At 45.7% G+C, this 71042-nt stretch overlaps 2 protein-coding genes across 3 annotated transcripts in view; both read left to right on the top strand.

Moving 5' to 3' along the window:
• Positions 1-10627: 10627 nt before the first annotated feature.
• On the top strand, positions 10628-37615 carry ZFX (zinc finger protein X-linked). 2 transcript variants are annotated; one of them, XM_064151990.1, is made up of 8 exons: positions 10628-10731; positions 16843-16931; positions 17390-17956; positions 27390-27539; positions 27739-27882; positions 27995-28129; positions 30563-30703; positions 33530-37615. In XM_064151990.1, the coding sequence occupies exons 2-8, from the start codon at positions 16871-16873 to the stop codon at positions 34714-34716; spliced, it is 2385 nt and encodes a 794-aa protein (XP_064008060.1). In that variant the 5' UTR covers positions 10628-10731; positions 16843-16870; the 3' UTR covers positions 34717-37615. The 2 variants fall into 2 exon arrangements, with proteins under 2 accessions (XP_064008060.1, XP_064008061.1); XM_064151991.1 differs by lacking the exon at positions 27390-27539.
• A 26813-nt stretch (positions 37616-64428) lies between these two features.
• LOC135179895 (organic solute transporter subunit alpha-like) overlaps positions 64429-71042 on the top strand; it is a 12763-nt gene continuing 6149 nt past the window's right edge. The window contains exons 1-4 of the mRNA XM_064151989.1: positions 64429-64874; positions 66912-67063; positions 67847-67920; positions 69432-69590. Coding sequence (XP_064008059.1) covers positions 64796-64874; positions 66912-67063; positions 67847-67920; positions 69432-69590 — 464 coding nt within the window. The 5' untranslated portion in view covers positions 64429-64795. The remainder of the gene's footprint in view (positions 64875-66911; positions 67064-67846; positions 67921-69431; positions 69591-71042) is intronic.

Here is a 71042-nt window from a genome sequence, read left to right as displayed (position 1 = left end):
CTCAGTTTTCAGCGTTACACAGGACCTTTTGCCTGAGGAAGCTGTTCAGCATGAGAGTGGTGAGAGCCTGGAATGGGTTGCCCAGAGAGGTGGTTAAAGCCAGGCTGGATGAGGCTGTAGGCAGCCTGCTCTAGGGTAGGGTGTCCCTGCCCATGGCAGGGGGGTTGGAACTAAATGATCCTTGTAGTCCCTTCCAACCCTGACTGATTCTATGACTCTAGTATTTCAAAGTATCAGCACAGCTGAAATAGCTATGGCAGAGTTTTGCTAGAAAGAGAGCAAAGAACAGAGTTTTGAACTGAAAACTCTCTACTTTTAGCAACTTAAATGTAATTATACTTTGCTCCTACTTTTACCCCATTCTTAGCTTGACCCTCATTGGTCCATTTCTATTTGACATTTATGTATTTTTACCTGAAGATCAAGAGAGATTGCTCCTATCTTTGTTGGAGGAACTCAGTTTTCAGTGCTACAGAGAGTTTTGCTAGAGAGCAAAGAACAGAGTTTTGAACTGAAAACTCTTTACTTTTAGCAGCTTAAATGTAATTACACTTTGCTCCTACTTTTACCCCATTCTTAGCTTGAGCCTCATCGGTCTGTTTCTATTTGACATTTATGTATTTTTACCTGAAGATCAAGAGAGATTGCTCCTATCTTTGTTGGAGGAACTCGGTTTTCAGTGCTACACAGGGTCTTTCACCTGAGGATTTAAACCTATCAGCACAGCTAAAGTAGCTATGGCAGAGTTTTGCTGGAAAGAGAGCAAACCACACAGCTTTGAACCGACAAACACAACCCTAAAAATCAGTGTTGTCTTTACTGCTACTCTAGCAGCAGATTTTTCTTCCTATGAAAGCCTCACTGAAAAGAGGGTTTGTCCCTCACTGTAATGGTTTGTTTTGCAATGCCCCACTGTCTCCTTAAACTATTTATTAGAGAAACAGGGAGGGGCTGGGACAGTCCTATTTCAAAACAGAGCTTACGTAGTCACTGAAGCAGACAGCCCTCAGGGCCACCTACAACTTTATTAGCCAAGAAGAGAAAAATAGAAGTACCTTTTAACTTTTGGAATCTTCTCTAGCCTTTCTTTTTCAAGATCTGACCTCCAGCAGTGCATTGGGTTAAATATTTACTAATCCTTTTGCATTTATTACATGTACCCACCAACAGCTCTGGAGGTGGTTATCTTTGCTTCATGCATAAATAAGGCAAATTAAATGTGAATTTAATAGAGTTACAGGGTAAATATTGGGGTTTTTTTTAAACCTCTCCCCTCCCCAAGAAACAAGGAGACAGATTCAGAGAGTTGGGGTCATTCAGTCTGGAGAAGGATCTGAGGAGACCTTATTGTGGCCTTCCAGTATCTGAAGGGGGCTACAAGAAAGCTGGAGAGGGACTTTTTAGGGTGTCATGTAGTGATAGGACTGGAGGGAATGGATCTAAGCCAGAGGAGGGAAAAGTTAGATTAGACATTAGGAAGAAGTTCTTCACCATGCTGGTGGTGAAACATTGGAGTGGGTTGCCCAGGGCAGTGGTGGAAACCCCTTCCCTGGAGGTTTTTAAGGCCAGGCTGGATGTGGCATTGAGCAACCTGATCCAGTGTGAGGCGTCCCTGCCCATGGCAGGGAGGTTGGAACTGGATGATCTTTGAGATCCCTTCCAACCCTGACAATTCTATGATTCTGTAATCTAAGAGGAAGTTACCTGAAACTGTAGAACAAATAATTAACTTCTCTACCCAATTTAAAATTCCTTTAAGCTTGCACAGCACTTAAGGACCTTCTAGAAGTAAAACAGTCTGCAAACCCCTACCTTTAACAACTAAATATTAAGACTACCATTTGTGAAGCAAGACACTTCCAAGGTTTTAATGCAGTCAAATAACTTGCCAGTCCCTAGAGGATGCTAGGGGCTCCTGTTCAATACAAGGACAACTCTGCTGTTTAAGTAGAAAGTATTTTTTCAACCTTGTTTCTTTCTTTAACTCTTAATTATTTGTTTGGTTTGGCTTGTTTTGTTGTTTGGGGTATTTTTTTTGGGGGGGGGGGAAGTGTTTTGCTTTTGTTTGTTGTTTTGTTTTGTTTTGTTGGGGTTTTTCCCCCTAACAAATGCATTTTGCATTTTTAACAACTGCATTTTTTTTATCTCAGGCAGCTAAAAAAGGAAAAAAAAGTGTCTGGAATCTTCTCCTCTCAAAAAAAAAAAAAAGAAAGAAATCAGTTTGAGGCCAACACCCCTTATGGAAAATTTCAGAGTTGTGAAAGCTGGCAAAGTTTTACGAGCAACTACAAGCCTGTATAATGTCAGGCAGCTTCAAAATAAGTGACACTGCACTGCAAATCGCAGAGTGGGGGAAAATGGTCTTTGCTCAGGGGCTTTGCCTGTCAGCCTCATTGACAGAGATTTAAAAGCAGATGTGAAGTGGGAGGGAGATATTATCAGGCTTGCTGGTGACAAGCTTCGGCATGACACACCATGGCTAGAGGGTTGGTGTGTTAATGGGGGCCCTTCGCCTTTTGCTCTGAGGTGTGCTGAGGACAATGCAGCACACCAGAAGTCTTACTGAGAATAGTCAGGGGCTCTGGAGGGAACAGCAGCCAGCAGTGAAACACCAGTGAAATACCGCACAGGAACCAAGGCAAGCTCCTCTAAGGTGTGGCAAACAACTCAGGTGAAGTGCCTCAACACCAGCATACACACAGCTGGCAACAAACATCAGGAGCTGGTAGCCCCTGTGCTGCTGAATAGAATCACAGAACCATAGAATCAACCAGGTTGGAAGAGACTTCCAAGATCATCCAGGCCAACCTAGCACCCAGCCCTGTCCAATCAACCAGACCATGGCACTAAGTGCCTCATCCAGGCTTTTCTTGAAGACCTCCAGGGACGGTGCCTCCACCACCTCCCTGGGCAGCCTGTTCCAAAAGCTACAGCCTGGCTGCTGTTACTGACACTTGGTCTGATCTAGTGGAGGATATCCCTGCTTACTGCAGAGAGGGTTGTTCTAGATGACTTCTGGAGGTCCCTTCCAACCCAGACCATTCTATCATTCTGTCACTTGTCACCAATGAGAAGAGGCTGCCCCCTGCTCGCTCCAACCTCCCTTCGGGTAGTCATAGACAGCAACGAGGCCTCTCCTACCCTCCTCTTCTCCAGACTTCCATCCCTGAGTTCCTTGGCTTGAAGTGAGCTGCACTTTAGTATGGGCTGTAATGTGTCTTGTCTCAGTGGCCTAGTCATTAGTTCTGATAAACATTGGGCCAGACACTATCTGAAACCCAGACACTATGGCAGCATGGGCACTTTTCAAGCCCAGGTTGTGTCTTCTAAGCCTTGTTTCCCAGAATCTGTGTCAAACTTCCTGTCAACACTGAGCCAGTTCTCTCTTCAGGTCTCCCAGGAAGCATTCAGTAGACTAGCAGTGACTGGAAAGTGCAGATGGATAGGTTAATGCCCTGCCACAGCCTCTCAGGGGAGGGTGATGGGCAGCACTTAGCTAGGGCTTGAGCTCCATGGTAAGGAGACTGTCTGGTGGGAGCAGGTCATGTGGCAAACACAGGCCTGCTAGTTGCTGAATCTAGGGGACATGGCAGGTGACTGTCCTGGATTTCTGTGCTGATTTTATCCTGTCTTTAATAAAGCATGGAACTAATAGAGCCACTTGGAGAACAGACAAACCTCTGCTTGTGCACAGCCTCTGATCAATTTAGCACCAAATTCAAACTGTTTGAACCATGCCTTGGGATGTTACAAACCACTTGCCCTTTAGTGTCCATGAAGCACACATGCATAGTGAGACCTGAGGAGTTTTACAGGCTTGTAATCTATCTGCAAGAAAGATTTATCTTGTACACTTCTCTTACCCTTGTACAGCAGGAACGTCAAGCCCTCACTCCTCGCAACAACACTCTACACCTTGCAGCTCTGTGTCCTTTTTGTCTGCATCTGTCCTCTGCTGAAATTTTGTTGGATGTGATGATGTTGGTTCATTGGCCCTAACATGATTCAATGCTTCACAGTGTGGATAAAACAGCCTGTCAGTTCCAGGAGACTTGAGCTTTCTTCACTTTTCTGCAGGCACTTTCAAAGGACTTTGTTTCATCCACTGAGATTTTGTGCATGGCCACATGCCTGTGTCACAGCAAACAGCAATAATCATCACTGCTTTGGGACTTTCCAGCAACTGCTTCCTTGCCAGGATTTGTTCCCCAAGCAGGAGTTTTAAAACCTCCTCTTTAGACCCATTTTTGGGCATGCTGGTTGGCATCAAATAAGCTCTGGTGCATTTCCTTCTGCAGGGTACAGCCTATTCTTCACTGGATGTTCGCAGGTCCTGCATGGAAACCCTTGAGACTGTCTAACATGGGTCAATTTTGGTGAAGGAAGAAGTGGTTGCCAGCAGGTAATGAGGAGCTGGTGAGAGCAATGTGGTGGCAATATTCTCTTGTGGTGGCCACAGAAAGACCCATTACCTAAAACAGTCAGCAAAGACCATCAGGTCCATGTTCTTCCTGTGTTGGGGGCTCCAAAGCTGGGTGCAGTACTGTAAGTGAGGTCTATCCAGAGCAAAGTGGCTGAATCTTGATCTGCTGCTTTTGATGCAGCCCAGCCCTGAGCTGCAAGCTCACATTGGCTGCTCATGTCCAGCTTCTCATCCACCAGCACCTCCAAGTCCTTTTCCATAGGTCATCTCAGCCACCAACCTGTACTGATGAGCATTGTTTCAACCCAGGTCCTGCATACTGCACTTGGTCTTGTTGAACCTCGTGAGGTTCACCTGGTCCCACCTCTCCACCTTGTCCAAGTCCTTCCACAGGACATCCCACCCCTCTGGCATATCAACAGCACCACTCAGCCTGGCCTCATGTGCAAACTTGTTGTCCTTTAACTCTTCATCAAAGATATCTTGTGTTTTCTTTCCTTTCCTTTGCTAAGGACTGACTTGGAGATGCTGGGCTGGTTTATTAATACCTGACTCATCCTAAGACAGATGGGAACTGGCCCTGATCTCACTCTTTCTGAAATGGCTCAAGCCCTTTGAGACTTGCACTTATCACTGTAAATGGACCAGCGACCTCCTCTGCTGACACAGGAGTGTATTCTGAGGCATGCACCACTCCACGTTTTCCCTCTGAGTGTGCAGTCATTTTCTACTGGTTACTGTCCAGAAACAGTTTTGTGAGATCTAACAGACCTGTGGGCTGACATTTTCTTTTGTTACATTTGCTTTTAAGACTTCAGGGTTATCTGGACCAGCAGATTAAACTGCATCAATAGAATGACTGCTTATCCCTCATGCTTCCTTCACTTGGGGCCATACTTTTATAAGGCCTCATTTTCAGTGTAACTACTCCAAATACACAGCCCATGAAAAACTCTCCTAGTACGTGGGCAGCTTGTATCATAAAGCACTTTGGTTGACATGCTTTATGCCACCCTCCTTTCTTCCTGAGTAAATCAACTCTAACAAAGGACCTGACCTTGCTGCAAACCTGCCCCAGCACAAGTTCACAACTTAAACCTTGCAGAGCTGCTTGTACACCGAAAACTCCTTTACTTAATCTTTATGAACCACACATTTTGGTTTTAGCACACAGAAACCAGAAACATTTACTCCACCACCTCTTTCTCATCTGCTGATGGAAACAGACATTTCACAGATTCATAGAATGGTTTAGGTTGGAAGGCACCTTAAAGATTATCTGCTTCTAACCCATCTGCCATGGACAGGGACACCTCCCACTATACCAGGTCATTCAAGGTCTTATCCAACCTGACCCTGAACACCTGCCATCTAGGAAGGGGCCATCCACAACCTCCCTCAGCATCCTGTTGCAGTGTCTCACCACCCTCCCTGCAAAGAATTTCTTCCTAATATCCTGTCTAAATCTGCTCTCCTGAAGATTCAGTCCATTCCCTCTCATCCTATCACTACAAGCCCTTGGAAGAAATCCCTTCCCAGCTTTCTTGTAGACTCCCTTCAGGTACTGGAAGGCTGCTCTAAAGTCTCTCTGGAGCCTTCTCTTTTCCAGGCTGAGTAACCCCAGCTCCCTTAGCTTGTCCAGCCCTCTGATCATCTTTGTGACCATCCTCTGGACCCACTCCAGCAGTTCCATGCTGGAGGCACCAGAACTGAACGCAGCACTCCAGGTGGGGTCTGTTGTTGCTAGTCTACTACAAAGCCCTTTGTCCTCTATGGCCCTTGCCAAGGGCAGTTTTAGTGGTGATTCAAGCAGCATGAAACCAAGAATACTAAACACTCAAGTGTTTGGGTTCTTTTGAAATCCATTATTTTGTAAAATAATGCATGTGGTCTTTGATATGTATCATGGACTGCTTGAATGAATAGCTGAGATATTATCAGTAAAGCTAACTCCTGCTATTAGTAAAGGTAACAAATGGTTTAGTGGCTAACAATACCAAGAGCACCAACTCAGTCATATGTGTAATTTTTGTGTAGTTAGTTTCAAAGGTGGACCACAGCCAGCTCAAAAATAAGCTGCTTTCCCCAGCTCTTCCTTAGAAACAGTCAGCAGCTACTACAGTTATGAAGTTAACCTTTTTACCACCATTACAAACCATCTTGTTAATCTTTCTTAGTAATCCCTTTTTATTCAGATAATTGCAGGTAAATATTGGTGCACAAACAAGGTTATTAGCAACTAAAACAGAGAAAGAAATGGAAGATTTTAGACCCTTGGACAAGACAAGAGTATCTTCTTTCTTTATAGGCAAGTTTTAAATAGAACCTAAAAGTTACTTGTAGAATCTCCATGAAAATAAATTAACAGAAGACTATTTCTGGGAGAAATTAAAACAACACACACACTTTCTTTCCTAACCAACCTCTAATTTCCCTCTATCACTGTGGCTGCAAAGTATGAATAGATCATTTCAGCAGGCTCAGTATGTTTACAGTACAGTGAAGGCAACCTTGATTCAACTCAAAATGACCAATCATCCCCTGCTGATGGGTTTGTCAAGGTTGAAAAATTGCTGCTGTGGAAGGAAAGATGGTAATGGAACTGGGTGATAACTCAGTTTCACTGTAAATTAAGAAGCAAAACCGTTTACCTAAAGGCCTTCAACCCCAAAGCTGACAACTCTCAACTTAGCATCTTGTAACCTAGGGCTGCTAGCAACAGAGAACAGAGTCAGGCTCTGCTCAGTGATGTCCAATGACAGGGCAAGGGGCAATGGGTGGAAGCTGGAGCACAGAACATAAGCAAACTTTTTCACTGTAAGGGTGACAGAGCCCTGGTACAGACTGCCCAGCGAGCTTGTGGAGTCTCCTATGGGGATATTAAAAACCTGCCTGGATGTGTTCCTTTGTGACCTGCCCTACGTGCTCCTGCTCTGGCAGGGGGGTTGGACTGGATGAGCTTTTGAGGTCCCTTCCAACCCCTAACACTCTGATTCTGTGGCATCTGGCAGTGTGACTCAGCACACTGTGTTTGCTAAGCACAATGCCAGTACCTGGAAAGGGAGATGAATAAGTCACAAGATAAACAGGAATTGTGACTGAAAATGGCTTTTTACAACATATTCACATGTACATTTATCAGTAAGATAGATGCAAACTTTATCAGCCATACCAATTTTGGTTGACTTAAAGGGCACAAGAGGTATCTAAGACTACCTAAATGGAACCTCATTGTAACATCATAATTAGCCAACGTGATAACTAAGTGTCCAAATTACCAGCAGTCATAGAACCATAGAATGGTTTGGGTTGAAGAGACCACCCAAGGCCATCAAGTCCAACCACCCTGCAGTCAGCCTTGTTGAGCCTGACCTTGAAGACATTCAGGGATGTGGCCTTAACTACCTCTGAACAACCTGTTCCAGCATTCCACCACCCTCATGGTAAAGAACTTGTTCTTAACATCCAAACTAAATCTCTTCTTTAATTTCAAACCACTGCTCCATGTCCTATCACTGCAGGCCTCTGTAAACAGTACCTCTCCAAAACTTACTCTTCTAAAGTAACTCAGTAACTGTCAAGCCCAAGTATAATTTTAAGAGGGCATTCAGCCTCCAGTTTCATTGGCCTTTGTGAGGACTAAGTGAGATACAGCATGATACCTACTGCTAAATCAACCTGTAGGGAAAAGTACAGAGAAACACTGGATCACAGGTAAAGCTGAAAGGTAAAGGCTCTGTTCACAGGACTCTGAACAACTCAGCTTTTAAATACAAGCTCTATTTTGTCTCTGGTGCATCAAAGAGGACTGAGTCTAAGGTCAGAAATCCTATTGCTTATAATGTACTTTTACCACTTGCCTACTGCACTCCAGAAAGTCACAAAAACATCTTTGCAAATTACTTCATCTATGTCATTACAAAATGGTGCAAACACACACACTGTACCTGCAGTTTTCAAGTGCATTCTGCCCTTGGACTCCTCCATTAGCTGTGAGAGTAGAAATGGCTGTGGTGGGTGCAAACATGTCTTCCTTTCTTGCAGCTCCATTGATGGCAGCTACTCTGCTCCTGATAATTCCACAGTAGCCTGCTGGAAACCGTTATGGCTGTGGACAACATTTAGGTGATAGCTGCATCAGAAGAAAATGTCTCTCTAATGACTCAAAGGCTGCTGGTATCTGGCTCCTGAGTAGTAAATACAAGGGGATCAAAAGCGGTGTGGCCAGCAGATGGAGAAATGTGATTCTGCCACTTTGTTCTGCCCCGGTAAGACCTCACCTAGAGTACTGCATCCAACTCTAGAGGTCTCAACATGGAAAAGACATGGACTTTCAGGGCAACAAAGCTGGTGAAAGGCCTGGAACACAAGCCCTATGAGGAGGGGCTGAGGGAGCTGGGGGTGTGCAGCCTGCAGAAGAGGAGGCTCAGGGCAGACCTCATTGCTGTCTACAACTACCTGAAGGGAGGCTGTAGCCAGGTGGGGGTCAGTCTCTTCTCCTAAGCAACCAGCAACAGAACAAAGGGACACAGTCTCAAGTTGTGCCAGGGGAGATCTAGGCTGGATGCTAGGAAGAAGTTCTTAGCAGAGTGATTGGCATTGGAATGGGCTGCCCAGGGAGGTGGTGGAGTCCCCATCCCTGGAGGTGTTCAAGAAAAGCCTGGCTGGGGCACTTAGTGCCATGGTCTGGTTGACTGGCTAGGGCTGGGTGCTAGGTTGGCCTGGATGATCTTGGAGGTCTCTTCCAACCTGGTTGATTCTATGTTTAAAATTTGCACAGTGCAGGCTACATGTTTACCTTATACTGAAGTAAACCATCAGGGTAGCCAGAATGACTTTCTAAGCCTGCATGTTAAGACAGAAAAGACTACTGCACATAAATTAAAGCTGAGTCAAAGCTCTACCCAAGGGTTCGTTCACAACAAACACTGCACACACGCTGTTCTTGGCCAGATAAGTCACATTTGCATCCTTTGATAAGTGTGACAGCCAATTCCCTCACAGTTTACTTAACTGGTAAGAACAACACATGAAGCAGCCTCCTCAAGCCCTGATCCCGCAATTATGCAAGAATTCCAAGCAAACTGGGTGTACTTTATCCCCACGAGGTTACTCCTGGTATGTCATTCCTGATGCCTTCAAAACTTTAGGATGTGCCTTTCATGGATCAACAGCAATTTTTTCCTCAAAAACAACCAACCAAAGAACAACAAACCAAGGTTAGATTGTGAGAAACTTCCACATCACGGGTCAGAAGCCACTGCCAGCCAGGGCTTTAGCTTCAGTGCCACATCATTTCCAATTTTCTAACCGACTCCCCCCTGCTCTGCTATTGCCGTTCTCGGGTGGCGCAGCGGGGACCAGGGACGGCGGATGTCGCTTACATAAGGACGGGCAGCCGCAGGGAGCGGCGTCCCGTCACGCGTGGAGAAGCCGTCTTCGGTGTGGAACCCGGGGCTCGGGCCGCGCCCGCCGTTGTACCGTCCCCGGTATTCGCAGTAATTCCCACCGGTGGCGGTGGCCGCGCCCCGCGCCGGGGTGACTCGAGGCCATGGAAGCCCCGGCCCAAGGCCCGCGTTCGCCCCAGCGCCGAGTTTCCCAACTCTAACAATCCGCACCTGCCCCCGCCCCTGGCGCACAGAACCGAGTACAACATGCCGCCAGGGCCGGGCAGTCCGCCGGCCCGCACCTGCCCGCCAGTACCGGGCCGGGCCGCAGGCCTGGCGGCCGACATCGCGGGATGGCGGCCGCGGGAGGCGGAGGGAGGGGGGAGGCTCGCCCGGGCGGCGCCAGCATGGAGGGGTCGGGAGGGGAGGGGGTCCCCGGGGCAGCCGATCCGCTTCGAGAGCGCACGCCGAGCCCCGAGCGGCGCTTCGCGGCCGAGCTGCGGCGGAGGCGGCGGCAGGAGGAGCTGCAGGGAGCCGGGCGCCGCCGCGCCTCGCGGCCCCCCCCCCCCCGCTCCCTTGCCGCCACCACCCCTACCCGCCCGGCTCGCCTCGCCCGGCAGCGGCCTCGACCCGCCCGGCCGCCCCGGCCCCGGCGCACGGCTGGCCCGAAGCAGCGGGCGGCGGCGGCGGCGGCACGCTGCCTTCCGCCCTTTCCTGGGTCTCTCTCGGGCAGTGACGTGACGTGCTGACGGCGGGCCCGGCCCGGGGAGCTTGGCCGCTTCCACTCAGCTCCGAGCTCGGCCCCTCCCTCCCCTCCCGCCCGCCCGCCCCGCCGCAGCCGCCGCCGCCGCCGCCGCGCTCGGCCCAGTCGCGCTGAGAGAGGCCGCGCCGAGGCGAGCACCGCCGCCTGCCACCCGCACGGTAAGCAGACCCGGGGCTGGGCCCCGCCGCCTGGCCGGGCCCGGGCCTTCCCCTGCCCGCACCAGGCCGCAGCACAGGCCCCGAGGAGGCCGCAGCTAGGCCGCGCCAGGGCTCAGGCGAAAGAGCGGGCCGCAGGGCCCGGGCCGGCGGATTCCGCGTGCCCGACGCGGCCCCGGGCAGCGGGGGCGGCCGTGCGAGGGCAGCGGAAGCAGGGAGGGGTGGCTCCGGGCCCGAGGGCAGGCGAACGAGGTGGGTGCCAGGCCCCGGGCCCGGCCGGGGGGGGCTCGGAGAGTGTCTGGAGGAGGAGACAAAATGGCGGCGCGGGCGGGGGGGGGAGCGGCGGGCGCCGGCCGCCATCTTGAATTAATCGCTCGCCATTGCCCGTGCTCCGCGCAGGCCGGGCCGGGCCGGAGGGGGGAGCCCCTGGCCCCGCGCAGCGCGGCGCCGGGCCGCAGGCTCCGAGAGGGAGAGCCCGTAGCATCCCCGCCTCTCCCTCTTCCCCGCCTCGGCGCCTGCGAGCCAGCGAGTCGCAGGGGACCTCGGCGTTTTCCGGCCGGTGGCGGCTTCCTGTGCGGCCGCGGCAGAGCTGCCAGCCGCGCTCCCTCCTGCCGCGGCGCTCGGCGCCAGCCCCGCCATCTCCTCGGCGCCCGGCCGGCAGCAAATGTGGGCAGCCCTGGGAGGCTCGCCCTTAGCCTCGTCGGCATTTCTGCAATGAACCGGGTGCGGAGGCGCGGAGCCCCCCTAACTCCCTTGGGGTCCTCCGCCTTGGTGTTGGCTTTTCCTCCCCCCTGGCTATGCTGTCTCCTGCTGAGTGGAAAGTAGTTTCAAAGGGGCGCTAGGGACTGGCTATTTCCCTCATTTAGGTTTTGTGAAGAATTAGCTTAGGTCTTCTCTGACGTGCAGCATTGTTATGAAATCCGGAGAAAAGCCATTTATTTAACCGGTGCCTGCAGATACCCACCCCGCCGAACTACAGCGAAGAGGAAAAGACTTGAGATTTTTTTACGAAATCGCTATGAAAAAAAAAGGCATTTCCCTGCCAAAACTGAGGGAGAGATGCATCACGAAATAAACAGCTGAATGATTAACGCTGTCACATTTGTAACATCGCTTTTATCCTTCCATTTATTCACCTGGTAACGATGGAGGTTGTTTCCAAGACGGGAACTAGATACTCTAGGAGTATAATTTCTTTTTTTGCCTTTCACGTGTGTGTGATTGAGAGTGTGTGTGTGTGGACATCACATTCTCCTTAAGTGGGTCACATAGGGAGAGTTATGACACTGCAGCAATCGTGTAGACTGAACCCGTAGTCCTCATAACCACAACGAAACCTGGGGTAGCTCGGGGCTCTAATCCGATTGGGACATGCAAGGCATGCTGCAATTGTTAATGTGATGTAGCAAGGCGTGATGGCAACTTGGTTATGGTAGTACAGTAAGTGTAGGTTGGGGCTCGGACATGGAGTTTTGGCTGTTTATGCTTTGTTTCTTTCTGGGAAGCATCCGAGTTGCTGCTTCATGAGTATTTTGGTTTATGGGTCTTGCTGCAGATAAACAGATACACTGTTCTTTCTTTAGGACTAGGCAGAGGATTGCCTTTTGTATTTCTTTTTCATGAGGATGACTTTTCTGGAGTTTCCTTTTTCATTGTTTTGGGTTCTTTTCCCCCTGTTTTCTTTTTTGGTGAGACTAGAGAAATGGACTGTGGCATAATAAAGCTTTTTTAAGGACCTCTCTTGCTCTCTCTTTAAAATGTGGTGGCTTATCTGTTTTTCAATTATTTCATCTTGATTACCTGGCTAGGCCTATTGAGTCAAGGATTTGTAATGTGGCAGGACTAGTGCACTGTCTGTGTTGCTTTGCCTAACTGATTGTACTCAAGATCAGACTTACAGGAAAAATATTTTGGAAAGCTACTTTATTGCTAATAGCTTATTTTTTTCCCATTAATACATAATTTGTCTATTCTTCCACTGAAAATACTGACTTGCTATTTGTAAAACCAAAACAAAGCAGATAAAAATCAGTCTACAAGAACTAACTTTACAAACAGAATTGGGTGTATTTCAGAGTCTAATTAATTCTAGAGCCATCTGAGGTTGGCACAAGCTCAAACCAAGGTCATGTAGGTATTCAGTTCTTTTCTGAGGTATAAAATCTAGGTTTAGGTGCCTAGGTTTCTTTCTGTCATAGTGGTACAAGTTCCCAGTATACTGAGATTTGAACAGAGATTTCAGTCAACACCATGTAGATTTGGGCATTGAGAAGGACTAAGGGTAGAGGCTTGGATGGACACTTGGCCTCTCTGAGAGTTGAGATTCCCAAATCAAAACTGAAAATGGATTCTGTCTTCAGTGCCAGAACCTGCTCCCAAGGTAAGTGTCAGCAGGACTATTTTTGGAAGAACTGAGAGAAGTTTCTGCCCATCTTAAAATCTTGCTGGAAAAGAAGCTGCTGGAATTGGATCTTGGCCTTATGGTGCCACAGAGCTTAGGGTGCTTGCCAAGGAATAGGAAGGTGTTCAGTGTGATGCTTGCAAGAAGAAGCTGTGGTATGTTGCAGAACGGTGCCTTCATCACAAAGCTGCCAGTTCATACAGAACCATGTGGCGTACCTTCCTTTGTGTGCCTGAATCTTGGGCTCCTGTGCTGTCATGCTGCTCAGAAGAAGAGCAAGCAGGAGGAAACACAGTGTTTTCTCATCTACTGGTTAGAATACTCCAACCCTGAGAAGATTTCAGAAGGATTTCCCCCACTGTATGCATGGACCACATGCTTTGATGCCTTTTTGGACTGCAGATTTTGATATTGACACCTTGACAATTTAGACAGTTGAGTTAAATCCTGTTTTAAATGCCTGCATCTTGTTCTGGTCCTCTTTCCACAGCAAATTTCTGTGAAGGTGGGGTCTGTGCCCCAGTGGAGCACTTTTCAAGGCTTTAGGGTCTTGTGCAAGAATAAGCATTCGTGTACATGAGTTTGTTGGCTGAATGTGGATGCAAAAGCATGTTGTGAGAAACCTTATTTAGGAAGAAACTCGTTCAGTGAGAGGTTTGGTGTTTTTTTCTTCTTTGGAACAGTTAACAAAACATAAATCTGTGGTCATTTAAAAACTCTGTCTTGAAGAGTCATGTGCCCAGAAAGCTTCTTCAGTGCAGAACTTGAGCTTTCATTTTGCAGCATATTATGCCCCTGGAGGTGAAAAGCCTTTGCCAACATAGAAGAGGCCACATGGAGAATGGAGGCTCAGTCCACTGGACTGTCAGTACTGGTGACATTGTCTTTATGAAACTGCATTCTCAGGAACACCACAGAGACTCTCTGGTTTTACATCTGTCGCCTGGAATCCAGGCAGCAGCGAGAGCAACAGTGAAGTGATGGTGTCAGCAGGCGTATTCAGAAAGCGGGGAAGTACTGGTGGCAGCCACTGAGTGTCGTGGGTGAAGAGGACAGACAAAAGGACGGTGGGAAGCCTTACTCATAGAGACAGGAATTTGAGGATGGTGTAGGAAAGGATAGGGTAGAGAAAGTATAGGCATGAATCATTAGAAGTAGGAATTTGTGGTGGAGTGCCGGTCAGGTGGATGATGAAAGCAGGAAGTGGAGAAAACGAATGCCAGTTCTTCCAGTAGCTAGTGGTGAACTGACACTTCAAGCTGGTCGAGTCCTGCTATCTATGATAATACAGCTGTTTTTTTTGGGAGTGATGGGAGTGTGCTGTGGGTACAGCTGGAGAGACAAAGTGAGCAGGTAATGAGCATAGCATAGGTACAGACAAACTAGAGAAGAAGCAACAGAAAGGAAGAAACTAAACACTGAAGCCAACACAGAAAAGATGTTATGATGAATAGGAAAGACATTTGTGATAGAGTGGCTAGGTGTACTACTGATGGAGGTAAACGAGTCTGAGTAGGAATTACTCCTGTTAAATGACTGCATGAAACCTGGTTATTCAGTTCTTTTTTTCTGTGGCATGGCTAGGTTGGTTGTCTTCACTCAAGCTGTGTATTGTACCTGAGGCTGTTTTCTGCCCTTGACTCTGAAAAAGGCACTTGTGAAGAGCAGTTGCTGTTAATAGTGGATGCTTCTGACAGAAACGTTTGACAGTCAGAATATTTGTGAGGTGGTTTATGCCCAGCTGGACACCACAATTATTTGTTAGTGGAGCTGTCTTGTAAGTATAGGAGCCTTCCAGCTGAGCATCACACAAGTATGTGACCCCTTGGAAAATCATTGGACTGCTGCTGCTTTTCCTCTAGTTCAATTTCTGGCTATATTTCTCCATCAACTGCCCTATGGAGAGTGACTGAGAGCCTTGGGGCTGTTTAGTCTGGAGAAGAGAAGACTGAGGAGATCTCATCTATGTGTATAAATGTCTGAGGAGTGGGTGTCAAGTGAATGTAGCAAATCTCTGTTTTGGTGATGTGCAGTAGTAAGACAAAGAACAACAGATGCAAACTTGAACATAGAAGGTTTCACCTCAACATGAGGAGAAATTTCTTTACAGTGAAGGTGACAGAGCACTGGAGCAGGCTGCCCAGGGGAGTTGTGAAGTCTCCTCTGAAGACTTTTCCAACCCCACCTGGATGCATTCCTGTGCAAACTACCCTAGGTCATCCTGCCTTGGCAGGAGTGTTGCACTGGATGATCTCTGCAGGTCACTTCCAACTTGTAATGTTCTGTGATTCTGTGAAAACTACTTTAATATATAAATTAGGTGGTTGTCTATGAAGTATTGAGAAAACTTGAGCTAGAAAAATCCTGAAATCTGGGCTACAGGTTGTGGTTGTAGGTTTGTGTTTCAGAGTAATTGCTGTTTTTTTCCCTCATGCAGAAGTTTCTTCCATGAAGACTTAATTGGCATAATTTGTAAGGGTTGTGATTCTTATGGAAACTTTGGGAAGAATCTTTGTATTTTCTCTAGTCCTTTGTGAAAGTACCACAGGAATTGGGAGACTTTTGCTTGTCAATGTGAAAAATATTTGGAGGAAGGAGAATGGCATCTTTCACTCCTCCAGAAGCATGAGCAGGAACATGTAGCAACATTCTGTTGCATCTTGCTGGTTCTGCTTAGGAAACTGGTTGGACTAAGTGCAAGGGAGTTGTGCAGGTCTTTGTTAGATCATGGTTTGCACAACAAGGATTGCTTGATCCTAATTGGAATGCATATTTTCATAGGCAAGCAGCAAAAATTCAGATTTTAGTAAGTATTTTAACTTCCTGGTCTCGTTTGGTTCTTTGGTTAAGAAGATGTTGGCATCCTGTTTGAAGGAATTGGGTAGAACATGACAGTTGGTAATTTTGGAGAGCTTTTAATACAAAAGCAAGTATGCTCTTTGTCTTCAGACAGGAGTTTTAAAACTGTTTACACATCTGGGGGGTGAAAACCTATGAAAGTTGGGTTTTGAAAGCAGTTTACATTGATGATTACCATTCCTGAAGTGACATAAGAGTAAGTTCCTTCTGACTGGCCTAGTATGAAAACTCTACATTTCAGATTATTATCTGTCTACCTTCAACTTACTTTATTGAGCTTCATTGACATCCTTAGCTGGCATCACTGCATTTCTTAATTTATCATCCCTTGTGCAGCCCTATTTTGAGGTTATGTGAGGTACAGTTAGTTATGGTCTGGGAAAGCAATGGAATGGGATAATGACAAAATATGTATAACACAAAATACTGTAAAATGAAGCTGTGAGATCACGCTGAGGTGAAATAGGTGACCTGTATTTCCCACTAGCCAAAAAAGACTTGAGTCTGAATGTGCCTAGGCTTTGCCTTATTTTTCTTCACTTTGTAGGATTATGAGGAACTCATATTTTCATATCCCTTTACCAGCTGCTTCTGTATTTGTGGAGCTGTGAGCTTTTAAGAAGTGGACATGGAGCGCTGGAGCTCACCCTCCTCATATTCAGATCCCCTGGGTGTTTTGTGTTCTAGAGTAGTATTTATGGAATTCCAAAGAGAGGTACCCTAAGTGAACTCTGGGCAGTCTAAAAGTGGAAGTGTTAGCTGTTAACTTCCTACAAGTTCTGCTTTTCAGTGCACGGGCAGAGGCCACTTTCATAGCACAATGCAAGTTAACCTTTTTTCTTTACCTTCTACAGACACTGCGACTGATGAGAGTTAAAGGCCATGGATGAAGATGGGCTTGAATTGCAGCCACATGAGCCAAATGCATTTTTTGATCCAACAGGTCTGTCAGGAGATAATCTGTAGATGGAAGTATTGACATTAGATGCAATTCACTGTTGTTAATTTTATCTTTTCATAAAAGCGCTGTACTGCATCATTGTTTTTGTACAGAGTAGCTGCTTTTGAGTTTTGGTTGGTTTTGTTCCTCAGAGCAATGTGAATGAGCTACTGTTCTGTCAAGTAATAGTTGCTTGGGGATTGGGGGAGAGTCTAAAAATTCATGAGCTTTTCCAGGGGAGAAAATGTTGTTTGTGTTAGCTCCTTTATCCTCTGCAGAGGACTGGCTTTATCAGCTCCCCATATATATGCCTATCTTAATTGCTCATAGGCTATCATGCATCTCTTACTGAATTGCAGCATAGTGTGAAAGTTGAAATAAAATAGAAGTAATTTCAATTATTAACCATCTAACCTGAGGTAGTTTTACAATTCAACTGCTGTTATAATTATGTTTTTCAGGAGCGGATGCCGCACATATGGATGGAGATCAGATTGTTGTGGAAGTACAGGAAACAGTATTTGTTTCAGATGTAGTCGACTCAGATATAACTGTGCATAATTTTGTTCCTGATGATCCAGATTCTGTAGTAATCCAAGATGTCATTGAGGATGTTGTTATCGAGGATGTTCAGTGCCCAGATATCATGGAGGAGCCAGACGTATCTGAAACTGTCATTATTCCTGAACAAGTGCTGGACACAGACGTAGCTGAAGAGGTTTCTTTGGCTCATTGCACTGTCCCAGATGATGTTTTAGCTTCTGACATAACAGCAGAAGCAATGTCTATACCAGAACATGTGCTGACGAGCGAGTCAATGCATGTGCCTGAAGTTGGACATGTAGAACATGTAGTTCATGATAATGTTGAAGAAGCAGATATTGTCACTGATACTCTGGGAACAGATGTTGTTTCTGAAGAAGTCTTGGTGGCAGACTGCGCATCAGAAGCAGTGATCGATGCCAATGGAATCCCTGTGGAACATCAAGATGAGAAGGGCAACTGTGAAGACTACCTTATGATTTCCCGTAAGTGTCTGGGTAAAGCCATCAAAACTCTTAATGGTATGGGCCTGGGTGGTGCTTGAAATGTGAGGGAGGGCTTACAACAGTACCAAACCTGGATTTTTCTGATTTTTTTTTAATGAAATGCAGATCTCACAAATGTGCTCAGATGTGGGAGTGTTTTTAGGAACGTGTACCAGCTAAAAACTCCTGCGAAGCTAGTGGAGATAAATACTGGCAAATGCCAGTGGTTAGAAATGATCCCTGTAGCATTTTACAGCACATGAACAAACCAGGAAGAATTCCAGTAAGCCAAATGCCAAATGTTTAGTCAAAATGGAAAGAAAGGAAATGGGACATAGTTTGAAAACACATTATGTGTGCAGGTTACTGAGATTACTGCCAAGACGTTAAGAAAACAAACAAAAGTATTGAATTGAAAAGCGAAAGTAAAAAACCCTATTCTCTTGCAAGTCCAAATGACAATTTGTTATCCTTGTCTTGTTTTTTTGCTAAGCCCCCACCCCTTTTATCCTATTTGCAGTTAGATACAGGCAAAAATATGGTTTTCTTTGCTGTTGGGATGTGTTTTCCTCTCTTGATTAAGCAAAGTATGGAGGTGTGCTGCTAATAAAAAGAGTAGCTATTGTTGGTTGTAGCCGAGAAGCAACCATGAATATCTTAATCTTCCTTAGGAACAATGGCACAATCCATTTGAATCGCATTTCAAAAGACTTAAAGTAGAGGGTGGAGGAAAAAAGGATCGTATCATAACCCTTTTTGTGCTCAGGATAGCCATTTGTGTGAGCTAGAGCTTACTCTCAAGTATGTTATTTACAATGATCACTCAGTGCAGCACCTAGGAAGATCAGAATGTCACAGCTGAACGGAGTGTCACACATAGGAGAAAGGTTTGTTAGGCTGCAGTGTTTAATTGCCATTTAAGGCCCTGCACTTCACAGTTTTGCTTAGCATTAAATGACTCAATTGATGAGGCATTCTTCATGCTCTGCTGTAGTTAACTTTTTTACTTTTCTTATTTTTCATTTCTTTGGGCGCCCTTTTTTTTTTGAATATGTAATAATGTGGCTTGATTTTTTTAATATCCTGTACTTATGGATTTTAATGTTGCTTCTCCTTACCTAGGATCACTGCATTTCTTAATTTATCACCACTTGAGTTCCTTGAGTAACCTTGTGCAGCCATGTTTTGAGTTTATATGAGGTACAGTTAATTCTCTATTATCTGGGAAAGCAATGAAATGGGATAATGGCAAAGTGTGGATAAGACAAAGTACTGTAAAATTGAGATACAAGATAACACTGAGGTGAAATAGGTCAGGAATGCTGCTCTGTGAAGTAGTATTCACCTGAACAAGGAATTGCACTCTTTGCAATACACTGCAGATAAAACTTCCTGATTCTGGACCCAGGTAGATCAGATGAAAGCAGTTCAAATGTTTCGCTGCCTGCAACATAGGGAACCAAGTGGATAACCCATCCACAGTCAATTGTGACCTACTCTGGGTGCTCCTGCTCTGGCAGAGGGAGTTGGGCTAGATGCTTTTTGTGAGATCCCTTCCAGCCCCTAACATTCTGTGATTCTATGAGGCATGACTGTGTAAAGACTCCAGTAGTGATCCCTCTCTGTTTCTTATCCCTGACTTGTCACTTTAAGATGCTGTTGCTCCTGTTTCTCTGTTCACTGTTCCTATGCAGGTTGCCATTCTGCAGCATGAGCAGCAGAGTAAAGTCTCTGGGGCTGCTGCCATAGGAACACTTTGCAAACTATGTCTGTAGTTGATGGTTGAACTCAGTGATCTTAAGGGTCTTTTCCAACCAAAGCAATACTGTGGCTATAAATTCAAGTAATGCATGTCCAATTCAACCATTACCAGTGGCTGAATGAGGACAGAATGTCTTGATAGATGCCATATTGCATGATCCCCAATATAATCACCCAGCTAGGAAGCCTCCTTACATCTACCAGTCATCTCCAGATGGTGACTGGAAGAAAACACAGGAATTTAATTGTTCAGATGTGCTGGGATGTTCTTAATTTTCAGCCATATATTTCTGCAGTTTCATGCTTTAATATTAAACACCTCTTGATAGTCTGGCAATCTACTTTAGATTCAAAACCTGAGATAAGGCAGCATTTGAAACAGTCATGCTACAAAACATGCATCCTTCTGCTTGTATTTAAAATGTTAAGTATGTTCTCCAGTTCATTTTAAAGGGAAGTTCCCTGTTACCACCTACTGCGTCTGAAGCCTGCACAACAAGTTCTTCTGGTTGTGAAGGCAGAGTCTAGTGCTTTTCCATCAAGAAAAAACTTAACTTGCCAAGTAATCTTTTTGTTGTATGGAAAACATTATTTGAATTAGTTTCCCCCTGTTTTTTTTTCCCTTGTGTTTCATGAGCAGTATGTAAGTTGTTTGGGCTGTTGACTGTCTCAGTTCTTCAGCTGAATTTAGTAGCTTGTAAAAGATAATGATATCAGCCTAGTTTGGGGGTTTGGGTTGTTTTTTTTTTTCATCCTACTTTGTGAATTCATGATTTTGGCAACTTTATTTGAATGCTAGGGCAGATGCATAGATTTATAGAATGGTTGGGTTGAGAGGGACCTTAAAGATAGTCTAGTTCCAACCCCCATGCCACGGGCAGGGACACTTTCCACTAGACCAGGTTGCACAAGAGCTTATCCAACCTGTCCTTGAACACCTCCAGGGGAGCCAGCGTTCATGACCATTTCAAACAGTACAGTCCCTGTGAATTTCATTCTGTGACTATTCCAGTAAACTCAGTATTTTAATACTTTCCCCATTTAGATTTAATTTAGCTTCTCCAGTGATATGCCTTTGCTTTTTAAATTTCCAAGATAATGTTTCTTGGCACAGCTTCTATTATTACTTAGGTTTTGATGTACTCACTTTTTTTCTTGGATACTTTGCCCTCAAGCTTATTTTTGGTGCATAGTAGGTTTGGGATACTCATGGCAGGGCAGATTCAGCTATTTATACAACAAAGAATGCAAACTGCTTCTAGTTAGTAGCTTGAAAATGATTCAAGGTGGTTTGATAAATCAATTTTTCCTTCACATGTGCTGTAACAAGACAGTTGAGGAGTCTAATCAGAAAAGAATTATTTGTGTAGTGGCTCACACTGGTACTGGTTATTTGATAGTGGATTTAAAGGCCTGGAAAACTTCTCTGTAAGTGAAACAGTACTGGTGAGATGAGCAAGTGTTTGTTAAAACAATAATAGAAACTCCTTGCATTTATTAACCAAGGAATGCAGTGCCTTGCACCTGGTCATAAGACGGAGATTAGGATTATTACTTGTCTCATTTTACTCAGTTTGGCAAGGTAGGACACATTCTCTAGCATGAACTCATTCCATAAGACAAAAAGGTGTCCTCTGATGTATTTAACTGCAGTAAAAGTTGTAAGGCACAAAGGTGGTTTGACAAAGGGAATCTGGAGAGAGGAAGGAGTAGCCTCACAAAGTTTAAGCTGCAGTTTTAGGAAGTGATGTGATGTTTACAAATCCAGAGACTAACTTAAGTCCATCCACATCCTTACTTTAAGTTAGATGTGTCTTTTGTTTACTGCATTTAAATGAACACTTTTCGTTAGAGGAGTCAGAACCCAGGGTACTGAGAGGAAGAGAGTATAATGATTGCATCTCTTCACAGGTCTAGGTGAAACTCATCCTTTGTGGATGTTGAAGTTGGCAACAATGGATCTGATCAACAAAGTCATAAAGTTCATGCCGTCATTAAGGCCATACAGTAAACTTCTAGTCAAGAAAACCAAATGCTTCCTATTTACTTTTTTAGCATAAATAAGTACCTCCCTCTTTTCTCCCTAGATGTTCTTAAAAGTGTTAGAAATAATGTTTTGCTTTCTCTGAGGTAGAAATTGCTGCCATGCTTCTCTCCAGCCACTGGAATGGGACCAAGAGTTGCAGCCAAGGCTGCTCAGGAGGTCACTGTGAGAGATGACAGAGCTGAGAGTTCTCTTGGGCTGAGTGATGCCTCTGCCTCAGAACTTAGCCCTGATTTATGTGCTGGGATGAGTAAGACAAGAAGAACAAGTGATAGATAAAATGTTTGGAGCTTGGGAGGTTCTTCTCTGCTAGATTGCTGCCCTGAGGCGAGTTTCAGACTCATACTGTTGCTCATGTGTAATGGCAATGGCATTAAAATAAAAATAGAATAGATTTCTATTTTCTCACAAGTTAGGAAACTTGCTGTGCCATTTAAGAAATAAGTGGATGTAAAAATAACTTCTTCAGTGGACTACAAATTTTCTGCTCTCACATAGGAGGAAAATGTTTCTATCACAAGATGACTGAACAAAGTCTATCTGGGGAATAGAGCAGGCTTTTAATCCATTTCAGAGAAAACAGAGCAGTTAGCAGTGGCCTTTTTCATCACAAATGGTTCAGTAGGGTTGTTTATTTTGTAATCAGGCAATTATCCCCTGATATGCATTTTTATTTTTGGAAGGAGGAGAAATCATTTGGGAACATAAAAGCTGACAAAGTAGATGAGATGATTCTCTTCTAATTGCTCCATAGGCAGATTTTACGATGTGCTAAACTGGTATAGAGACAGACCTGTTAGAATGTCTGTGAGGATAGTTTTGGTGCATTACTTCATATCTTCATAGAATGGTTTAGGTTGGAAGGGACCTCAGAGGTCATCTAGCTTCAAACCCCCTGACATGGGGGGTTTATTGCACCTCGCACTAGCCCAAGTTGCTCAAGGCCTTATTCAACCTGGCCTAGAACACCTCCAGGCAGGGGACATTCATGACCTCCCTGGGCAGCCTCACTGCAAAGAATTTCTTCCTAATCTCCAGTCTAAATCTGCCCTCCTCAAGCTTCAATCCACTGCCCCTCATCCTATCACTACAAACCTAAAAGTACAAATTCACTTCCTGGCTTTCTTGTAGGCCCCTTCAGGTACTGGAAGGCTGCTCTAAGCCTTCTTTTCTCCAGGCTGAACAGCCCAAACTCTCTCAGCCTGTGCCCACAGGGGAGGTTCTCCTGCACTTTGGTCATCTTTGTGGCCCTACTCTGGCCCTGCTCCAGTAGCTTTATGTCCCTCTTAAGCTAGGGGCACCAGAAGTGAAAACAGTCTCAGAAGAGCAGAGAAGAGGGGCAGAATTTAGCAGTGAAAGATTTGTTAGTGCTTTACAGTCTTTTTATTTCCCTCATTAATCTTATATAAAGGAGAAATTGTAGGAAAGAACAAACACAAAAGCTTATAGAAACTTAAAAAAGTTACAAGTATTTGTGTTTTTCAAATAGTAAAAGACTGCAAGGCTACAAAGTCTGTCTGAGGATCCATTAAATAGTGAATATAAACATCTAAACCCCAGCTTCCTGGGGAAAGTGTATGTGTCAGAATTGAACTAAAGCTGTGCCTTTCAAGCAAACACAGTATATACAGGATCCAGGGCTAGCATTTATGCTCCTGTATGGGGAAACTGGCCCCAGATGGGTTTTAAATACTGGTTTTAGTATCAGTGCATGGAAGCTTGTTTATGCTCCCCAAATGCCAATGGTCATTTTAATGGCAGAGTAAAGATATAGGAGATAATTATTTGTTGGATGTTATAGTTTGTTGTGTTTGGGGTGTTTTTTATTAGATGTAATCTTTTCTAGGAGACAAATCCTGTTCTCATGATAGGACACAGTCTGCTGTTAGTGTTGCCTGCAGCTTTTATTTCTTTGCTTTACTCTTTATTTCTTTCATCTGTTGGTCTGGTTTCTTATTGTTTCCTTGTAATGTAAATGATTACTAGCCAGGATTTAAATATACCACATTTTCCATGTTGTGTGACACCTTTCTCATCTGCTTGTGCTCTTAATAAAAATTCAAGCATTATTTTTACATGAAAGCTATTCTGTGATTCTGTAACTGAATGAATAATGACTGGACTTTTATCTAGCATGTGACTTGTGATTAGTTTAGTAGAATCATAGAATGGTCTGAGTTGGAAGGGACCTCCAAACATCATCTAGTCCAACCCCTTCTGCAGTAAGCAGGGGCATCCTCCACTAGATCAGGTTGCTCACACCTCTGTCAAGTCTCACATTGCCACCTCTCCAGGCAACCTGTTCCAGTATTCATGGTGCAGAACTTATTCCTAACATCCAATCTAAATCCACTCTTTTCTCTTGAATCTATTGCCCCTCCTTCTATCACTGCAGGCCTTCATAAACAGTCTCTCCCCATCCTTCTTTCAGGCCCATTCCAGGTACTGGAAGGTTGTTACTGGGTCTCCCTGGAGCCTTCTCTTCTCCAGGCTGAACAACCCCAGCTCCCTCAGCCTGTCCTCATAGCAGAAGTGTTCCAATCCTCTGATCATTTTCGTGCCCCAGCATTTGTACTTGAAAGGAAGTGGTCTCTAACAAGCTTAACTAATTATTTTAAGTACTTTTGGAGGTATGGTTTGGGGGGAGAGAGGTGGTGGTTGTAATTTCCAAGAGGAACAATGTAGGAGAAAAGTCACAGATAGTATTTGTGGGATCCCTTGATGGGCTGTGAATTCAAATGAAAAATTCAAACATCATCAGAGTTCCAGCTTGAAACATTGATCAGCCAAGTATTTATGAATATCATTTTCTCTCATTGTGAGACTGAAATATGTGGAGAATGCAGAAACATAGGGAAAGTGTTAAATAGAAATCACATTTCTTTAATGCAGCCAGACCAGGAATCAGTAGAGATAAATGCTTATGTACCATAGGACGAACTACCATGGAAATAGTACTTTGTGTGATAGAGAACTGTTTTCTTTCACCTTGTTTGTCTCTTCTGACTTTTATCTTGGTCTCTCCCTTTTTCTTTCCATCCTACCACTCTTCTGTTTCCTACTGTTCTGCAAATGCTATTACTTTTTTAGCCCTTCAGGGACTTGAGATTTTCAAGTATTATCACCTGTCAAGAGTGATTTCCTTGGTTTTTTTTATCTTGGATGTGAAAACTCGGCCTAGTACTCCTACACATCAATTTCTTTGTAGTTTAATTGTGCTGTTAATAAACATCTAAAGCAGTTGTGACATTTTAAAAACACTACTATTGAATATAGAGGCAAATCAGGGCTAAACAAACACTAACTTGTGTAATGATTTACTTTTTTTTTAAATCATACTGTTTAAAAGATGACTTTGAACCCTGGATAATTTATTTCAAAGAGTAACTGGAGCCTGTTTTTAAGAGCTCTAATTCTTCTGTTGTGAATGTTATCAATGGATTTTTAAGATCTCTAATTCTTCTGTTGTGAATGTTATCAATGCATACTTCCATACATGCATGGAAGTAAAAAACTCAGATTTGGTTAAAAGAAACCAGCCTGTTTCACCTGGTGCTTGTAGGTTTGTTCTCTCTGATTAATTCAGTCATGCTTCTCTTTCCTCGACTACATTCCAGCATCAGTGAGCTTGGTAGCAGACTTCCCTTTTGGCTTCAATGGTGTAAAATCAGTCTAGGCTCATTTGAAAGCTTTCCAAGTGCATGTGTGTGACATTGGAAAGTGTCAACTTAAAGGAGAATGACTACATAGATCTGGTGTAGGACATTAGTTCCAGTGACTTGTGGTGTTTCATGCACATACCAAAGAATTCATGAAAGTCTCCTCAGTAACTGAAGATCCTTACTGTGAAGCTATGTTGTTAACATGATTCACAACAACATCTCCAAGTTTTTCACTTTGGAGTTTCAGCTACAAGATGTTGGCCTGTGATTTTTATTTTCTTTAATCATCTTACCTTGTTTATGGTGGCCATTGACTATTTAATGTTGGCTTTTTTTTCTGCTGCTCTTTTGGTGAGCAGATAGCCTAATTGATTTTAGTGCTTTGTAATTTAATGTTGTTCATTACATTTTTATGATTAATGATTCCTGATTGAGAAACTGCACTTAAATACAGTTGTGTTTGATACATGAGACAGAACACTTTCTGGTTTATCTAATTTAAAAGCTAATTTATTGGCTTCTTGGCAGGAAAATAATAGTAATAACATTTTGAGCTTTTGGGAGAAAAAATTAAGACCTTAAATTAAATGGAAGAGTTGCAGTTACTGAGTGGTAAACCTATGATTTAGTTATGAGGGCAGTTTAATGGATGCCATTAAAATAAGCCTACTTTATTATTTTGGATGTGCTAGGCAGGGTGGTTAAAAATTCTACAGCGTTTATGAGACGGTTCTTACATTTCCTTTAAGTATAATTTTCATGTCTTCTTGTCATGAACTGAAGTTATGCATGGCCTCTGAGGGAGCTGTGTCAGCCTCCAAAAGTGATTTTTGTGAAAAAGAAAGCCACAATTACTAAGGCATGCTGTCATTTTAAGATTTTCTTTTAAGTGATCTCAGTGTTTGAGAAGCTTCCTGGGGCTTCCAAAATTAGGATGCTCACTGACGGTCTTGAGATGCTGGGTTTGATTTTATTTGTGACTGCATATTTAGGTGTTTGTATTTTTTCTGGCAACCTCATGCTTGGTAAGGTAAGATGTGGGGTAGTGTGCAGTGCTTGTGTAGAGCACATCTGGACTGGATGATCTTGGAGGTCTCTTCCAACCTGGTTGATTCTATGATTGTATCTTAAAAACCAGAAGTGTGTTCTTCATAAAGCTGGATGTTAGCCATGTTTCTGTGGGAGGCCTGGGCAAGTTATGGTAATTCAAACTGAAGTGTGGTGTTGGTGAGAACAAGATCGGAGCTGAAAGAAGACTCTGTAGGGCTACAGGCTTAAAATCCAGTGCAAATCCCCTTCAGTAAGGGGCACCACGATCAATTGAATGGATTCACCAGTGCTGGAGCATCAGGGCAGCTCTTGGACACTGGACTTGAACCCTCAGGTGTTGAGTGGATGAGGAGAGCAGAAGGATTTCTTCCCATAGTTCGCATTTAGGTTTCTTCTCTAGTCTGCTGAAGAAGCATCATTAACACCACTTTGCAAGGAACCAGGTCTGACTGGCAGCAGCAGTACTGCTTGCATTTGAGACAGAATTGAGCAACAGATAATGCTGCTTAAAAAAAAACAAACCCATTATTAGCTTATTAATTGCAAAGGAGAAAGCAGTTAAAACTGAGAGTAAGTGGAACTATGCCACAGAGTAAGTACCAACGTGCAGTCTCCTCCTACCATCATCTTGCTGCTGCTGACTGTTTCCCAATTAGCATGGCCTGGTGTGGTGCTCATGCTTCTAGTCACAGCACTGCAGCACTTCCCACTCCAGCAGAAGACAAGACTTGCATTTACTTTTTCTGGTTTATTGTCGTTGTTTGCAAGGATATGAAAAAAAAATATTTCTGAGTAGGTTCTTAATCATAGCTTTTTAACTTTAAACTGCTTCCAAATTTGAGTAATAAACTAATGCAGTCTTTCATATATGTCTGTCTGTATATGACTGGATAATTGTAATAACTTGTTTTTGTAGTGGATGATGCTGGTAAGATAGAACATGAAGGTTCTGCTGAAATGACCATGGAAGCAGAGTCAGAAAGTGGCTCTTGTAAAGTGGATGGCATTTGTCCAGAAGTCATCAAGGTCTATATATTCAAAGCAGATCCTGGAGAAGATGATTTAGGTAAAATACGCTCATTTTAGAATACTCCAACCCGACATTTGAAACTTTGCATAATTAGAGGCTGTAGCTTCTCTCAAAGTCATCTGTAAAGAGCTGTAGGTCTAATGTTAACGAGTGACAAACTTTCAGTTTTCTGCGGTTTAGCACAGGAGTTGAAGCAAATGTGTTGAAAATCCTTTGCTCTGTTCTTCCCAATTAGGGGGCACAGTAGACATTGTGGAGAGCGAGCCAGAGAATGACCACACCGTTGGATTGCTCGATCAAAACAGCAGTATTCGGATTCCAAGGGAGAAAATGGTTTACATGACTGTAAATGATTCTCAGCACGAAGATGAAGACTTAAGTAAGTAGGTGGCTTTCGTTTGGGAGCAGGGATTTCACTTTCAGTAGTGCAACGTTTCTATTAATCTTTTTTTCCTTGATTTTTTTGTTGTTGTTGTTTGTTTTCCTCTTAGATGTTGCAGAAATAGCTGATGAGGTTTATATGGAAGTGATTGTAGGAGAGGAGGATGCAGCAGTAGCCCATGAACAGCAAATTGACGACAATGAAATCAAAACTTTCATGCCTATAGCTTGGGCAGCAGCTTATGGTAGGTAATACTCAAAAGAATTGACTCATGACATTGCCAGTAGCAAAATGTTGGGGACTGTGTTTTGCAGGTTGTGCTTTTCTGTTTGTTTTTAAAGTTTTTAATTGATGAATTGTTTCTTGCTATCCTCTGCCTTAAAAAGAGAAGAAGAGAGAAACTGTAAAGCAAGCTTCTTCTTCCTCCTGATTTAGTAGACATTTTCCTGCATATTTTCCTGATGTAGAAGGGGAAGCACAGGAGCTTTCAGCTGAAAAATTGCATCTCAAGTACATCTGTCCTTCACAGTTTCAGGACACAGTAAGAGCTGGCTTGGGAATAGAATTGAATATTTTTATTTGCGAGGAGGGGGAAGGGAAGCAGATGGGAACATACAAGATTCAGTTAACAGCAAAAAGCAGCAGTAACCTCTAGCATGATTTAAGTGCTTTCTGGAAGGGGTGTATGATTATGTGATTTCACTAACAGCAGTAATCAATTGATTAACAAAAAAGAAGCCAGATGGAGACATCTTAAGATTACAGCAGAACCTTGAGAATATTTCCAGAATGCAGAACCATTCCTCATGGTATCTGAGCACCAACTGGTACACAAAGTGATTTCCAAAACCTACAGAAGCTGGTAGATAAAATCTCATCTCAGAATTGGTTCCATAGTGCCCTTTCTCATTCTGAGTGAAGCTGAAGAATTAGTGGAGGACAAAACCTAGGCTATATGTCTGTATGATGGGAATTGTGGTGATGGTGCCAGAAGATAAATGGCAGGGAAGTGCTGAGAGTGCGATGGAGGCTGGAATCAATAGCTGTAAGTCAAGGGAGAGCAAGATCTTGCAGAGTGGTGTGTGTATGTGTGTTGTTTAGGAGATGGACAGCAGTGCACCCAGGCCTTATACTGGTGAGCAGAGTTTTGGTGGAGAGGAAAGGACAGAAGCAGGTTGGGTGGGAATTAAAAATGAAACAAAGTGAACTTGACTCAACAGATGTAGGGCAGATACTCGGTGATTTTGGAGAAGGGGGAGAAAGTTGAACAGAATGTTTTAGAAACAGAGAGATGGAATTGAAAAGAGAATTGTAGAATGTGGGAAACAGTGGAGTGAATCCACTGTCAGTAAACAACCTCTGCATGTAATGTGAGAAGCAATCAGGTAGGGATGAAATAACGAAGCAAGAAGGCACAAAAATGGCAGATGTTTGTCATCCACACTTCTCGGAAGTCTTCCCCACTTGAGGAATGATTAAGAACTGGTAACAGTGTCTTGGAATGTTTAACTTGTTTAGTTGCTGGATTGTAGCAAAGCCCAGTCCCACTGTGCTTTATATTCCAGAAAGTTTCCACAATTTTACTCTTGTATTTAGAGACTGTTTGGAGCCTGTTTTTTGTTGTGTGCCAGAAAGGACTCTTCATGCAAACTGCGCTTTCTACGTGTAAGATGTCAGCTGGCTTTTAACTTTCAGTGTTTGTCACTTGCCACTTTTACTGTGCAGCACTTGAGCAGGTGTACAGATCAGAGTCTTCAGGCTGAGTCTTCAGGATCTGTATACGCCTGCTCCTGGCTCTGAATTCTCAGCATTCCACAAAGGGATCAGTTACTGAATGTCTTTCACTTTCTTCCACTTCTTACTTGTCTGCTTTACTTCTACTAGGAACTGTTACTTTGAAATACTTAATTGCAAAATCTGTCATCAAAATTTACTTATGCCCTTGATTTAACAGTGTTAAAAACTGGTTGGAAATCAATACTTTTCCAAATATATAGATTTATTTATTCGTGTCTTTCATCTTTGTTTTACATTCAGTGATGGCTTTTGTGTATTAAACTCAATGCCTTGTGAGGCAAAAATTGTTTCCTTCTTTCTATTATGCAAGACTGAGCATGGTCCTTGTTCCCAGTAGGAAGAATTTGTAGGTGTCAAAGCATCATTTGTGCAAATAGAGAGTAGTGTACTTTGTGTTCAAGTTCTGGGCTGTTCAGGACAATTCTATCATCACAGTTCCAGTTCTGAAACTTGGTGTGTGAGAAACTTCAGTCAGGTGAATTCAAATGTCCAGAGTGAATGGGAGCTCACACATGAATGTATTTCAGGACATGCTGTTGTTTACTGGTATTAAAACATTTTGAGCATAGCTTAGCAATTGGGAAAATACAAAGCCCCATTTAAAAGGAGAAGTCTTAGTGAAATGGAAATTAATGAATTCCTGTGAATTGTGTACTCCTGTAAAATGAGGTTAACAAAGCCAGTAGCTTCCAGGTTCATTACACCAAACATAATCCCTGAGTTACGTACAGAGAAGTTTTCCAGCTCACCCTGTACATTATTATGGTTTGATTAATTGTGCAGATACTAGTTTATAAGTTCTTTAATTGTCACAGTAGAGGTTGTTGCTGAAATAATCTGTAGAGTGATGGCAATAAGTAATTTCTTGCCATCTTTTTAGGTAATAATAACGATGGCATAGAGAGTCGGAATGGCACTGCAAGTGCTCTTTTGCACATAGATGAGTCAGCTGGACTTGGGAGACTGGCTAAGCAAAAACCAAAGAAGAAGAGGAGACCTGAGTCTAGGCAGTATCAAACAGGTGAGTATCTGGTGTCTGTCTGTGCTCATTCCTCCAGTTGTTCACCCAGAAACAGATGTGCTTTGCTTGATAGCATGTGCAGTGTCTTGTAAAAAGGAGTGATTATTTAGGGAATGATTTTGGTGGCAATACATCTACATCATAAATGATGGTCTGGACCCCTCAATGTAGGAAGCATATGGACCTGATGGAGTGGGTCCAGAGGAGGGCTGCGGAAATGATCAGCAGGTTGTAGCCAGGTGGCAGTTGGTCTCTTCTCTCAGACAACCAGCAACAGAACAAGGGGACACAGTCTCAAGTTGTGCTGGGGGAGGTCTAGACTGGGTGTTAGGAGGAAGTTGTTGCCAGAGAAAGTGTTTGGCATTGGAATGGGCTGCCCAGGGAGGTGGTGGAGTCACTGTCCCTCGAGGTCTTCAAGAAAAGCCTGGATGAGGCACTTAGTGCCATGGTCTGGATGACTGGACAGGGCTGGGTGCTAGGTTGGCCTGGATGATCTTGGAGGTCTCTTCCAACCTGGCTGATTCTATAATTCTATGATTCTAACACCTCTGCTATGAGGACAAGCTGAGAGAGCTAGGCTTGTTCAGCCTGGAGAAGAGAAGGTTCTGGGGAGACCTTTGAGTAGCTGAAGGGGGCTACAAGAAGAATGGAGAGAGACTGTTTACAAATGCTTGCAGTGACAGGACAACGGCTTCAAACTAGAGAAGAAAAGATTTAGATCGGATGTAGGGAACAAGTTATTTACCATGAGGGTGGTGGAGCACTGGAACAGGTAGCCCAGGGAGGTGGTTGGGGCCCTATCACTGGTGATATTTAAGGTGAGGCTTGATAGGGCTCTGGACAGCCTGATACAGTGGAGGATGTCCCTGCTGACTACAGGGGGGATTGAACTAGATGACCTTTGTGGGTCCTTTCCAGCCTGGACCATTCTATGAATCATAAACACATATTTTATATTAATAAATAACAATAAATATAAATGTTATTAAATATATATTTTTAATGCCTGTTTTATTTTAAAGTTTGGGCTGAGGGCAGGAGGGATGTTTTATGGAGACTGTCTCTGGCATAGGAAACAATCAGTATCATAGCAAAAAGTTAGATACTTAACTTGCCACAGCAATTTTAATGTTGAGTGTAACTTTTTAGAAGGTGATTTTAGAGAAACAGTGTTCTGTAATAGTGCCTTTAAAAAGCCCTTTTTTGTCTTTATTATAAATATATGTAATTATATTAGCAGAAGTAAGTGGAAAACGTGGATATCACATGTATTACATTTGGTAGTGTAGGTGCTATCCCCTTTTCTGTTTCAGTTGTGAAATAAATTGACTTAATATTCAGGCCAACGTTCTTACTTGCATCTGTAAGAAGGGATGAGCTGTTCTGGCATTATTTTTGTTTCTGCTGTTACTCTGTTATATTCCGAAAGGTTTAGTTGGGCTGATAAAGTTGAAGAAGCTCACAGCTGATTTTCTTTATTCTTTCTTTAAATGACAGTAAAAGTTTCTCTCCAAGTTGGGACTTAAGTGTAGGAGGTCTGTTTTGTCTAGCACTGAATCAGTAAACTAGGCAAATCTTAATCTGGAAAAGTTTACTTCTGTTTCCAGCTGCCTAGTCCGTTCTTTTGCTAAAACAGTGTTGGAAAAACAGATTCTTAGCATGCCAAGACAAAGTCAGGGTAAACAAATCAGGTTGCCGGAGGAGTGCAAATAAGTTCCAGAATCTTAAGGTGTGAGATGAGTTCTCATTGATTCTTGCTGGGTACCTCTTCAGATAGTGACTGTGACAGATGGCAGAAGAAGGAGGTGTTAGCTATGGAAAATGAGAGTTGTAGTCAGTGGTAGGTGGTTAAACTTCCAGATGAAGATCATGTGCTGTGCTTTCTGTGTAAAGCACAGTTTAACATGTGTAGGTGGTTGTTCTCAGCACCTCTGTTAGCTTCTGGGTGTATGTAATGTATGAACTTGGTTAGAGATCCTCAAAGTAGAATTATTTGAGGTGAACAGCAGCTGGGTGATTCTTTGGTTGTCTCTGGCAAAAGGCAGTGTCTCCTTTCTCCTGATAGTAAAGATGAATGGAAGTAGCCATTCGTAGAATGGTCTGGGTTGGAAGGGATTTCCAAAGGTCATCTATTCTAACCCCACTGTAGTGAGCAGGGACATCTCTACTAGGTCAGGTGGTCCAGAGCCTTGCAAAGCCTGACCTTGAAGAACTCCAGGGATGGGGTCTCAACTACCTTCCTGGGCAACCTGTTCCAGTGTTCCACCACCCTCATGGTGCAGAACTTGTTCCCAACATCTAATCTAATTCTGCTCTTCTCTAATTTCAAACCATTGCCCCTCATCCTGGCACTGCAGGCCTTCATGAATAGTCTCTCTTCAGCCTTCTTGTAGCCCACTTCAGGTACTGGCAGGCTGCCATGAGGTCTCCCTGGAGCCTCCTCTTCTCCAGACTGAACAAGCCCTCAGCCTGTCCTCATAGCAGAGGTGTTCCAACCCCCTGATCAGTTTCATAACCCTGCTCTGGACCTGTGCCATCAGGTCCATGTCCTTCCTGTGTTGAGGGCTCCAGAGCTAGATGCAGTACTCTCCATCTGCTGGTCACTCTGCTTTTGATGCAGCCCAGGATGCTGTTGGCTTTCTGGGCTGCAAGTTCCCACCATTCCTTCCACCTGTGTCAGTAACAAGCGTTTTATTGTGCAGTAAAGCGTAAGTGTCTGATCTTACTTAACAGCTCAGCTCACTGTTTAGGTTGAAATCTGCCATTCACTGGAGTGCAGTGTTGCTGTGTAATACTGATGAAGGGTTTTTTATTGTTGTTTGCCAGCAATAATCATCGGCCCCGACGGTCATCCGTTGACAGTCTACCCCTGCATGATTTGCGGAAAGAAATTTAAGTCTAGAGGTTTCTTGAAAAGGCACATGAAAAACCACCCGGAGCACCTTCTCACCAAGAAGAAATACAGATGCACAGACTGTGATTACACTACGAATAAAAAAATCAGTTTACACAACCACTTGGAGAGTCACAAGCTGACCAACAAAACCGAAAAGCTGATCGAGTGCGACGAGTGCGGGAAAAGCTTCTCTCACGCGGGCACTTTATTTACTCACAAGATGGTGCACAGGGACAAAGGAGTTAACAAAATGCACAAGTGCAAATTCTGCGACTACGAGACAGCAGAACAAGGGTTGCTGAGTCATCACCTGTTGGCTGTCCACAGCAAGAACTTTCCTCACATTTGCGTGGAGTGCGGCAAAGGCTTCCGCCACCCCTCGGAGCTGAAGAAGCACATGCGGATCCACACCGGCGAGAAGCCCTACCAGTGCCAGTACTGCGAGTACCGATCCGCTGACTCTTCCAACTTGAAAACCCACGTAAAGACTAAGCACAGTAAGGAGACCCCTTTAAAGTGTGACATTTGTTTCCAGACTTTTTCAGATACCAAAGAGCTACAGCAGCATACGCTCATGCATCAAGAAAGTAAAACGCACCAGTGTTTGCATTGTGACCACAAGAGCTCCAACTCGAGCGACCTGAAGCGACACATCATTTCGGTCCACACGAAAGACTACCCTCACAAGTGTGACATGTGTGACAAAGGCTTTCACAGGCCTTCCGAACTGAAAAAACACGTGGCGGCTCACAAGGGGAAAAAACTGCACCAGTGCAGACACTGTGACTTTAAGATTGCAGATCCCTTCATCCTGAGCCGCCACATACTCTCGGTTCACACAAAGGATCTTCCCTTCAGGTGCAAGAGATGTAGGAAGGGCTTTAGGCAACAGAACGAGCTGAAAAAACACATGAAAACACACAGCGGCAGGAAAGTTTATCAGTGTGAGTACTGTGAGTATAGCACTACAGACGCCTCGGGCTTCAAGCGGCATGTCATTTCCATTCACACAAAAGACTACCCTCACCGGTGTGAGTACTGCAAGAAAGGCTTCCGAAGGCCTTCAGAGAAGAACCAACACATTATGCGGCATCACAAAGATGTTGGCCTGCCTTAAAGTCCCTTTCACAGGCTAAAGTCTCTTTCACAAGGCTTAACGGGGCTGGAATTAGAAAGGAATTTTGCCTCTGGGGCAGTTAGCTTATTTTAAAGCCAATCTCACCCAGGATCACACACAAAACAAACAAAAACAAAAGCAAAACAACAACAACAACAACCACCACCAACAAAACCCACCCAACAAAACATACTGTGCGTTTGATTTGTTGCTGTATAAAAATAGGATTCTCGCTTCTAGTTGACTTTTATACCCTTTTGTTCCATAGCGTGTTCTGAATTCTCTTCAGTTTGTTTAATAAATGAAGCAAAGGTGGCAACAATAAAAGTTGCATTTAATAAAAAGTAAACCCCTGTCTCTTACTGAATTTTTCAACCCTAATAGTTTTATTTAAGTATATTTAACTGACCTCGTTGGTAACTCAACCGTGTCCATGTTAATGCAGTTTTGTCATGAGTTTAAAAGACAAAAGAAACCTTATTAGGTTTCTCTTGGTAAAATTGTATTAAAAGAGGGATTGTGATGTTAAAGATAAAAGTCACTCAAGCCCACCTGGTTGTCTTTGTTTTGACTCTGCAGGACTTTGTGGCAGGTTAACTATTTTCCGTGTGAGGAGTTACTCTATCGCAGAAAATTTCTGCCTCGTTAATTTCAGGTTTCAGAGAAAACAACAACAAAAAAAAAGCTGTTTTGGGGCAATCTGTTCACTTTATTTGCCTGGTTTCAATGTACGCTCAAAATACCACATTTATTGTTCCGTGCTTCTTTGTCTTTGAAAAGGTTTTGTGTGTTACAAATGAATTGTTGGGTTGTTTTTTCTTTCAGTTTACTACTGTCTTAAATGTTGGATACATGAAATGCTCTTGTTCCATTTGCAGAGTTACTCGGTGACGGCTGTCTGTACGTGCTGGTAAACGTACCTCAGGCTTAATGCTTTCCTCTCTGTGCGTCTGTACGTGTGTGTGTGTTAGCATTTCTTTGACAAACAGTTTGTGGTTCAAGTCACAACTTTGATGTCAGTTGCTTCAGAATAAAATGTTAAGACCAAGAGGTGCCTCGGTTTTGGAACTGAGATACTTCCAGTGAGAGCTTCCGAGGGGGATGGAGCAAAGCAGAAGTGTTGATAAGAAGTAGAAGTGTCTTAACGTAGAAAACTTTAGTTAGGGAAGTTAACTCAAGGACAGTAACAGAACTCTTTCTAAACTGGGTTTTTTTCCTGAGCCATTAGCAGTCGTGTTAAGCTGCTGTTTATTAATTAGTAGAGTATCCAGAATTAACCCAGTTCTTTTAATCTGTTCTGCAAACAGCTGGGAGAAGATGACAATTATTACATGCAGTTTTCCCACCTGAAGACTATTACAAACTAGCGCTGTATTGTTTGCTGATTGCAGCGGAACTGTTCCTGAGCACCGAGCCCTGTGTGCCTCAGCAGCAGCTCTGGAGTGAAAAACCCAAATCATTTCTTTACGTGCCAGATGTCAGGACCTGGCCCTCCTCCCCTCACGCAGATTCCCACCGAAGCTACTGGCTGGTGATGGACTGCAGAATCTGGGCCCAGCTGCCTGCCAGATTAGGGTGGATTTGTAGCCAACAATTTGCTAATGGAAAGAGTTCAGAGCCTGGCCCAGTGCTAGCTCTAGTTCCCAGGCAGGTAAATTTCCTATTTAAACCAAACAGGAATTCTAGTCCTGATTTCAGGTGTGGGGTGATAAAGGGACAGAGGTTTCCTTTCAGATGCGCATCTTGTAAGCCTTTTGTGTTCTGTTACTGACCCCAGCTCTTACCCCTCAGCCCTTCCTTAAGCTGAACTACTTGTGTGTAGTTTGCAGCTCAGGACAGTCTCTTGCCATGTCACCACCACCTTCCATGATTTCTTTTTCCTTTGGACTCCTGCTTGACAGTGCCCCCAGCCTTTGTCCAGCGTGCTCTTGTGTGACATCGCTACTCGTGGCCCGTGAACCTTCAGTGTGTAATACCCTAAGTGTGCTGCACTGTGCCTTGGCTGAAATCCCCGCTCAACTCAGTGGATTTCCTACATGGCTGTAGCTGTCTTTTGTCCGTTGCCTACCGATTGCCAAACGGGATGCAGTAAAACCCAGTAGAGATTTTTTTACTCTCCGTGTCTTGCAGCATAACCCTCCTGTGACATTGGGGTTGTTCGTTTTGGTTGGGTTGTTTTTTTTTTCTTATCTTCCCCTTAAGCATTTTCTAATTAGCAACCCAAAAATGCCAATTTCCCCATGGCATTGCCCAGGATTTTAGCCATTTTGAACCTGATTTTTTTTGTTTGTTTGTTTTTAAATAAGCTGAAAGACAAAGAACACCTTTTTTTTTTTTTTTTTACATCTTTTTCTTTCTCTTACATAGCCTGGAATCATACACACTTTTTTTTTTCCTTCTTTCCCCCCCCTTTGTTTTAAAGCACAATGTTGGAAAAAAAAAAAACATTTTTTTTTTAATAATTAAGGGTTTGGTCAAGTGGATTTTGTAAAATGTATTTGTCTGTATAAAGAGAAAAAAAATGGAATTATAGTTATTGTTAATGTACTGACATTAGTTACAGGTTAGTTTTAATTCTGAAATGATTTGCTTAGCAAATGCTATAAAATGGATGTTTCAGTTTAATGTTTAAAAAAAAAAACCAAACAAAACAACAACAACAAAAAAGGTACAGATTTTTACAAGGACATAATATAAATTATTGTTCTGTAGAAAAGACCCTGTTAAATATTGTATACGTCCTTCCCTCTGTACACTTTGTAAAAAAGGCAAAAGGAAAAAAAAAAAACCAACAAAGTACATAGAATCATATAGGGATGTGTGACATTATTGTAATGGTGTACTTGATAATAACGTGGAAAACAACAAAAAAATAAAATTCAGAATATTTTCCTGTTAATTGAAGGCTTGGTCTGTTTGATGCCGTTACTGAGAGCAGAGAACTCCAGAGAGAGCAGAAAATTGCCATTGGAAAAAAAAAACAAAACACAAATCTTCATGAGCTCAGCTATGCCTGCACATCATAGAAGCAACCAGGTTGGAAGAGACCTCCAAGATCATCCAGGCCAACCTAGCACCCAGCCCTGTCCAGTCAACCAGACCATGGCACTAAGTGCCCCAGCCAGGCTTGGCTTCAACACCTCCAGGGATGATGACTCCACCACCTCCCTGGGCAGCCCATTCCAATGCCAATCACTCTCTCTGCCAACAACTTCCTCCTAACATCCAGCCTAGACCTCCCCTAGCACAACTTGAGACTGTGTCCCCTTGTTCTGTTGCTGGTTGCCTGGGAGAAGAGACCAACCCCACCTGGCTACAGCCTCCCTTCAGGTAGTTGTAGACAGCAATGAGGTCTTTTCCTGAGCCTCCTTCAGGCTGCACACCCCCAGCTCCCTCAGCCTCTCCTCACAGGGCTGTGCTCCAGGCCCCTCACCAGCTTTGTCGCCCTTCTCTGGACACCTTCCAGTATCTCAACATCTCTCTTGAACTGAGGATCCCAGCACTGGACACAGCACTTAAGGTGTGGCCTGACCAGTGTTGAATGCAGGGGAAGAATAACCTCCCTTGTCCTGCTGCCCACACTGTTCCTGGTGCAGGCCACCTGGGCACACTGCTGCTTCATCTTCAGCTACTATCTACCAGTACCCCCCAGATCCCTTTCTGCCTGGCTGCTCTCCAGCCACTCTGTCCCCAGCCTGTAGTGCTGCTTGGGGTTGTTGTGGCCGAAGTGCAGAAACCTGCACTTTAGGTTGGAAAAGACCCTTGAGATCATCAGGTCCAACTATTAACCCTGCTCTACCAAGTTTATCAATAAACTATTGCTGAGCACCACATCTAAACCACCTTTAAGCACATCCAGGGATGGTGACTCCACCACCCTTCCAGGCAGCCTGTTCCAATGCTTGACCACTCTTGCAGGGAAAAAGTGCTTCCTAATGTCTCACTTGGTGTGGCTTGAGACCATTGCTTCTTGTTCTGTCCCTAATTCCCTGTGAGAAGAACTCAGCACCTACCTGACTGCATTGTCCTTTCAGGTAGCTGCAGAGGCCAATAAGGTCTCCCCTCAGCCTCCTCTTCCTCACACTAAGCAGTCCCAGTTCCCTCAGGTGCTCTTCATCAGACTCTTTCTCTAGGCTCTTCATCAGCTTAGTTGTTCTCACTCAAGGTGTGACCTCACCAGGGCTGAGTACAGGGAGGATGGTACAGATGAAGCATATTTCTCTGCTCCCCATCCTTAGCTCATTGTGTGTAGTACTGGGGTGATTCAGTTCCTCATTTCACAGAATGTTAGGGGCTGGAAGGGACCTCAAGAGATCATCCAGTCCAACCCCTCTGCCAGAGCAGGGGCACAGGATCATACAGGAATGCACCCAGGTGAGTTTGGAATATCTCTAGAGAAGGAGACTCCACAACCCCCCTGGGCAACCTGTTCCTGGTTGAGAAAGCCTGCAGAAGTGTGAGGCTGGGGAGCAGGTCTTCAACACCCAGTTTAATGCCTGGGTTTATATCAAAGGCTACACATATATAGGATACACTTCCTATAATGTCTTAATGATTTTCTGTAAAGGGGCTACCTACTAAGTGCTACTACTGTCCCCAAAAGCCCCCACCAAACTAGAGGCAAATGAAGGGCACTGCTGTCACTGAGAACAAATTAATGATTAAAGTGTGTTTCCCTGACCCTTTCACCCTGGCTCACTGAGCCCTCACAAGCTGGTGGGATATGAGCTTCCCTCCCCTCCTGCCGGGATGGGTAAGCTCAGAGAAGCTCAGGCAAGGAGATGCCTGGGATGGGTCTATTTCCACCCTCAGGCTGGGTCTTTGCCCACCCCCTGCCGCAGCTCCTCCACTTGCTGCTCTCTGATGGGGCTGGCACTGGCCGGTGGTGGGGCTGGAGAAGACCTAAGGAAGTTTCTCTCACTGCTCTGAATGCTTCATCCCCATTAAACTAAAGAGTCTTGGTAAGACCTCGTCCAGCTCAGGCCACCCCACTTTAACAGTGCATGTGATCTAATGTCAACCCATTGCCCTCCACTAACTGAAGGCCAGAAGTGCTGTTGGGTGTCACTGCCTCAGAAGGGAGTTGCTGTGTCAGGGTATTTAGTCCAATTAGTTCACTCTCGCTGGATACCTTTAGGAAATGTTGACTCATTCACTCCTCGTCTTGGTTCATTGTGCAGCCAGACTGGCACTGGGCAACTCTTCACAGCAAGAAGCTGTCAGGCCAAGCTGACAGCAAGCTGCTTTTGATTTCATTTGTCTTGTTTTCTTCATCTACCTAATGGTCCTCAGTTGCTCATCATGAAACCAAATGCAGAATACTAGAGATAGTCACTGGAGAACAAATACACCGATTTCAGGCTGCTCTGAGGAGGGGCCAGGAGAAGTTACCAGCTCCAGCTCATGCAGACTAACAAATCTCACCCTCCCCTTGGATCTAACCCCTTTCCTCTTGGATGTCCTCACTGCTTCCTCACTTCCTCACAATGTCCTCACTGATAGGTTGGATTGGATGATCTTGGAGGTCTCTTCCAACCTGGCTGATTCTCTGACTTACTGACAGGTCCTGCTGAAAGTTCCCCAGCTTGCCCAGGTGCCTGCAGCCTTCACAGGCAATGTCCCCCTTGCTGGCAGGCGGCAGCAAAGGCATTCAGAGCCTGGATGCCAACCTACGAGTTCTTTGACAGCCTTATTTGCAAGCCAAAAGGCTGTGTCACTAATGAGGGAAAGCGGTAGCAGGCTAACAGCTCACCCTGGTTCTCTAGCTTATTAAAGGTAGCAATTAACATTAAATAATATGCCATCAAGAGGAAACAATTAATACATTCAAAATTACAACAGGTAGAAAACTGAGCAAGCAGTGGCCGACTAGAACTGATAGGCACATCAGCATGATGGTCAGGAGCAAAGAAGTTGCTGTTCCTTGCAATGCTGACACAGAAAAAAGGCAAGATTTGGATCCTTTCTACATTTCTAGAAGCAGCAGAAGTAGCAAACCAAGCTGGGGATGTTCTTTTCCAGACCTGCTGTTAATTTCTGTGGCAAGTGAGGACTTGAGCAAGCACAGGTCGTTCGCAGGCCACGGGACATACAAACTTCTCTAATGTTTACCATAATCCCACAGAAACTCCACACATCTGGAATAATGTTACTGTTCTAGCAAAGACACAACTTAGCAGGTCATCCTGGCATGAGCCCAGGTGAAATATCAAGATAAAAAATCGTTAGGACTAGGAACCTGAAGGGAACAGAACAAGGCATTTGCACATTGACAGAATGGTTCAGGCTGGGAGGGACCTTAAAGATCATCCAATTCCAACCTCTCTTGCCATGGTGAGAGGGAACAGCTTCAGCAGCCTTACAGTAGCTGAAGGGGGCCTACAAGAAAGTTAGGAAGGGATATTTACAAGGGCTTGTAGTGATAGGATTAGAGGGAATAGCTTTAAACTTGAGGAGTGCAGACAGACTGGAGATTAGGAAGTTGCTGGGGTTGTGTAGGCCTGGAGAAGAGGAGAAGATCTCATTGCTGTCTACAACTACCTGAAGGGAGGTTGGGCTCTTCTCTCAGGCAACCAGCAACAGAACAAGGGGACACAGTCTCAAGTTGTGCCAGGGGAGCTATATGCTGGATGTTAGGAGGAAGTTGTTGGCAGAGAGAGTGATTGGCATTGGAATGGGCTGCCCAGGGAGGTGGTGGAGTTGCTGTCCCTGGAGGTGTTGAAGCAAAGCCTGGATGAGGCACTTAGTGTCATGTTCTGGTTGACTGGATAGGGCTGGGTGCTAGGTTGGACTGATCTTGGAGGTCTCTTCCAACCTGGTTGCTTGTATGATTCTATGAAATTCCTTACAGCGAGGAATTCTGTGGAATTCCTTACAGTGAGGAATTCTCCCTGGGAATAGGTTGCCCAGGGAGATTGTGGATGGAGGTGTTCAAGGCTGGGTCTGATGATGTCTCAAGCAACATGGTCTAGAGGAAGGTGTTCCTTGCCTTTGGCAGGGGGGTCAGAAGTAGATGAGCTTTAAGGTCCCATGCAGCCTAAATCATTGGATGCATCTGTCCCAGGGCTGGATAGTTATGAGCGGCAGGTTGTGAGGTATGAGGAAGTGCCCAGACAAGTGGTCACCTCCACTGCTTTGCCATTTCACCCCTGAACAGATGCAGAATCCTGATAAGTTAGTAAAATAATTGGGGAAAAGTACATTCTCAACCTGGCAAGCCCTAAGAGACACCAATCATGGCAACGTGCTGGGGCCTTGCCCACACCTGGTGAGTGGCACATGAAAAGAGCTGTAACAGAGAGCTGACTGTTCTCTTGCACTGGCATGTACCAAGAGCTTTGTTAAGTGCCTGTAAAGTTAGCTTTGTTAAGGCCAATACTGTAAAGTTAGCTTTTAAAAATCTGGGACATGTTTTGTCTGACATAACCAGGGAAAACAAGGGATGCCAGGATTTGAAAGGATGAGTCATGACTAACAAGTGCTCACAGGTAGGGCTGCTGGGATGTTACAGTAGGGCAAGTGACTGGCAGAAGCAGGAGTGCTAAGCACAAAGTACTTGAAACTGAGAAAATTACTGTCTGCTTTATACACTCACTGCACTCAAAAATTACAACTGTGGTCTCATTAATACCATTTTGTCTCTCTATCATGGACCTGCTGAGAGAGTAGTTTCATTGCCTTACTCGTTAGGCTTTCAATGCAGCAGCTTTGCTAGGAGCAATGTGAATTCTGTGTGGGCAGTTGGAGCAATGCTGATACTTAATGAGACTCACTGAGTCCCTTTGCAGCTGCACCACCAAGCTGTCACCTCGCTGGACACTTGACCAGACTCACAATAAAACTAACATGGGTTCAGGAAAACAAACCTCACAGCCCTATGCAGACCTCTCTATAGCATAGCCAGCAAGCCAGGCTGACAATATTGCCTCATGGTATTGCCTCTCCTATGAGGACAGGCTGAAAGAGTTGGGGCTGTGCAGGCTGGAGCAGAGGAGGCTCTCAGGTGACCTTCTTGCAGCCTTCCAGTATCTGATGGGGGCTACAAAAAAGCTGGGGAGGGATTTTTTTAGGGAGTGACAGGACTGGGGGGGATGGAGCAAAACTGGAGGTGGGGAGAATCAGGCTGGAGGTGAGGAGGAAGTTGTTGAGCATGAGAGTGGTGAGAGGCTGGAATCAGTTGCCGAGGGAGGTGGTTGAGGCCCCATCCCTAGAGGTGTTTAAGGCCAAGATGGATGAGGCTCTGGACAGCCTGCTCTAGGGTAGGGTGTCCCTGGGCATGGCAGAGGGGGTTGGAAATAGATGATCCTTGTGGTCCCATCCAACCCTGACTGATTCAATGATTCTATGGTATCACAGAATCACAGAATGTTAGGGGTTGGAAGGATCCTCCAAAGCTGATCAAGTCCAACCCCCCTGCCAGAGCAGGAGCACCTAGAGCAGATCACACAAGAATGCATCCAGGCAAGTCTAGAATATCTCCAGAGAAGGAGACTCCACAACCCACCCTGGGCAGCCTGTTCCAGGGCTCTGTCATCCTGACAGTGAAAAAAATTACTCCTCCTGTTTCCATGGAATTTCCTATGCCTCAACTTCCACCCATTGCCCCTTGTCCTGGCATTGGGCATCACTAAGATGCCCAGTAGCTGCAGAACAAGAGAAGCCCAAACCCTCCTCCTTTTAGAACAGTTCTGGGGATCAGGGCTGTCACCACAAATTCAGATCACAGAATCACAGAACCTTAGGGTTTGGAAGGGATGTCCAGAGATCATCCAGTCCAAGCTGCCTGCCAAGGTGGGATCCTCTGGGGTAATCCACACAGGAACGTGTCCAGGAGGGTTTTGAAAGTCTCCAGAGAAGGAGACTCCACAACCTCTCTGGGAAATGCTTCACGTGCAGGTACAGAGCTTTGGAAGCATCAGGAGGAGCTGTCCTACTGCACAAAGGCAAACAGCCTGTGCTCCAAGTGCCCTGCACTAGGATTTCCATGCAAGTCTAAAGGGAACCACGGAAGAAGAACATGATTAGCTCTCACCCGTGGCAGGAGGCATGATGGAGCCATACTGCTGAGGCCAGATAGCTCTTACCTGGAAACACAGACCAAAACCTGTCCTGTAAGGTAGGGATGAAGTGCCTGCTGCTGCACAGCTGGCAAGCAGGATCTTTGTTTGGCTGCCTTCCTGGGAGTCCAAATTGCTTGGGTAATGGGGCCTCCTGATGGCCACTTCACCTCCTCGGGCTCCATCTGGAGGAAGGAACAGCCCAACTGGGCTGGCAAGAGGGACTGGGCAGCAATTCTTTTTTCTTATTAGATGTCTTTTTCACAGCTGAGAGCTTTTGAAACGAGCTGCACACGACCAAATGGAACCCAAGTACAGGCTTGGCAGCTTAGGAGGAGGCTGGTTATTATCAGGAGCAGTGTGACCAGCAGCACCAGGGGAGTCCTTCTGCCCACATACTCAGCGCTGGTAAAGCCACAACTTGAGTGCTGTGTCCAGTTCTGGGCCCCTCAATTTAAGAAGGGTGTTGAGGTGCTTGAATGTGTCCAGAGAAGGACACTAAGTTTGGTGAGGGGGCTGAAGCACAGCCCTGTGAGGAAAGGCTGAGGGAGCTGGGGGTGTGCAGCCTAGAGAAGAGGGTCAGGGGAGACCTTATTGCTCTCTACAACTACCTGAAGGGAGGCTGTAGCCAGGTAGGGGTTGGTCTCTTCTGCCAGGCACCCAGGGACAGAACAAGAGGACACAGCCTCAAACTGCACCAGGGCAGGTTTAGGCTGGACATTAGGAAGAAATTCTTCATGGAAAGAGTGATTGGCATTGGAATGGGCTGCCCATGGAAGTGGTGGAGTCACCATCCCTGGAGGTGTTTAAGAGGAGGCTGGAGAAGGCACTTAGTACCACGGTTTGGTTAATTAGAAGGGTTAGGTGATAGGTTGGACTTGTTGACCTTAGAGGTCTCTTCCAACCTGGTTAATTCTGTGACTCTATGAAGAGACTGGCTAAAAAAGAGATTTCCCTTCTGCTGCAGGAAGACAGGAGGCTGGGGAGGAGACACCATCAGTTAGCCACCAGCTGTGTCTCATTTCCTGGTTCAGAAGAGGTGTTCCTAGTAAAAAGAAACACACACCCCCCACCTGAAGAACCATCCTTGGCTTCTCAGGAAAGCAAAGCACTTTGTTTATTATCTATGGTCAAATAAATACAAGTGGAAGAAGGTAAGAGACGTTCCCCAGAACATGCACCTACCCATGACACGGATCAGTGATTGAGAGGTAAAAACACTTGGCAAGTGCTACTTGTTCAGTGTGCCACAGGTTTTATTGAAAAGAAAGCTAAATTACCTTCATCTTGGCTCTAAAACTTGAAGAGGTTACAGAGGATTAAGCCTTTGAGGATTAAGCTTCAAGTGCCAAAAAAAGAGAATTCCCTTTCTCCTCTTCATTTATTACTTGTATTTTTCTGCAGAACATACAATGTGTGTAATGCAAATGGCATGCAACACACACTAGCCCCAAAGGCTCTGCAGCCTGGGGAGGCAGGAGAGGACATGCAGGGGAAAAGTGTCAATGCTGTGGGCATCATGTCTATGCTTTCAGTGGGTCTTGCACCCATTCCAGGCTCTCATCACTCTCATGCTCAACAACTTCCTCCTCACCTCCAGCTTTGCTCCATTCCCCTTAGTCCTGTCACTCCCTCACAGCCTAAAAAGTCCCTCCCCAGCTTTTTTGTAGGCCCCCTTCAGACACTGGAAGGCCACAAGAAGACTCCATCAGCATGTGATGCAGATTGGATCTGAACACCAAACCAACCCTGAAATCCACCTCAATGCTTTGAGAAGTCAGGGCAGAGGTGGTGAGGGCTGTCTCCAAAGGAGATGACTGTGCAGCTTTCCTGGCTGATAGGTGCTCAGAAAGCCTGTGGTGCTTCTAACCTGCTTGTGCTGCGTCCCTGCTGCTGGGAGCCTTTCTGTTTGGAGCTGTTACAACCAAGAGGTAGAACCACAGCACATTAGAGGTTGGAAGACACCTCCAGAGATCACTGAGTCTAACTCTCCTGCCAAAGCAGGATGCCCTAAAGTAGTCTGTACAGGAATGCATCCAGACTGGTTCTGAAAGTCTGCAGAGAAGGAGACTCCACAACCTCTCTGGGCAGCCTGCTCCAGGGCTCTGGCATCCTCACTGTAAAGAAGTTTCTCCTCCTGTTGAGGTGAAACCTTCTCTGTCCAGTTTGTATCCATTGCTCCTTGTAACTGCACACCACCAAAAAGAGCTTGGCCCCCTCCACTTGATACCCACCCCTCAGGTATTCATAGCTACTGATCAGATCTCCTCTCAGCCTTCTCCAGTCTAAAGAGCCCCAAGATTCTCAGTCTCTCTTCACAGAGGAGATGCTCAAGTCCCCTAATCTGCTGCCCCGAAGGGACAAGAAGCAGAACTCTTCCAGTGGAGCAGGCAAATGCCCATGCACGCAGGGCTTGCCCTAACTCCCTCCCCTGTGAGGGACTTAGCGGCAGCAGCCCCTCTGACAGCGCCGTGCCCCTGCACGGCAACAGCTCCGCACTCGCCGGCTGCACAGTGCCAAACAGATCCCGGCCACGGGCAGCAGCCGTTTGTGTGCTCAGGGACAAAGCCTCGCTGGATCGCCCATGGCTGCAGTGCTGGGTCTTGCGGCGTCCTGAGGTCTTCCCACCTGGGCTTTCAGCCCAGTGGCTGCGCTCCCTGCCCACCTGCCTCCCGCCGGGGCCTGCGGGACCCAGCAAGCCGCCCGCCGCCACGGCCGGAGCCCTTCGTCTCCCTCTCCCGTGCCTGCCACCTCAGCCCTCCTCCGCGGCCGCGCCGCCCGGGCTCAGGCGCTCAGCGGTCGGCCGAGCGGCTGCGGGGCACGCCGGGCACCCCCGCCCCGGGGCGGGCGGCTGGGGCCGGGGGGCGCTGCCGCTAGGTGGCGGTGCCGGATAAGGCCGGCGGCCGCACGGCGCCTCGGGGCGCCAGCCGCAGAGACCTCCCCGCACGGCACAGGAGCTGCGGCCCCGCAGCGCTTAGCTGCCTCCTTCCAATCGCGCCTAAATCGGTGCACGAAAGAGACGGGGCCAGCAGGTCGAGAGAGGTGGCTCTGCACCGCTGCTCTGCTCTGGTGACACCCCACCTGGAGTACTGCCTCCAGCTCTGGGCTCCTCGACACGGGAAAGACATGGATCTGATGGAACGGGTCCAGAGGAGGGGCCACCAAGGTGACCGAGGCTGGAACCCCTCTCCTGTGAGGACAGCTGAAAGAGTTGAGGCTGTCCAGCTTCGAGAAGGCTTCAGGGAGACCTTGTATCAGCCTTCCAGTACTTAGAAGGGGCCTATAAGAAAGACTGGGACAGACTCTTTGTCAGGGAGTAGCAAAAGGACAAGGGATAAAGAAAGGTTAGACTTAAATTAGCTGTAAGGAAGTTCTTCACTTTGAGGGTGCTGAGACACTGCAACAGGTTGCCCAAGAGAGACTGTGGACAGAACAAAGACGACCATTCTATGGGCCATGGAAGTGAGCAAGGAGACCAGGACCCCTCCTGGAGATATTCGAGAACCATCTGGATGCCTTCCAGTGTGACCTGCTCTAGCTGATCCTGCTCTGGCAGGGGGGCTGGACCAGATGATCTTTCGAGGTCCCTTCAAGCCCCTGACATTCTGTGACTCTATGATCCCACGAGAAAGCAAGCCCAACTCAGTAGCGAGGGATGCTGTTAATGCAGAGCAAGGAGGGGATTCTAGGTCGCCTCCATCACGCAGGCAAATACAGTCATCCCCAGCTATTGTCGTTAGCACGGGTAACAAAGGAATGAATGATTCACCACTTAATTCCCTCTTCCCCTGCTCCCTCCACCTTTCTTTTGCTTTAATAAACTGGTCCGGAGCCAGCTGCAGCATCAGGTTAGCAATGACTTTAAGCACCATTTATGCTGCTATCGTGGCAATTTAAATTGTCACTTTCTATTAAAGAAGTCTGACTCCAAATGGGTCACAATGAAAGCACTGGCACTGACAGCACAATTAAACAAAGGAAGTCTTCCCTTGGGATGTCAGTGCAAACACATTTTAAACACGGGTTCAGAAGCACCTTGCTAATTTAAACTACAGTATAGATTTCTAGAGAAGAGTAGTACCTGATGCACGGATGGGTTCACTGTCATTGTAAGACACTAAAGAAGTGATGTGTCAAATGAGCCCAAGAGCCTTGGGAAGCCTCTCCTCCTCACAGTAAACATGGGCAGTGCTGTGTAAGCAGAAGCCAACATTTCTCAGCAGATACCCATGAAACATGTTCCTAAGGGACTCTGATTTACAGTCCTGCTTTTCTCCACACAGTCTGCAAGAACAAACCACTTGGCTGGGCATCCATCTAGCTGGCTGTCTCTAGCTGCACCAGTTATCCTTCTGAAACACACTTTGTGTGTGTGCTTTGCCTATCTCACATCCCTTTTAGCTATGGCTCTGAAGTAATTTGTAAACCATATTGCTCTGCAGAGATTCCACCTGGGTTGTAACCCACCTGTAAAAATCACATGCAGCTTTAGAACTGGCTGCAAAGAAACCCCTGCAGCAGCTGCAGTACCCATGCTAGGTTAATCAGCCCATTCTTCCTTCCCCACCCTGCCTCAGCTTTGCCTGCCCCTTACTTTCCAACACTGGGCACAGGTTGGTCCTCCTTTAGCAAAATGCTCTGGGCTCCTGATCTTTCAGCTCTACTCCTCACATTCTGCTGTTTAGCTTTTGGTATCAAACAGAAATATTTTTCTTTCAAGAGGGAAGAATGTGCTATCCTTTCATAGGTAAAAAACTGTTGAACATCATAACCAAATTGCCTAGCATGAACATTATAAATCACAGCACCACCAAAATAGTTTGTTCAGCTTAGGTTCATTTTCCTTACTCCTACAGAAGCAGCAACCTGGCAGCACAGCCTTTTTAGATTTTTAAAGGGTTACTACACATCAGGCAGTACAATACAACTGCAATCTTAGAATCATAGAATAGTCTGAGTTGGAAGACATCTCCAAAGACCATCTAGTCCAACCTCCTCTGCAGTCAGCAGAGGCATCCTCAACTAGATCAGGCTGTCCTGTTGAACCCCACCTTGAAGATCTCCAGGGATGGGGCCTTAGCTATACCCCTGCACAACCTGTTGCAGTGTTCCACTACCCTCATGGTAAAGAATTTGTTCCTAACATCCAATCTAAATTTGCTGTTCTCTCATTTCAACCCATTTCCCTTTGTCCTATCACTGCAAGACTTTGTCAACAGTTCTCCTGCAGCCTTCTTGTAGCCCCCCTCAGGTACTGGAAGGCTGTTACTAGGTCTCCCCAGAGCCTTCTCTTCTCCAGGCTGAACAATTCCAGCTGGAATGATAGGACAAGGGGCAGTGGCTTCAAACTAGAGGAGATTTAGATTGGATGTTAGGAACAAATTCTTTACCATGAGTGTGCACTCTTTACCATGCAACAGGTTGCCCAGTGAGGTGGTTGGGGGCCCATCCTTGAGGTATTCAAGATGAGGCTTCACAAGGCTCTGGGCAACCTGATCTAGTTGGGGATGTCCCTGCTGACTGCAGAGGGGGTTGGACTAGATGACCTTCGGAGGTCCCTTCCAACCCAGACTATTCTACGATTCTATGCTTAGCTAAGAAAGATCCAGGAACTGTGATCAGACAGAAGCACTCTTCAAGGAAAAACAGTGTATGAAGAATGTTTACAATGATGTGAAATGCCAACATGCTCAAATATTAGTCAAAGCAGGGAAGGGAAAAGGAAAGAAAGATGCAAAAATACATAAGCTACCTTCTTCATTCTGCAAACATCCAGACAGGGCTAAAAGCCAGGCAGAGCCCGATAGTAGTGTATGGCCAAGTAGGGTGCTACTTCTAGCAGTACCTGCACAGCACCAGGTGATACCTTTCCTGGGGAGCACACCTTCACCCAAGCCCTGGGCAGACTGCAGGTGCTCCCATTTTCACAGAGGTACTGGTAAGTGAGACAATGGTACCCAGGTTTCCCACGGAGATCTTCTAGTGACTTGTTTTGTGTAGCTGTTTCCTGGGCTTTCCTGTAGTTAGATGGAGCAAGCAGCTCCTCTCTCCACACTTCTGCTTCCCCAAGAGTGCCCAGGGCCTTTCCATCAGCAAAAAGGGACATCTCTGATGTTGGATGGAGGCTAGAAGTGTGTGGGGGGTATGAATCTCTATGAACTAGGCAGGAACGGCAGAGTGCCAAACTCCTTGCCTCCATCTCTCCCTGCCCTGATCCTGCTGCCAGTGGATGATGATCACCACAACAGATGATAATCACCGTGGTGAGGGTGATGAGCACCATCATGGACGCCCTTTGTGGGAGGCAGTGCAGTCCTGCCTGCATGCTTGTGGTGGCTGCCATGCTGAAATGCCCAGTTAGGCGTGGAGGTGTCTCTGTGTTGTTGTTCCTGCTGTGCCAGAAATGCACCTTGGTCTTCTGGTGTGAGGGCAGCAGAGCCTACAGCTTGGCTATGGGCTTAAGAGAAGGGCCCTGAGGATGATCAGAGGGCTGGAGATGCTCTGCTATGAGGACAGGCTGAGAGAGCTGGGGTTGCTCAGTTTGGAGAGGAGAAGGCTCCAAGGAGACCTTATTGTGGCCTTCCACTATCTGAAAGGGGCTACAGGAAAGCTGGGGAGGGATATTTTAGGGTGTCAGGCAGTGACAGGACTGGGAGGAATGGATCCAACCTAGAGGAGAGGAGATGTAAATTAGATATTAGGAAGAAGTTCTTCACCATAAGGGTGGTGAGACACTGGCACAGGTTGCACAGGGAGGTGGTGGAAGCCTCATCCCTGGAGGTTTTTAAGGCCAGGCTGGATGTGGCTCTGGGCAAGCTGATCTAGTGTGAGGTGTCCCTGCCCATGGCAGGGGGGTTACAACTGCATGATCCTTGAGGTCCCTGCCAACCCTGACAATTCTGTGATTAAAGGCACATGAAACTACTCTGGCTCAGGCAGGTTCATCCAGAGCAACTTCCCCTTCACCCAGGTTTAATCCTACCAGGGCAGGCAGAGATTCAAGCATCACTGACAGGGAGCTTGCTTTTGTTTGGAGCCTCTCTGCCCTTTATGGAACACCTTCCATTTTGGGACTTACCCCACACAACTGATGTGCAACTGTGGCAGTTGCACAACTGATAGGAAATGTTTGTTCATGGGCTCTCACTGCAGTGAAGCAACACTGCCAAAGAAGCAGTCAGACAGGATCGTACAATTAATGGGGTTGCAGCGGGTTTGTTGGAACAACCCTGACTGCAGGGAGTGGTTCTGTCCTGTGATACCCAAGGAACCTGCCAAAATTAAATCAGGCCAAGAGCTGCAGGTAGGCAAGCTAAAGCTGCCTCTTTTTCCTCCTAGCTCTTCTGCCAGGGCTTGCCTGGGAGGATGAAGGGACGTATTTAAATCAGGTCATAGAATCATAGAATCATAGAATCATAGAATCAACCAGGTTGGAAGAGACCTCCAAGATCATCGAGTCCAACCTATCACCCAGCCCTAGCCAGTCAACTAGACCATGGCACTGAGTGCCTCATCCAGTCTTTTCTTGAAGACCCCCAGGGACGGTGCCTCCACTACCTCCCTGGGCAGCCCATTCCAATGGGAAATCACTCTCTCTGTGAAGAACTTCTTCCTAACATCCAGCCTAGACCTACCCTGGCACAACTTGAGACTGTGTCCCCTTGTTCTATTGCTGGTTACCTGGGAGAAGAGGCCAACCCCCACCTGGCTACAATGTCCCTTCAGGTAGTTGTAGACAGTAATAAGATCACCCCTGAGCCTCCTCTTCTCCAGGCTAAACAGGCCCAGTTCCCTCAACCTCTCCTCATAGGATTTGTGTTCCAGGCCCCTCACCAGCTTCGTTGCCCTTCTCTGGACATGTTCCAGTACCTCAACATCTTTCTTGAATTGAGGGGCCCAGAACTGGACACAGTACTCAAGGTGTGGCCTGACCAGTGCTGAGTACAGGGGAAGAATAACCTCCCTTGTCCTACTGGCCACACTGTTCCTGATGCAGGCCAGGATGCCATTGGCTCTCTTGGCCACCTGGGCACACTGCTGGCTCATCTTCAGCTTACTATCTATCAGTACCTACTTCCTCCACTTCTTATCCTCCATGATAAAATGAGACCTAACCATCCCTGTGCTCAGGAAGGTCATTTCCCCAGCCCATTTTCAGACATAAACCAGTTGCCTTCACAACATTGTTTTAGCTGAGGATAAAACCCCAAACATTTGCCAGGCCAGCAGAAAGAACAACAGTAAACAATCTACATTTACTTAGATAGATAGATATTTTCTTTACCTTCTCTGTCCTCCAGGTCAGTCCTAGCCTGGGTGTTTGGGACCATTAAGTACTGTGACTGAAGTTGGCAGCACAGATGTGTGAAGGGACCTTTCCTAGGCCCCTCGTGCTGTTAGCCACACTTTGCTGCTCAGCCAAACAGACCTGCTTGCCACTCTAATTTTTCAGATCAGAAGCTGCAGCCCAAGCAGGCAGCAGAGACACTCTGAGCTTTCTCAGCTCCTCCTTCCTTGGGGCAGGCTGCACTGCTGTGCCCAGTGCTGGAGCTTATCTCCCCATCCATTTAGTGCCACTTTGGCAGATCAACTGGCTCTGGCCCCTGGGCTCCGTTGCTTCACTTTAAGGGATTACTCTTAACAGAGACATTTCCCAAACCTAGTGCAGCAGCATCAGCCACACTCATACTCACTATGAGGCTGATCAAGCCCTGGTACAGGTTGCCCAGAGAGGTTGTGGAGATATTAAAAACTCAGATGGACATGGCCTGGAGAAACCTGCTCTCACTGCCCTTTCCCTAAGCAGGGGGCAGGCAGAACATATGATCTCTGAGGGTATCAACCCTCCTCAGCTTGTCTGCAAGTCTTCATAACACAGCATGACAGTGTGATGTCACCCTAAGGCAAGGTCCTGCACATGAGAGGTAGGGCTCGATGGAGAACTGCTACTGGAACAGAGCAGAGAGAGATGCTCACCACTGGTACACAGAAGCAGTGAGCTATTTGGGCACAGACATGCTTTAATCTCCTGAAATGGTTACTGATCTTGCAGCATTATGGCTTCTCAGGGACACTCTCACCTCCACACAATTTTATACAGCTCAATATATTTTCCAGTGGGATAGAAGCAGCTTCCACAATGGCCACTGCAGGCAGAAAGCAAGGAAAGGCAAGGAAACTGGATGATCTTGGAGGTCTCTTCCAACCTGGTTGATTCTATGAAACCACCACTTCTTCCTGAACTGCAAGAACTAGAAGCACATGAATGCACCTGGGAACCATACTGAGCATGTAACAATGCTGTGCTTCATGTCTATCTACTTTCAAACACCAGAGGCATTATAGCTGGCTTTTAAAAAGGGAACAGGTTCCTCAAGTGTGGCAAAAATAGCCCAGGAATCATTAAAAGCATGCTTTTGGGTTGAATACATTTTCTTCTGTAGTCTAAGCTGTTAAAGAATGCTGAGATTTAAAGAGATATACACCTTGCTCTGGTGAGACACCAGCTCCAATACTGCATCCAGTTCTGGTGTCCCCAGCATAAGAAGGACACAGAGCTATTGGAGTGAGTCCAGAGGAAGGCTACAGAGATGATTTAAGGGCTGGAGCACCTCTGCTATGAGGATAGGCTGAGGGAGCTGAGGGTGTTCAGAAGACTCCAGAGGGATCTTGTAGCTGTCTTCCAATACCTGAAGGGATCCTACAGGAAGGCTGCAGAGGGACTTTTCATAAGGGTGTCTAGCAACAGGACAAGGGGGAATGGTTTGAAGCTGAGGGAGAGAGAGTTAGACTGGACCTTAGGAATAAGTTCTTCAGTACAAGGGTGGTGAGATTCTGAAATAGACTGCCCAGGGAAGTTGTAGATGCCTCTTCCTTGGGGGTGTTCAAGGCCAGGTTGGATGGGGCCTTGAGCAGCCAAGTCAAGCTGAGAGGCGTCCCTGCCATGGCAGGAAGGTTGGAGTAGATGATCTCTGAGGTCACTTCCAACCTAAGCCATTCTATGAGTCTACAATTCTATGATCCACTTTTTATTGTATTCTGCTGGGGGCTTTTGGAGTTTGATTTTGTTTGTCTGGTTGTTGTATTTTTTGTTTTGTTTTAATATTTAGGATATTGCTCATATTTTCAAAACATTATTGTTTTCCTGACAAAAAAAAACATCTTCCACAAATGGGCTTTTATTTGGAGCAAAAGCTGAGAACCTTGCAGAAAATGAGACTCCAAGGAAAATACCAACTACTACACTGTGGAGATTACACTGTGGCTTTTTGTCCAGCATTTCACTGCCTTAGTTTTACTGCCAGGAAGGTTTTCAGCCACACTTCATTTCAAACGATTGGTGTCAAATGTTTATATAAATTACTTTCAGGCCATGCAAATGTTTGCACTGCAAAAAAAATTGGACCCTCTCAGTCAGACAAGATAATTTTTGATGTGTTGTGAGATTTGAACACCTCCTCCCAAAAATATAGAATCACAGAATCACAGAATCAACCAGGTTGGAAGAGACCCCCAAGATCATCCAGTCCAACCCAGCACCCAGCGCCAGCTAATCAACTACACCATGGCACCAAGTGCCCCATCCAGGCCCTGCCTGAACACCTCCAGGGACAGCAACTCCAGCACCTCCCTGGGCAGCCCATTCCAAAGGCAAATCACTCTGGGTAGAACTTCCTTCCAACATCAAGCCCATACCTCCCCTGGCACAGCTTGAGACAGTGTCTCCCTCCTCTGTTGCTGCTTGCCTGGCAGAAGAGACCGACCCCACCTGGCCACAGCCTCCCCCTAGGCAGCTGCAGACAGCAATGAGGTCTGCCTGGGTGGAACTTAACTCAGCCACCTGCTATGGCTTACAAAGTCAGAACGAATTGCTGGGGAGTAAATATTGGAGAAAATGTTAACTGACCATGGAAAATTGGGAGAAAGAGGGAAAAGAAACAAAGGGCAGCAGAGAAATTATTGTCTGAAAATTATCCTGTGGGAATGACAGGACAGGTACCATAATATTCATCTGTCAGGATGGGCTGAAGGATGCTGGGGGAGATGTGGTAGTTGCTAAATGAAGGTGCTACTCAACTTGTCAGATGCTAGCAAAGAGGAAATTGGTGGCAATAGGAGATAATAGAAGAGGGAAGTGGTGGTAATTCAGAAAGACGTTAGGCTAAGGTAGAGCTAAGAGATGCTGCCATGGGAACTGCCAAGCAAGAGTAGGACAGCTTGTTTGGGTGTCTGATAGACCACACATCCTGCAGCTTGCACTTTAACAGGAATGATTTATCCTGTGAAACAAGAAGACATTCTAATAAAATGATAAGGTGATGAGGGGAAGATAGAATGCAGAGAAGAAAGGTACAGAGCCTTTGACAAATTATTGGGTTTGGGTCCTTTTTCTCTTCTGCAGAACCACAAACATTTGAGCAAGGTCTGTAAATCCTGGAGGGAATGGCTACCCCTGGCCTCCAGAGAAGGGCTGTCCCTGGCTTAGTTGTCTTATGCCTGAAGTACATTTGTCTTCCACATACAGATCAAAGGGACAGACGCCAGCTGCACAAAGAAAGAGAGATGTGCAGGAGACAGGCAGGCAGCTTCTCCCTCTTGCTACCAGTTTCTCAGGGGTTTTTCTCTGGTTTACTGAAAAGTACCATTTCCTAACCTCTCAGAGCACTTGGCTCCTCCTCTCCAGTTTTGGCATTTGTCTGAAGCCTAACTTCCAGTTTTCATCTTGTGGTGGTTTTGCACCATGTGGAATTTGGGATTTACCCCAGGAGAGTGAATTCCCATGCTTTACTCAGAGTTTGGAAGCAAGATGAAATTATTAGTTACAAAAGTAGGCTAAATAGAAAAGGTAATAAGCATATACAAGTATATATGTGTGTGTGTGTGTGTAATATTATCATATGCAAGTGTGTATATATATATATATATATATATATATATATATATATATATATATATATATATATATAAATAAAATAGACAAGTATATATATATATATATATATATATATATATATATATATATATATATATATTCACACACATATACAACTAGACACATACATATACAACTAGACAATAGACCAGACCCCTCTGGACACCCTCCTGGACAAAGCCTAGGGGCTGCTGCCAGCTAACACAACATTCTCTCTCCCCGCTCCCAGTCAGTGTTCTAACCAATAACTCAAACAATGAAGAGTGGGACAAGCAAGCAAGGCCAGAAGGAGAGAAAGGGGGGAAAGGAAGGAAGAAGAGCCCAGGACAAGCTGTGCTTCAAATTACATAGAAATTCTGCAGCCCAATGGAATGGGATAAACTTATCTCTTCTGTTTCATTCAGCCCCTTTGAGAGTCCAACCCCCTGGACTCTCTGGAATTCTCTGGAATACTTTTACTTACCATTTACAAGTAAGACACTAGTCTTAAACCCCTAACACATCTGCAGACAGCCTGTATATTTCAGCTATTACAAACATCTGCCTCTGGTTTATCTGAAGTTTTTTGTTTTTCCTTTCCAGCCAAACTGTGCTCCAGATGCTCTTGCTTCTCTACCAAAATCTCCACTGCTCCTGTTTGGCTTTGTGTCTGAACTGCAGGACAAAAACTCTGTAACTGAAGGCCATTTGCAGGATGTTTGTGCTCTTCTTTCACTTTCCCAGCTCAGTGCAAACTCAGACATTGCCTATGGCTTTTCAATATCTTCTTAAAACCATCCATTTCCCCATGCAGGCAGAGGGAAAGCTGTAGATCTGAGTTAGCTTTCAAATAACACCAAACTGAAAACGTTTTTTTCCCCCTGGTTGTAACTTGAACTTAATTTCTATTAATTACTTGTGGGGGAAAAAAATATTAAGAGGAAGGAAGGAAGGAAGGAAGGAAGGAAGGAAGGAAGGAAGGAAGGAAGGAAGGAAGGAAGGAAGGAAGGAAGGAAGGAAGGAAGGAAGGAATGAAGGAAGGAAGGAAGGAAGGAAGGAAGGAAGGAAAAGAAAGAAAGAAAGACAGAAAGAAAGAAAGAAAGAAAGAAAGAAAGAAAGAAAGAAAGAAAGAAAGAAAGAAAGAAAGAAAGACAAAGAAAGAGAAAGAAAGAGAAAGAGAGAAAGAGAGAGAGAAAAATAGAGAGAAAGAGAGAAAGAAAGAAAGAAAGAGACAAAGAAAGAGAGAAAGAGATAAAGAGAGAGAAAGAGAGAAAGAAAGAGAGAGAGAGAGAAAGAGAGAGAAAGAGAGAGAGAGAGAGAAAGAAAGAGAGAAAGAAAGAAAGAAAGAAAGAAAGAAAGAAAGAAAGAAAGAAAGAAAGAAAGAAAGAAAGAAAGAAAGAAAGAGAGAAAGAAAGAGAAAGAGAGAAAGAAAGAGAGAGAGAAAGAGAGAAAGAAAGAGAGAGAAAGAGAGAAAGAGAGAAAGAAAGAGAGAAAGAAAGAGAGAAAGAGAGAAAGAAAGAGAGAAAGAAAGAGAGAAAGAGAGAAAGAGAGAGAGAGAAAGAGAGAGAGAAAGAGAGAAAGAAAGAAAGAAAGAAAGAAAGAAAGAAAGAAAGAAAGAAAGAAAGAAAGAAAGAAAGAAAGAAAGAAAGAAAGAAAGAAAGAAAGAAAGAAAGAAAGAAAGAAAGAAAGAAAGAAAGAAAGAAAGAAAGAAAGAAAGAAAGAAAGAAAGAAAGAAAGAAAGAAAGAAAGAAAGAAAGAAAGAAAGAAAGAACTTAGGAGTGCACCTCCAGATAGAAATAAGGTTTGGTTTAGAAGAAGAAACAGCTAACACAACACACAACCTTAGCTCTCCAGCTCACGCTATTACTCACAAACTGAGCTTCAGAGTTTTGCAAGCTATGTATGTTTATGTAACAGTAAAGAACAGAGTTTCAGGCTGTAGCACTGATTTTGTAGGTCGGCAGTGCAGGATTTTGCCCGTGCCTAGGCTGCTGGCACAGGCAGTCACACTGCTATGGTGACTAAAACCTGTCCTGACACTTTGCACTGTTGCACTCAAGCTCTTTTCTCCTTGCTTGCTGGTGGGTGGTCTGCCTGCTACACAAAACAACATACCTCTAGTTTTGGAAGGTGTCCTGGCTTGTTATTTTTATTATCTGATTATATTACAGGTTTGCTGTTGTGTGTGCATGTTCTGTTGTTCTGCCCCCTTTGTTATTTTTTAACTCCTCCCCAGTAACAGCAATAGAGAAAGAGCAAAACCCATTTCTGTCATGTTATGACCTGTGAGGGGAAATGCATGATGTATCTTGCCCAGCACCTGACTGTTGTGGAAAAAAGCCATCTCCCAGTCAGAATAACACAGAATCATAGAATTGTTAAGGCTGGAAAACACTTTAAGATCGTTGGTCCAACTGTAACCAAACTACCGCTGAACCATATCCTGAAACACCACATCTACACAATTCTTGAACACCTCCAGGGATGGCATTTCCATCACCTCACTCTTCTAGCCCCTTACCAGTCACTCATTAAAGAAGTTTTTCCCTAAGGTCCAATCTAAACTTCTCCTGGCGCAACTTTAACCTATTGCCTCTCATCCTATTGCTGGTTACTTATCTCCCAACACGAGCCTCACTACAACCTCCTTTCAGGTAGTTGTAGAGAGCAATAAGACACCTCCAGGGACTCAACCACCTCCCTGGGCAGCCCATTCCAATGGGAAACCACTCTCTCTGCCAACAACTTCCTCCTAACATTCAGCCTATACTTCCCCCTGTACAACTTGAGACTGTGTCCCCATGTTCTGTTGCTGGTTGCCTGGGAGAAGAGACCAACCCCCACCTTGCTACAACCTCCCTTCAGGTAGTTGTAGACAGCAATGAGGTCCCCCCGAGCCTCCTCTGCTGCAGGCTGCACACCCCCAGCTCCCTCAGCCTCTCCTCACAGGGCTGTGTCCCAGGCTCCTCACCTGCTTTGTTGCCCTTCTCTGGACACGTTCCAGCACCTCAACATCTCTCTTGAATTGAGGAGCCCAGAACTGGACGCAGCACTCAAGGTGTGGCCTGAGCAGTGCTGAGTACAGGGGAAGAATAACCTCCCTTGTTCCACTGGCCACACTGCTCCTGATCCAGGCCAGGATGCTATTGGCTCTCTTGGCCACCTGGGCTCACTGCTGGCTCATGTTCAGCTATTATCTACCAGTACCCCTAGATCATTTTTGGTCTGGCTGCTCTCCAGCCACTCTGTCCCCAGCCTGTAGCTCTGCTTGGGGTTGTTGTGGCCAGTCCTTTGTGCACTGTTTCCTCATTCTGAAACACTGCACTTTGATTTCCAGCACCTTTTTCTTCTTTTCTTTCTTTTTTTAAATTTCAGTGAGTTTTAAAACCCTTCAGATTCCAAAATTTGCTTTGCACAGTAGCCACAGAACAGTCCACATAGGAAGTATCCAAATAAATGTTTCTACATAAAAAACAGTTTAAGCATAGTTTTCTGTCAATAAATCTTTCTAAACTCTCTCCTCTTAGCTGAAGCTCTGGTTCAGATGAACAGGCATTTTTGACACAAAGACTTCTCAAAGTGCTTGACAGCCATCCTCCAGAGGTTAGGGGTTATAAGTCAAGACTGGGAAGGGAAAAAAAACTCCAAAAATTCACCCTAAGGAAAGAACTCCTTCATCCTAATCTATTATTTTTGATGCTGAAGATCTGTGAGGTTTGTCTTTGCCCATCAGTGCCCTCAGACACACATGAGATGCTCACAAAGTGGCATTTACTTGGTCCTTAAGACGTATTTGTCTTACTGCTCATCAAGGCTCCTTTGGGGAGAAACTTCTCCCATTGCTGAAAAGCTCTGCAATCAAATATCTGTACTTTGTCACAGCAATGGCAGAGAAAATGGCACTGTCTGCCTCTATGCTCCCTTAGGATGCTGATTGTTGGCTCCCCCACTTACCACCAATTTGGGGTCCTAATTTTATAAGGTTCTTTCAGCTCTTTGTTCTACCGTGAACTTGAATTCTACTGTGAATTTCCCTTCTGCTACTCTACTGCCACATTCAATTACTAGTAAGTTACTTCTAAAAGGTTAAGACAAGACAAATAATTACTCTGTCTGGACAAGTGTGTGACAACATATTACAAAAATAATAGTTTGATCCTACTTCTTGATATTTCTCCCCTATATCAACTGCCAGAAATTGATTTGCTGCTTTAGAAGTGAGATAAAATGAGGCTTGTTAGCTTCTGATTTAATGAAAGCCTCTCTCTCTTCTCTTTTATTGCTACTCTACTGCTAAGAGTCTTTGTTTAACTTCTGCCCCTTCTAAGCACAGATCTAAAGCTTCTGGAACACCTGAAATACTTTTTCATGTAGAAATCTGTCTGTCTGAACAGGCACAAAAATGACAACCTATTTTTGTTATCCAAGTTTGTTTTATTGCCATCATTTTATATCTTGCTTTTCACATTTGCTACCAGCATCCAAATAATAACCCAATCCCAGTTTAACTTCTTTAGCAGTGATAGATATCACAGTATCACACAGTATCATCAGGGTTGGAAGAGACCTCACAGATCATCAAGTCCAACCCTTTACCACAGAGCTCAAGGCCACACCATGGCACCAAGTGCCACGTCCAGTCCTGCCTTGAACAGCCCCAGGGACGGCGACTCCACCATCTCCCCGGGCAGCCCATTCCAGTGTCCAATGACTCTCTCAGGGAAGAACTTTCTCCTCACCTCCAGCCTAAATCTCCCCTGGTGCAGCCTGAGGCTGTGTCCTCTTGTTCTGGTGCTGGCCACCTGAGAGAAGAGAGCAACCTCCCCCTGGCCACAACCACCCCTCAGGTAGTTGCAGACAGCAATAAGGTCACCCCTGAGCCTCCTCTTCTCCAGGCTAACCAATCCCAGCTCCCTCAGCCTCTCCTCGTAGGGCTGTGCTCAAGGCCTCTCCCCAGCCTCGTCGCCCTTCTCTGGACACGCTCAATGTCCCTCCTAAACTGGGGTGCCCAGGACTGAACACATTACTCAAGGTGTTCCTTCTCTCATATTAATGAGCCACCTTTTCTGAAATGGGTAGTTTATTACTGGCAGGTGAGGTGAAAAGTTAACAGTTTTACAGTGGAAGATGCCAGGTTGTATCTAATTTCAACTGCTTATTGTGCTACAGATGAGAGACAGAATTTCATTTAATTGTTGAACCTGTGCATGCCTTTGGAAGCTGGACTAACTTTTTTTAGCTGGTTAGGATTCCAAACTTGTGAGATACCTGAGGTATGGTCCTGTTGCACTGAAATTTAATTTACTTTTTCCAGTACAAACTTTTCTTGTTAGCTTGAACTCAGATCACAGGATCACAGAATGTTAGGGGTTGGAAAGGACCCAAAGAGATCACTGAGTCCAACTCCCCTGCCAGAGTAGGACCATACAATCTAGCTCAGGTCACACAGGGACTCATCCAGAAAGAAAGTCTCCAGAGAAGGAGACTCCACAACCTCTCTGGGGAGCCTGTTCCAGTGCTCTGTGACCCTTCCAGTAAAGAAGTTTCCTCTTGTGTTGAGGTGGAACCTCCTGTGCTGCAGCTTACATCCATTGCTCCTTGTCCTATCAGAGATAGCATCATTCACAGATAGCACATCACAGATGAGCATCATTCTCACCCCCCACCCCTCAGCAACGTTCTTTGACTGCCTTTCCCATTTGCACTTGTTACAATTGAGGACTATGGTCCTAGTTATAAGTAAAGTTTTCTAGAGAATTCAGAGACCAGCATTGGGCTTCAGAGGTCAGTGTGGAGAGAGCACTGCTGAAGAGCCTGGTCTAAGAAAGTGTGCATAGAGACGTGGACCTTCAGCTGTGGTTGCTGAGGGATCAGGGCATGCTTTTCACTTTGCTTTATTAAATGTAAGGACTGTCAGGAAAATATTGTTGTCAAGAAATAGCCCAGAATGTGAGGAAGAGGTGATGCACATCACCCCCAGACATACAGCAGCTTCTAAGGAAGTTGATCTACTGTTCAACCCAAAAATGGGAAGTGGTGTTCCTAACAAAAAGGGATTGTGGTGGATTTGCTTTTAGACTGTGTTCTGCAAAAGAGACTCCAGTAGAAGAGAGAATAGGATGGATTTCTACAACATCAGCTGAGAGTTAATCCTCAACTCCTAAACTTCTGCCTGTTAATTTTCTGCAGGTTTGAGACAGGCAACTCTCTAACACTGTATTCAGTGTATGCTGCAGTATTTGCTCCTAACTGGTACTACTAAATGACTAAAATAGGAGACAGGTAATTCTCTAACACCATATCCAGTGTATGCTGCAGTATTTGCTCCTAACTGGTACTGCTAAATGACTAAAATAGGAGACAGGTAATTCTCTAACACCATATCCAGTGTATGCTGCAGTATTTGCTCCTAACTGGTACTGCTAAATGACTAAAATAGGAGACAGGTAATTCTCTAACACCATATCCAGTGTATGCTGCAGTATTTGCTCCTAACTGGTACTGCTAAATGACTAAAATAGGAGACAGGTAATTCTCTAACACCATATCCAGTGTATGCTGCAGTATTTGCTCCTAACTGGTACTGCTAAATGACTAAAATACAAGACAGGTAATTCTCTAACACCATATCCAGAGCATGCTGCAGTATTTGCTCCTTACTTGTACTGCTAAATGACTAAAATAGGAGACAGGTAATTCTCTAACACCATATCCAGTGTATGCTGCAGTATTTGCTCCTAACTGGTACTGCTAAATGACTAAAATACAAGACAGGTAATTCTCTAACACCATATCCAGAGCATGCTGCAGTATTTGCTCCTTACTTGTACTGCTAAATGACTAAAATACAAGACAGGTAATTTTCTAACACCATATCCAGAGCATGCTGCAGTATTTGCTCCTAACTGGTACTTGCTAAATGACTAAAATATGACTGTCAAATCCAAAATTGTTACTGTATGGATTCTTCAAGGAATTCTTAAGTCAAAGCAGCCTGCAGGTTTCTTTTAAATATGGTATAATAGCCATGAGTTTTGTCACTCCTACACTTAATGTGTGCATCTCTTCAGGCATTGACAAAGCTGCTTCATTCAGAAAAGGGATTCACAGGGAAGGGAGTTTTATTTTTAGCTTTCAGTGAATACAAGAAGCTGGCAACCAAAATAGCAGCAGATGGGAAGGAATCCTGTTGTCTCTGCTCAGGGAGAACCTTCAAAGGCCTTGGGCAGTCTTTCCATTTCAGCAGATTCCAACTTGAGCTTTCGGTTACATTTCAGAATATGTGGTCATCTTCACCTAGTTTGGTAAAAAAATCAAGCAAACCGGGTAGAAAATGCATAGTGGGTGAAGGTTTATTTCTCCCTCTACTAGCAAGCGTTTCTTCAGATGAGTAAATAGAGTTCCAAACAGAAATCAAGATGGAACAATGCTTGAAGAATTCTGCCTGCATCTTTCTACAGCTGAGCAGCAGCAGATGTGCTGGATGGAGGAAGCTCTGGGCTGCCCGTGAAGACTGGGCAGATACCACTTTCTAACAGCCAGTTACTACACAACTCTCCTGGAGAAACAGTAAAGCTCTCCTCTTCACCTTCTAGTGTAGTGGAAACAATGCCAGCAATGCCAAGGAGGATTTAACATAAATGGCTCTGGTCTGCAAGCAAGCCCTCTTGACAGAAACAGACGAGGTTATCTAGCCTCATCTGTCTCACTCCCAAATTCTGCCGCACTAGAAGGGATTTGCCTTTGCTCAGTCGGCGTCTCCTGCAGTTTTCCACCGAGCAGATCAGTTCCCCTTTGCCTCCTTGAGTTCTTGCTGGCAGTGTTTCAGTGTCTGGCTTGGTCTTTCAGTAAAACCTTTGGGAGCCCTGAGGAAACTACAAGGCAGCTTCTACAGGGGCCCATGCTGCCTACAAGCATCCCACACTCCCTGGATTCCCTGCCCTTCCTCAATTTGTTCAAGTTCCTGGAATACCACCTTGATGGATGGAGGCCTTCAGATGTGTTTTAGCTGTTTTCTGTCTTTCCTCCTTTATCTATTAATTCATGTCAGTCCTTTGTATTTTTCCCCATGCTGATTCTTTAGCTGCCATTTCTGAGGTCTAGGCAACGTGGCCCAAAGATCTCTCTCCTGAGTGGCAATAGCTCCTCATTGCATAAGTAGCTAAGGATGAAGACATCCCTGAACACTACTTTGCATTTATTTATGCAGCATGCCACCTGCTGTTCTGTCTCTTGGTGCTGTAGCCACCCCTCTGCAGCTATGTGCAGCTAAGCTTTCAGACCGACTATCCAGAAAAAGTTGGTGGGTCACCAAACTCCATCATTTCATGGCTGATTTCCTTTCCCTGGAAGCATCTTGAAAAGGCTCAAGCTTCAGAAAGGCCCCTTCCAGACGGTGAAACATGAGAGAAAGTGGAGAATCCTCTGATGTATTCCTGCTCTCGCTGTGCTCTCCTTCAGCCTGCGCAGAAGCTGGTGCAGCTTTTCATCTCACTCACCAAGAAAATCGAGAAGTTTTTGGTGGAAGACTCCATGAAAAGCATTTTGAACAACTATTATGCTGACCAAACAACTTTCTGCCTCCCCAGGCCCCTGCAGAGGGTCTGGTGCTCAGGGCTCCTCTGACCTGGCTCAGGTGAAGGCAGGCACGACACCGGAGAATCCGACTAGGGAATCCTGGCTGGTTGCCCATCCTGCCCCGGCTGGCAGCAAGACTCCACTCAAGGTGCCCTGACACCCTCTGCCTCCGAAGGACAGGGAATGGGGGGCGGCTTCCGCCAGAGCACCGCCGGGCAGAGGCGCCGGGAGCAGGCGGACAGTGAGTCCCCGCAGACACAGTGGGAAGGAGACGGGCGCCATGCCTCCCGGGCTGGGCAGCGTTCCCCACGCCGGTGGCCGGAGTCGCAAGGCGCCATGAGGAAGCTCGGAGGCCGAGCTCTGCGCGCCGCCCGCCCGGCCGCGGCTCTCGGGCTAATCATTAACCTCGGCGGCTCCGGCATCGCACCTCCCGCGCCGCACGGGGACCGCCGGGCGGGTACCGCCTGCCGCCCGCTGTGCCCTGTCCCCTCCGCACTGTCAGGGCACCGCGGTGGGCGCCGGCGGCAGCAGCGCCATGGAGAGCCAGGCGAACGGGACCCTCCACCCGTCCTGCAGCGCCAGGGAGCCGCCCTACTCGCAGGAGCTGCTCCAAAGTAAGTGCAGCTGCCCGCCGGGGCCGGGGCGAGGGAGGGAAGCGTGTGGGGGACGCAGCGCCCACAGGCGGGGGTGGCGGTGACTGCCGTTGCTGCTACCTCTGCCCATCCCACCGCCGAGCTTCCCCGCCGAGGAACCCCCCGGGAGGAGGCTGGCGGCTCCCCGTCGCGGCCGGAATTCGTGGGAGGGAGAGAGAATAGCAAGGCTCCCCGGCACACAGCCGCGGCCGGGCCGATCGGCGAGGGAAGGGTGGCCAGAGGAGAGTGCCGGGGATCCCGAGGGATGACCCAGCCCATTGACCTCTGCCTATGGTGACTGCTCCACCTGTAGCCAAGCCTAGAATCGTCGTGGGTTTTTATTCCAGCAGGCTGGGGCAGAGGTTCACCTTTGCATGCACTGCCAATAGACAGGCTGCAGCCACAGCGGGACTTCATACCAGTGATGAACATGAACTTCTCCTAAATTAAGTGTAACTCCATGGCAGTGCTTTCTGCTGTCTCCAGAAGCACCTTTCTTGGGTAAAACATAGAATCATAGAATCATAGAATCAACCAGGTTGGAAGAGACCTCCAAGATCATCCAGTCCAACCTATCACCCTGCCCTATCCAATCAACCAGACCATGGCACTAAGTGCCTCAGCCAGTCTTTTCTTGAAGACCCCCAGGGACAGTGCCTCCACCACCTCCCTGGGCAGCCCATTCCAATGCCAATCACTCTCTCTGTGAAGAACTTCTTCCTAATATCCAGCCTATACCTACCCTGGCACAACTTGAGACTGTGCCCCCTTGTTCTATTGCTGGTTACCTCAGCCATTAGTTGTGGGTAAAAGTTGATACCCATACGTAGCATAAATGGAGACATAAAACCCATCTGCCATGGGCAAATGTTAATGTTCATATCCAGCCTTGAAGCAGAAATTTAGTGAAGGCATCATTTAATCTCAGGCTAGATACATCTTTTCATTGTTAGTGTGCTCCACAAACTTCCATACTGAGCCTCTAACAAGTTTGTGTGACTAAGGGAGATATGCACAAGGATGCCTACGAATGCTCAATGGAAGCAAAGAGCTAATACTGGGAAAATAAATACATATTTGCTTGTTGTCAGCCTGGAAAAGTTCCCAGAACATGTGTTTGCTCTATAGATTTATATTATGTGTTTACTTTCTATTCTGTTACGTACTTGCATTCATCTAAGGATGTTTGTCCTGGAACTCCACCTTTCTGAAGGGAACTTTTGCATAATATGGGAACATGGATGCATATTCTTAGAATCAACCAGGTTGGAAGAGACCTCCAAGATCATCCAGGCCAACCTATGCCCCAGCCCTAGCCAGTCAACTAGACCACGGCACTAAGTGCCTCATCCAGTCTTTTCTTGAACACCTCCAGGGACGGTGACTCCACCACCTCCCTGGGCAGCCCATTCCAATGCCAATCACTCTCTCTGCCAACAACTTCCTCCTAACATCCAGCCTATACTTCCCTCGGCACAACTGGAGGCTGTGTCCCCTTGTTCTATTGCTGGTTGTCTGGCAGAAGAGCCCAACCCCACCTGGCTACAACCTCCCTTCAGGTAGTTGTAGACAGCAATGAGGTCACTCCTGAGCCTCTTCTTCTCTAGGCTAAACAACCCCAGCTCCCTCAGCCTCTCCTCATAGGGTTTGTGTTCCAGGCCCCTCACCAGCTTTGTTGCCCTTTTCTGGACACGTTCCAGCACCTCAACATCTCTCTTGAACTGAGGGGCCCAGAACTGGACACAGCACTCAAGGTGTGGCCTGAGCAGTGTTGAGTACAGGGGAAGAATAACCTCCCTCGTCCTACTGGCCACACTGTTCTTCTCACATGCTGTCTGTGGATGCTGGAAAGATTTACTCCTGAACTTTGAATTCTCTTATGGAGTTAATGGTCTATCAATGTGGCTAAGGATGAGAGCAAGTCTTTGCAAGAATAGGGCTAAGAAGCTCCTCAGAGATGGTGAGTTTACATTAAATGAAATAAACCAGAACTGGCAGTTTTCTTTTCTCTCTCTGCAGGCCTCAACCTACCAGGGAGATTTCTCTTTGCAATCTTGACCCTGATGATGCTAATTGCTAATCTGGTGTTTATGGAGGAAGCTGTCTACATCTATAGGAAAATCCCCTCCTCCAAAAGATCAATCATAATTTGGATTAATGCTGCAGCTCCAGTAAGTTTTCCCAGAAAATAGATAAAAGTGAATGTTGAGAATAGGGGTTTCCCTGAAAATCCACATAAATTTGGACAACAAGCTCTCCATGGGACAGCAATGTGCCCTTGTGGCCAAGAAGGCCAGTGGTGTCCTGGGGTGCATTAAGAAGAGTGTGTCCAGCAGATGGAGGGAGGTTCTCCTCCCTCTCTACTCTGCCCTAATGAAGCCCCACCTGGAATGCTGCATCCAGTTCTGGGCTCTGTAGTTTAAGATGAACAGGGATCTACTGAAGAGATTCTAAGGGAGGGCTACAAGGATGCTGAAGGGACTGAAGCACAGCCTGATGATGAAAGGCTGAGAGCCTTGGGGCTGGTTGCTCTGGAGAGGAGAAGGCTGAGAGATGATATAATCAATGGTTATAAATAGCTGAGGGCTGAGGTCAGGATGGAAGGGACAGGGACAGCCTCTGCTCACCTGTGCCCTGGGATAGACAGGGGGCAGTGGATGTAAGTTGCAGCACAGGAAGTTTCACCTCAACAAGAAGAAGAACTTCTTTACTGAAAGAGTGACAGAGCCCTGGCACAGGCTGCCCAGAGAGGTTGTGGAGTCTCCTTCTCTGCAGACTTTCCAGCCCTGTCTGGATGTGTTCCTGTGCAACCTGTGCTAGATTCTATGCTCCTGCTCTGGCAGGGGGGTTGGACTGGAAGATCTCCAGAGGTTCCTTCCAACCCCTAACATCCTGTGACTCTGTGAATTTGCTTTGTCTCTGTCCCTCATATAACCTCCTCCCTTTCTTTGTAGGTGATGGCTACTACTTCCTGCATTGGCATGTGGATTCCTCGCTCAACAATGTTTACAGATTTCACAGCAGCAGTGTGAGTATTCTACTTATTTCTAGAAGTTGCCCCAAACCCTGATTTTCTTCCCTCTAAACATCTGCTGCTCTTGGTAAACACAGTCATTTTGTAAATTTACCAATTTAGTAATTTTTGGTTCGAGTGGAAATCTCTTGGCAGCTCTTTTCTGGGAAGTGGAAAATGCTGAAGCAGTTCCCAGTGCTACAGTCCCCTAGTGTGGGAACCTCAGTATGAAAGATCTGTGACTTGCATGTAATTGATCCCTGGGATTGACAGTAGCTTTGAAGCAGCAGCCTTTTCTCTCCTCTCTCTGCATGTCATGTGGAATGAGATTCTGACCTGTGACTTCTTCTTTCCGTTGAGCTGTGGAGATCTATTATTAATGGTGGCAATTGAGCCTCTGATGGGTAAATCAGTGCAAAAATGTTCCACAGTTGTCCTGATAAAAGCACTTTCTGGATGAGCCTGACAGGTCTGACATGCATAGAGAAAGAGGGAGAAATGTGGTCCTTGCTTTCTGGAGGTGGTGGCACAGCCCTGGTAGGCAGAGCCAAGGAGGGGGATATTGTGCCCTTGGGTACTCCACAGTTGATTTCAGGATGGTTTTGAAACATTCTGCAGGACAGTATCACAGACTATCACCAACAGCCTCACCCCATGTCACACTGCATTTACTAAGAGACTGAGATGACAAAGGAGGGAAAATACAGTAGCAGGGGACAGTGTTAGCATGCAGCAATTTGTGCAGGTAGCACAGATCGACAGAAGCTTCCAAAGATCCAGACCTGAGGCACTTGCCGGAATTCCCCCTTCTCCCTTGCCCAAGGTACAGCTTCCCACCCCCTCACTTGCATCCATACCACTCTGTCTCCAGTTGCACTGCAAACTCCTTCAAGGAGGTAGTGCAGCTGACGAGGAACTCTTTTCTTCGGTGAAGCTGGATTTCAGTGAATCAGTTCCCTAAATTTGTTTGGGACAGGGTGGAAAGAGTGGATGCACAATCTGGGAAGGGTTGAGAATGTGCAGCTGGTGAAGGAGGGAGAGGTGGGGTTGCAGCAGTCGGTGCTTGGATCAGAGAAGCCACGCCCTGACTGGGCCTGTGCATTCAATGATAGCTACATAGGTATAAATGTATGAACCTAGTGATGCCTGTTGTTGGGTTTTGGTGGTGGTTTTCTCTTTTTAGAGGGGGAAGAGGACTTGTTTTGAAAAGTTTGTACCAGTCTGAACTAGACAACTGAGGGAAAAATACGGCCATATTGACTTGGGCAAGCCTATTAAAGCCTGTGCTTTCATATTGACTCTGACACTAGCCACCAAGTGCAGCTTTGGGAAACTCCACAGCTGCTCTGTGCCTCACTTTATTCCTCTTTCAGTGAGGTCAGGGCAGTTCTGGCCCTCCAAGATGATGGAAAGCAGAAGGCTTTATTTTTGTCGATTGCAAAGCGGACAGAAGGCAGCGCTGGCCTTGCACAGGCGTACAAGAGACACGCAGGGAAATTCAAGCTGCCATTTTCTTCCTCTCCTAGATTTTTTGCTATAGTTATCCACAAGTTCCTGATGATGATGATTAAAGAGTGTGGAGGTCAAAAGCTTCTCCTCAGGAGGTTTGAAAATGGTCACTTCACGATCAGCACCGGTCCCTGCTGCTGCTGCTGTCTTTGCCTCCCTCGTGTGCGCATCACTAGGTGAGTTGCTCTTTAAGATCTCTCAGCTGGAAAACGACTGCTGGAATTCAGCCAGCTTGGCAAGGACATGCTTACAGCAAAGGGCTTCCTCACTTCCCAAAAGCCACTCTCAAGCCATCTGTTTTGAACAGTGCCATCGCTCTGGGGCCGTACATCACCGCTAATTTAGTTCATCGTCGGAACGCAGAATTCTGCTGCATTTTAAGACTCCAGAGCTTGAGCTCCCTTGCTTTGAACCCAGTGCCATGTTCCCACTCACAGTAATGCTGAACGCTGTAGTATCTCTGCAGCTAATCCTGTTCTCCTCCCAGAAACTGTTTCTATAGTAAGCAGAGGTATGTGGGAGGGAGAATTTCTCCTCTAGGAAACGTAATAACTGAGATTTCCATTTCTTTTCATTCCAGAAGGGAACAAATGTCTCCAAATTGGGCATTTTTCACAGGCAGAATTGGGTATTTTTCCACAGGCAGCATTGTGAGATTGAGGCTGCCTTAGAAAGAAAATTTCTCTTGCTTTGTTGAAATGGAAATGTTTCATTCTGAATTTGACTTTAAAGCTATTTCAGAGTAAATTAACTTTTAGAACAGCAACAACAACAAGAAACAGGTGTGATTCCTGGAAAGCTTTGTTCTGAAAGAAATGGCGTGGTCTAGTAAGGGAAAAGCAAACATTTTCTTCTGCTAAACTTAATGCACCTCAGAGAAGTGGAGTGAGGCTGGAGAGCTGTTCCTATGGGTGCATTCTTTGTGCACAGCCTGGCTCTCACTCTGGCTGGTGTCACCCAGTCATTTACACGCTGCAGCACAGTCTGGAAGCCTCATGTGTTTCCCAGGGCTTTCCTGCTGGCACAGACTATGAGAATGTTTATCTCATTAAGAGCAAAAGCTGAAGGCCTGAATGTGCAAGACAGAGGTTTTTCTGTGAGGCCCTGGACATTGGTGTCAGAGGGACCTTAGGGAATTCATGGTCTGGTTAAATGAAAGCATCCAACAGAAGACATGTAGCAGTGTGTGATGCAGATGTGATTTGCAGAAATTCCTTTGTTGATGTCATAACAATTTATCCTTTAACTGCCTCATTCAGTATCAGAATCTAAATTCTTGTTTCCATCATTTAATTTTAATGAAGTAAACACTAATTGTTTACATTGGAGGGGGCATCAAGAAGAACAGGTAGTAAACTAACTGAAAATGGACCTCCAAGAAATGGTTGTCTGCAGCCACTGATAATGGATCTAAATGACTTCTACTGGTTTTCATCAGCATTGGTTCAGGTTTACTTCAGCAGTCAGAGCTGAAGAGATGCCACAGCTCTGAGCTGGACCGTAGATTTAATGTCACCAGTATATGTATTTTCTTTCCATGCCTGTCATCCTATGTATAGACTGCAGCAGAGTCTGGGAGAGGCTCCACTGCTATGCCTCTCCTGTTGGCCAGTACAGTGCCTGCTTGT

The sequence above is a fragment of the Pogoniulus pusillus genome, chromosome 12 (genome assembly GCF_015220805.1).
Source record: "Pogoniulus pusillus isolate bPogPus1 chromosome 12, bPogPus1.pri, whole genome shotgun sequence".
NCBI classification, from domain to species: Eukaryota; Metazoa; Chordata; class Aves; order Piciformes; family Lybiidae; genus Pogoniulus; species Pogoniulus pusillus.
This window is presented reverse-complemented; position numbering and strand designations above follow the sequence as displayed.

Coding starts and splice junctions, on each gene's coding strand:
- ZFX (XM_064151990.1), top strand. CDS start 16,871: ATGGATGAAGATGGGCTTGAATTGCAGCCACATGAGCCAAATGCATTT. Junction 16,932..17,389: donor TGCATTTTTTGATCCAACAG/GTCTGTCAGGAG, acceptor TATGTTTTTCAG/GAGCGGATGCCGCACATATG. Junction 28,130..30,562: donor AGCTTGGGCAGCAGCTTATG/GTAGGTAATACT, acceptor CCATCTTTTTAG/GTAATAATAACGATGGCATA.